Genomic DNA, 72089 nt, shown 5'->3' with positions numbered 1-72089 from the left:
GGTGGACGCTCTGGGTTCTGCCAGAGAGGAAGGATGTGGTCCAGTCAAGGGCCCTCTCCTGGATTCCGGCTTCTAGGAGGCGTGTCTGTAGAGTGCCATGGCAGACCGTGTCGAAGGCGGCTGACAGGTCCAGGAGGATGAGGGCTGATGTTTCGCCGTTGTCTAGTTGGCGCCTGATGTCGTCTGAGGCGGCGATGAGGGCTGTCTCGGTGCTGTGGTTTCGTCTGAACCCGAACTGGGATGGGTCCAAGATGTTGTTGTCTTCCAGGTGGCGAGCCAGTTGCATGTTGACGATTTTCTCGATGACCTTCGCCGGGAACGGGAGCAGGGAGATGGGCCAGAAGTTCTTGAGGTCCTTGGGGTCTGCCTTGGGCTTCTTGAGGAGGGCGTTGATTTCGGCGTGTTTCCAGCTTTCCGGGAATGTCGCTGTTTCGAAGGAGATGTTGATGACTTTCCATAGTTGGGGTGCGATGGCAGCGTCTGCTTTGTTGAATACGTGGTGTGGGCACGGGTCTGACGGAGATCCTGAGTGGATAGAGAGGTCAGGCGGTTGGCGCTGGTGGTGTTCACAGGGGAGGTGGGGTCTGGCGTAGTGGGGCGGTCATGGTGTTGAAGCTGTCCTGGATGTCAGCGATCTTGCGGTGGAAGAAGATGGCCAGTGAGTTGCACAGTTCTTGTGAGGGCGGTATGTCGTTAGCATTGGCGAGTTCCTTAACAATGCTGAAAAGCTCTTTTCTGTCGTGTGCATTGTTATCCAGGCGGTCTTTGAAGGAGGATCTCTTGGCTAATCTGATGCATAGGGTCAGGGGCGATGGGGGTGGGCGCGACTTCTAGATCCAATTCACCAAATGGGACCAACATGGGAAAAACAGATACAATGCAACCCAAGCTCTATTTCGACAGTAGAAAACCACAAGAGGTATGCCAGACATAACAAAAGATACTACAGGGGAAACTTGAAATGCAGGCACATCCACACTGGAAAGTACCCTATTGGTGACACAACAAAGTCTGCATTCCATAGACAGGAAGATAGACCACATTAATCTACGCTTGGCCCACCTCACCACTAAACTAGATAACCATGTGGTGCGTCTGACGGAAGCGGAGCAAAGGATCTCAAGCTCAGAGAATACCTTGAACTCTGTAAAAGCAAAATGCCTAAACATGGAAAAAGTGCTGGTGCTAATCCAAGCCAAAAATTAATATTTAGAAGCGCATTCTATAAAAAGCAATTTACGCGTCACAGGAATTCCGGAAACAACGAACATGGGAAAACCAGAAGAATACATAGAACACATGCTTAAAGAAGTCTTTGGCACAGACAATCTATCACACCTACTAGTGGTGGAGCGGGCCCACCGGTCGCTGGGGCCGAATCCGATCCAGGGGGCCCCAACCCCGAGACCGATAATTGCTAAACTGTTAAATTACATTACCTGTTGTGTCTTACAAGGATTCCTACATTTGTGCACGTACCAGGTTATGCAGGATATTATATTCAGCCTCTCAGGCTCCGCCCCAGCATCCCTGTGTGCAGTTTCGGGTTCTATGAGTCTGTGGTGCGGTTTTACATTTGCCAGGCAACATGCGATGTGGACAGGGAAGGCAACAACATTCAATAACATTTCTCCATCCCCCTCCCACTTCAGCAGCCCAATCATGCTAAAGAATAAACCATGCATAGTAAACAATACAAACAATAACCTCAGCCTATGCCAGCTACCTAGTGCTGCCAGCATCATGTTGGCTATGAAATGAAATACAGAGTCCCGGTTACCCTTCCTTCTCTGGAGGGCGGCCGTACAGTTTGTGAAATCTGGTGTGCTGCAACAGACTCCAGCAAAATCTGGAGGCAGCGGTGCACCAATTTGACAGATATATGATTAAGGGTGTTTATGATGACGGAGCAGCGGGGAGGCATTGACCAGGAGAGGCAGTGATCTTGATGTATGTATGACTACAGACACTCCTTCCCAACCCGTTCAGAGGCTCATGGGCAATTTCATTTAAAACAAAAATCAATCCAATAACATACCTATTGAGGTATTGTATACAGTTCATGCATAACTAGGGACTTGCACTACATATAGTATCATCTCTTGCATATACTTTTTTTTCTCATTTCATATTATTTTTGAGTGTGGAAGGGATCTCTTTGGTCCTGACGAAGAAGCCTGAGGAGGGCTTCAAAACATGTTGATGAGATAGGAGACACTGCTCATTAAGGCACTTAGGGCTAGATGTAGGTAAATAGGTTTTACCGATTCTAAAATACCGAATTTTACCGATTCAGTATTTCAGAATCGGTAAATCCTATGTAGGTAATTAATCGGTAAAAAATACCGAATCGTTAAGATTCGGTATTTACCGAATCGGTAATTACCAATTCGGTATTTGCCATTCATTCCTATGGGCCTGGAGGCCCATAGGAATGAATGTCAATTACCGAATCGGTTTCAATTACCAAATCGGTAATTACCAATTCGGTAAATACCGAAAAATTCAAGGGTGGCAGGGTGTCACTTTGACACCCTGTTGCACCCCTGATTAGTGCTGGTGTGCACATGTGGCATACATACATGCCCTAAGGGCATGTATGTCTGTCACATGGCACAGGTGTAAATGCACATTTATACATTTACATAGGAATTCCTTATTTACCACCAACTAATAGTTAGTGGTAAATAACGAATTCTTAAAGCTCAGAAGCACTGTTTACAGTGCTTCCTACATCTCATTTACCGATTCGGTAAATACCGAATCGGTAAATGATGATTCGATAAATACCGAATCGGTAAATACCGATTCGTCATTTACCGAATCGATAAAATAGCCTCCTACATAGGAAAAGACTTTTACCTGTCGGTAACGCCCGATTTCGACCGTTACCGACCGGTAAAAGCCTACCTACATCCGGCCCCTATTCTCCATCACATTCCCCACTTTTAATAACACCAGCCCAACGGAATATTAAAGTTTTTCTCTTCCACGACCGCCAGGTGTTTTTTAACTTGCTATCACTCCTTCACTGACTCTTTCACTCACTTTTCTACACTACACATAGTTATGTTTTAACACAATCAGTGCTCCCACGTAGCTGTAGGTTATAGCACGCCCCGTCCCGCAGCGGGGCGGGAAGACCCCTATGATGAAGTATGACACCAAGGGCCCTTTTAGTGTGTGAAGGGTATTTTAACAAAGCTCTGTGCTTCCCTTCAATGTAGGAAAACACACTAGATCTGGTTAAATCACAGTTACATATTCATTCTAGGGTGGAACCCTTTTGTTTTCTATATACTGACACGAGGAGGGTGCATCCACCTCTTAGTGCTCTTGGAGCTCTACCTCTTCACTCCCTATATTGATTGTTCAGCTGCCTAGTGCTGCCAGCATCATGTTGGCTATGAAGTGAAATACAGAGTCCCAGTTACCATTCCTTCTCTGCTAATTACATGCGGGGTGACGGCTTCATTGTGAGGGCTGTTTATGTTATTGAAATGTGCCTCCTTTTCACGCATGCTGTCACCCGCATGCAATTACAACATGCTGTAATTGCATGCAGGGTGATGGCTTTGTTGTGAGGGCTGTTTACCTCATTGACATACTCCAGTCATTACGAAGATCTTTCTATTGCCCTGATGTTCTACATGCAGCCTGGCTGGATGGAGCATCGCATCAGGGACGCCGGCGGTTTGCAGTTTTTTCTTGACTGGTGCGTATTCTTTCCTAGCTGCTTGGATGCTGGCTGTCAGGTCTGAGTAGAAGGAGACCGCTCTCCTTTGATACGTAATGTGCACAAGCCAACTGAAGCACCGTGTCCCTGGTCATGTGCTGGCAGCAAACATACGTCCTTCTGGTGCACATAAACCCATTTAAAAAATAACAGATGATGGGGTAATCGAGAAATACGACACACCCAGGATCCTTGGGGCATTTTCGGCATACTATGAAGAAGCAAACATTACCACTTACTTGGAGGACATAGCCCTAGCGTGGCTGTCTAACAACCAACGCGAATACCTGATGCAACCAGTGGACATGGAGGAGGTGACAGAAGCCATTCGCTCCTTACCAAATGGGGAGGTGCCGGGCCCTGATGGTTTAAGTGGCGAATTCTCTAAAGAGTTTGTAGACATGTTGGTGCAACATCTATTGGGTCTATATAAGGAAGCATATGCGAAACAGATTATGCCTCCCACATTGAGAGAGGCCCTCCTGATAGTTTTACTGAAAGCAGATAAACAGCCTGACACATGCGAATCATTGTGCGTGTCCCTCATTAACACGCACAATTAAATACTGGGACACATACTAGCCACCAGACTAAGGCTGCTGATGCTGAACATGGTTTTACTGGGCCAGTCCAGGTTCATACCAGAAAGATCCAAGGTGCAACATTTAAGGACCATATTTGCATTGCCACACACATTGAACCCTGAGCTTGAGGCAGTGGTGGAACTCCTTGATGCCACCTAAGCCTTTGACTCTATTGAATGGCCCTATATGTTCATGGTCTTGAAACACATGGGTTTTCAGGAGATTTTTCTCAGATGGGTACACTGCTTATATAGCGCTCCGGTTACACGAGTGAGAATAAATGGGCACACCTCTAAACAAATAGGCACAGGGTGAGGTGCGCAACAGGGCTGTCCGCTGTCACCAAACCTGTTCACTGAAACCCCTGGCTTGCAAAATCCATCAATGTCAGACACAAGTGGCATTGAGATTCCAGCAGAGGCCTTTAGGTATCTCTCTATATGTGGACAACATGGTCCTATATGTCGGAAATCCCACACAACACCTAGCAGCGCTACTCAGAGAATATATTAAGTTTGAGGGATTTTCCGGCCTGGGTATTAACTGGGCCAAATTGATAATAATACCACTAACCCAGATTACGGTGCCATGTGCGCTGGACTATCCACTAAAATGGAGTACGAACCAGTGAAATATCTGGGGTTGTGGATCCACAAGGACCCCGTAATGGTAATACGTGAATATTATGGGAATGCGCTGGACAAACTGAGCAGTCGAGTGGCAAGATGGATAAAAATGCTGCTCTCCTTAGCTGATAGAGTGGCGGTTAAGAAAATGATTGCAGTCCCTCACTTCTTATATTCATTCAATAACATTCCCACAGGCCTGCCCTAACCCTTCTTTAACATGCTACGTACGCAGCTAATTACATTGACCTGGGCAGGCAAACAACTGCGTAATAAATGAACCAACATGACACTTCCATGTGAGCAAAGTGGGTTCGAAGCACCAGACCTACACTTATATTACCTATGTGCTCAAGTGCAGTACGCATACTATTGGTATTACCCACAACCGTATATACCACACCTGGCAGTGGAGGAGAAGGCGGCTCACCGGATACCACTTCGATATACTCTAGCATATAACCGCACTACGGCAAGTCAGACAGAAATCCACACACTGCACTGCACTAGCGGCAAGAGCACACAAACTGCCACTATATGCTCCTGCATTGCCGCTTGGGCCACACCCTAAACTCATGGTTACACAGGAGACGAGGTTGTTGGCTCTTCTTTGCCAGGTGGGGCTGGAAACAATCGCAGATATGTATCCAGAGGGATCAATCAATCAACCAATCAATCAGAGAATATGTAAAGCATGCTACATACCCGAGAGGGTCTCAAGGCGCTGAGGGGGTGTAGAAGTTGAGTCTGCCGGTCAGGTAGGCTGGTCCAATGTTGTGGAGTGCTTTGTGTGCGTGGGTGAGGAGTTTGAAGGTGATCCTCTTGTTGACGGGGAGCCAGTGCAGGTCTCTTAGGTGGGGGGAGATGTGGCTGCGGCGGGGGACATTGAGGATCAGTCGGGCAGAGGTGTTCTGGATGCGTTGTAGTCGTCGAAGGTGTCTGGCCGGGATTCCTGCAGAGAGTGCGTTGCCGTAGTCTAGCCTGCTGCTGACGAGGGCTTGGGTCACTGTTCTTCTTGTTTCGGTAGGGATCCATTTGTAGATCCTGCGAAGCATGCGGAGGGTGTTGTTGTAGCAGGAGGAGGAGATGGCGTTGACCTGCTTCAACATGGAGAGGGAGGAGTCGAGGATGAATCCCAGGTTGCGTGCGTGGTCCGTGGGTGTTCGGGGTGCTCCCAGTGCGGTCGGCCACCAGGAGTCGTCCCAAGCAGGGGGGCTGGGACCTAGGATGAGTACCTCCATCTTGTCCGAGTTCAGTTTCAGACGGCTGCTCCTCATCCACTCGGCGACGGCCTTCATTCCCTCATGGAGGTTGGTTTTGGCAGTGTGTGGGTCCTTGGTGAGGGAGAGGATGAGCTGGGTGTCGTCGGCATAGGAGATGATGTTCAGGTTGTGCTGGCGGGCCACTTGTGCGAGGGGGGCCATGTAGACATTCAACACGGTCGGGCTGAGGGATGAGCCCTGGGGTAAGACGCAGATGATGTCGGTGGCTTCGGATCGGAAGGGCGGGTGGCGGACTCTCTGGGTTCTGCCGAAGAGGAAGGACGTGGTCCATTCCAGGGCCTTCTTCTGGATTCCGGCTTCTTGGAGGCGTGTTCTTAGTGTGCGGTGGCAGACCGTGTCGAATGCGGCTGACAGGTCCAGGAGGATGAGGGCTGAGGTTTCACCGTTGTCTAGCTGGTGCCTGATGTCGTCCGTGGCGGCGATAAGGGCTGTTTCGGTGCTGTTGTTGCGTCTGAATCGGATTGGGATGGGTCCAGGATGATGTTGTCCTCGAGGTGGTGGGTCAGCTGTAAGTTGGCGATTTTCTCGATGACCTTCACCGGTAAGGGAAGCAAGGACATGGGCCGGAAGTTCTTGAGGTCTTTGGGGTCCGCCTTGGGCTTGATTTCGGCGTGCTTCCATCTTTCCGTGAATGTTACTGTGTCGAAGGAGATGTTGATGATCCTTCGTAGTTGGGGTGCAATGGTTGCGTCAGCTTTGTTGAAAACGTGGTGTGGGCAGGGGTCTGGACGGAGATCCTGAGTGGATGGAGTTCATGACCTTGCGTGTCTCATCATCGTTGATGTGGGACCAGGAGGTCAGCTGGTTGGTGTAGGCGGCGTTCGGGGTGTGGTCTGTTGCAGTCGGGGTGGATGAGGAGTTGAAGCTGTCGTGGATGTCGGCGATCTTGCGATGGAAGAAGGTGGCCAGTGAGTTGCACAGGTCCTGCGAGGGCGGGATGTCGTTGGTGTTGGCGCTGGGGTTGGAGAGTTCCTTCACTATGTTAAAAAGTTCTTTGCTGTTGTGTGTCTTGTTATCCAGCCGGGCTTTGAAGGATGATTTTCAGGCTGTTCTGATGAGGTGGTGATGTCTGTGGATAGCGTCCTTGTGGGCTGCGTGACTGTCTGGTGTGCAGTCGTGGAGCCGTTTCTTCTCCAGTTTCCAGCATGTTCGTTTGGAGATCTAGGCCCAGATGTAGGTAAAAAATATTTACCGATTCTTAATTACCGAATTTTACCGATTCGGTAATTAAGAATCGGTAAATATGAAGGGTGGACATGTAGGTCCATCCAGATGTGTATTTTACCGATTCGGTAAATATCTGTATTTACCGAATCGGTAAATACCGACCGGTAATGCTCCATTCATTCCTATGGGCTTTGAAGCCCATAGGAATGAATGGGGCATTACCGGTCGGTATTTACCGAATCGGTAAATACCGATTTTGACAAGGGTGCAGGGGGTGTCACTTTGACACCCTCTAGCACCCCCAAAAAAGGTTCGGGGGCCATATGGCAGGCATACCTGCCCTAAGGGCAGGTCTGCCTGTCATATGGCACAGGTGTGCATGCACACATGTGCATGCACACCTGAATCGGTATTTTAACATCAAATACAATTTGATGGTAAAATACCGATTTTGTAGGCCTTGTGGGACTCAGAAGAGTCCCACCTACATATCAATTTTGCCGATTCGGTAAATATACCGGTCGGTAAATTTACCGACTGGTATATTTACCGAATCGGTAAAATTACCGATTTGCCCCGTTTCAGCCCCCCTACATCTCGGTAGCCAAATACCGGTCGGTAACGGCCGAATTTGGCCGTTACCGGCCGGTATTTGGCTACCTACATCTGGCCCCTAGAGTTCTTCTGTGAACCAGGCTGCTTTTTTGCTGGGGTGGTTGGTGGAGGGGTTCTTGATCGTGGCGAGGGTGTTGGTGCAGTCATCGATCCACTGTCTGAGTTTCGGGCGGCGGCGTCTGTGTCAGTGGGGTCGGTGGGTGGGTTCTCGGTGAGGGTGGAGGTCAGTTTGTCTTCGGTGACTATGCTCCAGCAGCGGCGGGGAAGCTGTTGGGTGCAGTGGTGCGTGGTAGGTTTCTTGAAGGTGAAGTGAATGCATCGGTGGTCAGTCCAGTGGAGTTCGGTAGTGTGGTTGAAGGCGACGTGGTTGCTTGTGGAGAAGATGGGGTCGAGCGTGTGGCCGGCGGCGAGGGTGGGTTCGGTGACGAGTTGTCGGAGGCCGAGGTTGGCGAGGTTGCCAATCAGGGCAGTGGAGTTGGCGTCGTTGTTGTTCTCGAGGTGTAAGTTCAGGTCCCCGAGGAGGATGTAGTCCATGGAGATGAGTGCGTGAGTGCTGGCGAGGTTGGCGACGGAGTCGCTGAAGAGGGCCCGGGGTCCAGGGGGTCTGTAGATGAGCGTTCCTCTGAGGGTGGTGTTGGGGTCGGTGTGGATCTGGAAGTGAAGGTGTTCGGCAGAGTTGAGGGAGTCGTCTGCGAGGGTGTGGACCTGTAGGGTGGATTTGTGGATGATGGCTATTACTCCTCCTAGCCCGTTGGTGTGGTCTTTGCGGGAGATCTTGTAGCCCTGCGGGATGGCTATGGCGATGTCGGGTGCCGAGGAGTCATTCCCCAGGTCTCGGTCAGGAAGGCAACGTCTGGGGCGGTGGTGTCGAGCAGGTCCCAGAGCTCGAGGGTGTGTCTTCGTGCGGAGCGGGTGTTGAGGAGTATGCAGCGGAGGTGGTTGGGTCCATTCCTTGGGGTTTTGGTGGGACGATTCTTAAACCAGGCGGATCTTGCATACATTAGCAATCAAACACTGACATTTAGGTTTACATATCACTGCCTTAAGGCCGCAATGAAAGAGTTATAGCCCACCTTCCCAACCGAGCCCCCTGTATTAAATACCCTACAGACATTACTTACCTTCACTTCTTGCAAGCATTTGGTCCCAATACTCTATAACACGACACAAAGGGACAGACCAATGTCAACATCAGTGGAGATGGGCCAGCGGAATACGTAGGGACGTCGAAGGGCATTACTCCAGTATCGCTAGAAGAGTGGAGCTCTTGCTGCACAATAACGGTAATGCTGACCTTGAACTGCAACCTACGCATTATACATTTCAAGTTCTTACAACAAACTCATTACACCCGCTTAAGCTCTTCTTATACACAACGATTCATGCTGTGTTCGCTGTGGGACGTCAGAGGCAGGTTTCTTACAGTTAGCTTGGGACTGCAGGAAGTTACTTGATTACTGGGAGATAGTGGTGCATACTCTTAGTGATATGACATCTGACCAGCTTCAGTGCACGCCCCAGATGTGCTTACTTGGATTAGTCACACACATACCACCAACACAAAGTACATTTTTAGCAGCTTCTCCTAGCTAAAAGGCGGGTGGCAATGAACTGGGGTAAACATACAGTGCCAAATGTGCATGACTGGATAAAAGATATGGACTACTACAAGCCGTCACTGGAGCTGTATGCAGAGGAGTTGCCTATATCCTCGCGGCCTTGTGACATTTGGAGTCCGCTCATGTCATTTCTGAGGAACAACGTGGACATGGAATAAAGCGCTATGCAGATGACCTATGGGTGCTGGACAATGGGGAAGAATTTGCTAGCCAATTAGATGATCTTTGAGAATATAAGTGTTGGAATAGTGAAGATTTGTTGTTTTTTATGCTGTACAAAACAGAATTAGAAAAAAAAAGTTAATGCAGATTGCATCCTTTCCCTCTTCTTATCCTTTCCAACAGCGATATCTTTATCTGCCCCTTCCACATTATGATGGCAGCTCCAGTAGGGTGCAGTGCTACATGTAGTTATTAGGTGCCATCTGGAGTGAGGAGAAAGGGTTATTATTAGAGGTTCAAGTATAATCATTTAAATTGAAATAGTTGATACACTGTCACCTTACTGGATTACATCAAGACATTTAAAATCTCTTTAAAATAAATATACAAGGCTAATCAATGTCAACGTTTGACAGGAATCCTTCTTTTACTTTGATCAAGTCATTCTAGATGTTACTTAATAAGCGAATCACAACAGGTTGGTGGTGTAAAGGTTGATGTTTGAATGCTCTGCAATAGTTCAGTGCAGTCATCTTCATGGCCAGACTGAGTATGCAAACCAGTCCTGGTAATTAAGTCAGACTGGCCCGTAGAGGGGGGGTGCTGGTTGGAAACACTGCTGCAAAACCGGCCCCCAGTAACAAAAAAATGGCCCACCACTCCAAAGCCCCCACACTACCAGCCCACATGGAAATCGCTCGGAGCCCGCTACGGCGAGTCCGGCTCTGGTCATTTTAAATGAGAATGAGTTAAAAACAAGACTCCTTTTTGAACCATTGCTAATGAAAAGAAATTGCTACTGCAAAATGTATAACTGCAGAAAATGCCTGTCGGCAGGTATCCAATGTGATAGACGTCAGACGAGCAATGGCTGACTGGGGTTGACTAAGCAACCAACAACTGAAGGGATATGATCCAAACCCATTCTTAGTGTATTTGGGGGACATGAGCTCAAACACAGCTAAAGTTGCCTGTAGCCAGACCTAGAAAGGACATAGAATTAATTGGCTAGGAGGTCATAGTGTTACTGTGTGTCTATCCCATTGTGTACCTATGCAATACCACAGACTCCTTATTTCAGAATCAGTGAATTTATGACCTAGTTGGAGTGGATCCCTATCTGACTCTTTTTTTCTCCCAGTTTTCCCATCTCCCTGTTTTAGTGTTAGTGTGTTTCCACCCTTGTGTCATTGTTAACTACTAGATGCAGTGTATTAATAAATCACTTTCTCTGTCTTTACGTCCGAATGTCAGTGTCAGATTCTTAATGTCATTAATTTCCTGTTTCAGTGTAAGTGCTTCCCTATGAAGATGACAATTTGATAACTGTTGGTACCACATGTCCCATTCGATATTTTTTTCCAATATTTTCTATAGGGTTCTGTCTGTTTGTTTTTTCCCATGTAACCATGTGAATTCTGGTGTCTAGCTCACCTGGGCTAGAGGAGAACTAAAGTGCCCTATACTCTTAGGCCCAGGGGTGTAACTTCCACGGCTTGTCAACGAGGAGACTTTGTGGTTGGTGGCAGAGAGGCCAGATGCATGTAATAATATGATTAATCAGAGCAGAGTATCCCGGCATACCTCATCCTCGTCCACGCTAGAGGCATTGCCTGCATCCTGTTAACCCAGTAACTTGTTTTTATGATACCTGGCTTTTGTTAAATTACACATTTATCAACATATGCCTGAAAAAGGGCCTATGCCAGAGTAGGTGGCAGCCTAAAATTGTGAACAAGACTTATTTATGATTGGGAGCGTGCTGATATAAGTTCTCTGGAACTGAGTCACTGCAGGGCCCATGAGTTTGGTACTTTGAAGAGTGAGATCCTGCAGGCCAGGATAGTGTTTTCTGGATTTTGGAATTGCCTGCTGAGTGTTTCCCTCTTACAGACACCAAGATGAACAGAGATCTTGCCAGTTTCCTCGTCTGAAATGCCTTCCTCACCATCTATAGGGCTTTTCTGTGTGTTAAAAGTATCACCAGAAAAAGAATGATGTCAGCATCATCCACAGAGTCAGCTTGCCAGCCTTGCAAGATCGTGTATCCACCCCACTGTTCTGGGATGGACTGTATCTATAGTGAAAAACTCATCACCAGACTAACCAACATTCAATGCCGAGTGCCAGTAAGCAGTGTGAAGTATTGTACCTGCCTGGCAAGTATACTATCCTCTACCAAAGCTATGCAACCTTCCCAGCCAAGTACTCCTGCTTACCATAATAGAGAATGTCAGTCATGTGAAGTGTGTAGCCAGAGGCTTTTCCCCCCAGCAGTGTGCTTTAATATGTCAAAAACACGATCTCTCCAACCTCTGATCACCACTTAGATGCAGCAACTGGGAGACAACGTTTGGAGAACTGAGCGAGCGAGCAAAGCAACCTAGTAGAATCAAAGTCCCTATCCATGAAATATTCTAATCCTTCCCTTAGTGTCCTCAAGGACAGAAGGGTTTCTTTGGCAAAGGAAAAATGTTAATGTGAGTTGAAGAGCTTTATAGACAAGGCCTTAAAGATTTCCAGGTGCCCTAGCCTTAACCACATGGTGCCTGAGGCTCTAGGTACTCAAGCCATCCAAAGATCCTGATTGCAACAGATGAGTTTAGAAATATGGACCGATAATATTTCTAAACGCGTCAAAAACCTTAAACTTTAACAACATGCCAAGAGAGATTCCAAAGCACCACTGGGCATTGCAAATATCAAAGTGTGAACTAACAAAATCAGAGGACATTTGGAGACTGTTTCTATTTTGGGATTATTGTTGTCTTTACCAATAGTGCACCTATGGCAACCAGAACCCCTCGTCCACTTTCCCAGACATCAAGAAATTGTGGTCCATCCAATGTTACTCTTGCCTCCTTGTGTGAGTCACTATCTACCCATTGTGATGCTTGCTCCGTGTCGAACAAGCAGCATTTATCCAAAGACCCAAAGCCAGAGGGCATGGTACAGGCTTGATCAATACGTGAAGACTGAACCCCTATGGTGAAATAGTCCCATTTGTTTGATAGGTAGGTGTGTGTCCCAGCTTTAAATAAACAAGAATTTACAATGCAATGGTCTCGGCATTATTAAAGGTAGAGCTATTGGCATTGCTCATGACATTTTGTTTTTTAAATCATAAATAAATGGCATTGTCATTTACAATGCCAATAGCTTAATCGCTCGCAAATGCATGACCTATTGCATTTACACCCACACAGAGCCACACACACAAAGCCACCCACACACACATACAGAGCCACCCACACAGAGACACCCACACAGTCATTCACATAGCCACCTACACAGAGCCACCCTCACACAGACAGAGCCACCCACACATAGAGCCACCTACAAAAAAAGCTATCCACACAGAGTCACACACACACACACACACACACACAGACACACACAGAGCCACACACACAGAGCCACACACACGGATGCACACTGAGCCCACTACCAACTATTTGCGCTCAAGGCCTCTAAACCTGTGAGAAGAATGAATAAGATATGATGGGAAAAATAGACTTCGTAACCCAGGAGCACTGCTAAAAAGAGCAAGCACCTACAAGCTATTTAGTGAAATATAAGCAAAATGAACATATCAAGCAGTAAAAACAGTACAATTAAGTGGCAGCTAAATAGAGAATTTGGGAGAGGCCCAACTCGACCTGCGCAACAGCAAAGAATGAGGTCATGATGGCTAGGCCAATGATGGATATGAACTTTTGTTGTTGCTGAATGGCTTTTTAAGTCACACAACTGAGGATCTCTCATGTGTTTTGGATACTGTAGTTTAAATTTGATACAGTGAGCCGCTGTTTATTAATGTGACAAAAGAGAAAGATAAAGCCTCACTTCCGGTCCTATTGTAGAATTATGGATAATATGGGGACACCCATACATAAAAACAAAAAGACAGACAAAGTCTCTAACGTCAAATGATTAAAGGCAACCAGTACATTGTATAATATGGAGATGAAGAAAACTGTCTTCCCGACTACTACACTCACTAAAGTTGAATAGGAACTCCAGAACAATGCTACATAGAAAACCACCACCTATGGAATCACCAGACTCGCTTTAGAACTAGACACAGTACAGAAACTATGACAAAAGATTGCTGACTATGCACTATATCTATTCATTAAAGGAAATTAGTTGCTGACACAGTAGCCCAGGATATTGTCCATGACACTCTGCACACTACAATGGTGAGAATGGTACTGTCCAGAACAAGTTCAGATTCTGCCAAATACAGCGCTGAAGGGAAAAAATGATGTCACACACTTCCTGCAACTCAACTGCTTTTTCTAAAATTACTAAAAGATATAGCTATCTCGTTACAGATGACATATTTTACATTGTTCTAATCCCGACAACTAACTTGCATTTTTACTTCAGTGCACTGAAGATAAGTCCTAAAAAGGTAGCCAATTTCCTCAAGACTGATGTACTGCCGTTAACAACCGGTTTCAATAGAAGATGTTTAAGACAGTATTTAAGGCGGCCACTGAGTGACATTTGCGTCAAAATACACCACATCAAGCTATGATCCAAATTAAATAAACAATCACTAAATCAAAGGGAAAATACTCTGTTTTTCGTGTCCAGATGAAGTAGCATTTTTTGTATTATTTCTTTTAAGATGAATAACACCACTAATAACAGAGTAAATATGGATTATGCTGCTCATGCTTTGTGCAATTAAATTAAAAGCTAACGAAAAAAAGGTTTACACTTGCATGGAAACAGAAAATGCTTGCAGATGTAACTACAGTGAATCAGAGCTAATATTTAGCTGCAATACATAGTACAAATAAGACTGGTAGTGAGCTTATCAGTTTAATAAGTATCTACTTCATCACAGGCACACAGTTCAAAAAATATATACAAATCACCCAAGCATAGGAAGTGTTAAAAACAAAACTGCACATCGCAACTGCAAAATTCGGTAGAGCTTCTGTTTTGACGGTACTCATGGAACGGTCACCCATCATTACCCTGGAAGTTACGTAGCAGACTGCATCCATCTTTCAGATTCTAGGCAACATGGTCCGCTGCTGAAGGCAGTCGAAAACAAGTGTTCATAACCTAAGACTGAAACTAGACAAGGTCACGAAAATCTGTGACACACAAGTGCTACATGTCCATAAATCCCAGGCGTTACTCCAAGCCGAGTAGCGCACTAGAGCTTCCGCTGCAGTTCTAGGCACTACCTTGAGAACATCAAATGAAATCCCAATCACAACGTTCGGTCTTACGTAGATGGATTCCAGCCTTGCGCAAACACAGCAGCGCCGCCCACTTCTGCTCGGTGACGGCGGCTAAGGGAGGCCATTATTTCCCAAGTTACTTCAAAGGAGACGTGTGTGGAGTACTTTATTCTGCAGAGAGTTGCCGCGCAGCCTGGACTTTCGTGGTTTAATTATCCTTCTCAGACTGCACATTATGTCATGTTGACAATAGGGAGAAGTATGCAAATGACGCTCTGCTGACATGAGGATTGCAAGTAGCCTCACTGCTAAGGGACCTTGCGCTCACAGCTATTGGAGTGCTTGCTGCGGAGCAAAGACTGCTGGATCGCGCGGCTCTTGCTCGAGGTCTAACGTGGCACCCTCTCGAAGCTGTGTGAAAAGAGCGCGTAGTGTCAAAACAGATTTGCGGGCCTTTGGTGGAGATTATAGGAAGGGGCATACCTCAGGCAGCGTTTTAAAGAGGATACGAACATTAATGGCACGTACCGTATTCACGGAGGTCCGGCTGAGGGTGCAGCCTGGCTCCGGTCCATGCAAAAAAAAAAAAAATGGCGGCCGCAAGCTTCCGAAATTTTTCGGATTCGGGGGCGTGTTTTGCTGTCCTGAGTGACGGACGACGTCACGAGCTAAAGAACAGCAAAACTTACGCCCCCGAATCCGAAAGAGACGGGGCTTGTTTGGAGTGACTCCCTTCTCTTCCAATGGCTGGCCTCGGTTTAGGAAGCCAGCCAATGGAAGCGAACGGAGCAGAGAGGCGGGTTTAAACTGCCCTACTCCAAAACATAAGATCTCCGGACCGGAAGCTGCGCTTTGCGCAGCTTATAGGTCCCTCGACCTAAAAAGACACAGTCCATTCCTATGTATGTAGATGGTATTTCTGTAGCGCGAACCTCGCCAAAAGGAAGTGAAGCACTGTACATGGTCAAGGACAAACAACAAGTAAGGGAGAGGAAGCGGGGTTGTGGTCCATAAATGCATTGTGATATAGTACTGTTGAGTATTCAACATGTTTCTATGATGAAGCAGCATTGAGACTGTCCAGTTGAATACGAGGATGTTGTGCCAGATCCAGGGTACAAAGATGGAAAAGGCCTGCCCCCTTTTTTTTACCCGTTTTTTTCCAATTCTTATTCTGCAGTCTGATGGTGAACCGGCTGGGGGTGTACAGAGAACCACCAGTGATGGTGAGCTTGTATGCAAGAGAAGCAGGTTTGCTGGTCACTGTGCCTTTGCAAATGATCCCTGATAATGACTTGAGTTTGTGTTGCTTTTGATTTTTTGTTTTTGTTACCTTAATGATTGATTCAGTCATGCCCTGACTTTTTGGAATCAATTTCCCCCTGTCACATGTGGATTTCGACATTATGAATTATACAAAGGCATGCTCAATGCAGCCTTGAATTTTATGGATATGAAAAGGGAAATCGTTTAGCTGAATCCTTGAGATCGACAACTCATAAGAAGGTAGGCTTCCTCATAAGCTTTTTTGAACAAACATGCTTTGTAGATGGTATTTTTACTTATTATAATTATTTAACAACCACAAATTGAATTGGTGAGGGTTGTGGACACTCATTCAAGAGAGATGGGTGTATCAAGATTGAACACCTCCCCCCGCCTAGGGTGCGGCTGCACCGTTTTAGGTCAGTGGTTAAACTAATATTATTGACGATGTGCGTGTTTTTAATGGGACCCACTCTTTATTTATTTAGTGTGTCTTTTTTAGGTTGCCCTATACATATCACTCCCTATCACCGTCCTGATGAAGACCCGCATGCATGGGCTTAATCTATCTCATCCAACAGTTGGGTCAATACGTCAACAACAATAAAAGCCTGCATTGAGTATATCTATCCCTATGAGTGGTGGGCTTTGATTCAGTCACCACCCCTCCAAACAAGGACGATTACATTTAGAGTTGGTTAAGAAACTCTCAGACAGACCATCTTGAGTTTGGCTAATGTGAATGTCTCTCTCATAGCCATAGAATTTTACCCAGGCATCACACTGGATCCTGAAACTTTTTGTGTGCAGTACTCCTGAGCACCATTTAGCTCAACGTGGCGTTGTCCTCTGCGCCGGCAGTGATGTGCGCTGTACCTATATAGGCACCACCCCAGCCTTTTTTTCCATGCCAGTCAGCGCAGATCCAGAGAAGCACTTCCCCAAGTCACTTTTTGACTGACCTTTTTCGACCCTTTTGTCAAAAGATGTTTGAAGCATTGTCTACTGGTGTGGCAGGGATATCCACATGGAAGGCTGGTTTCAAGCCCTGTGGTGCAAATGTCAGAGACAGATTCACACCTCATCTGCCTTTGGTGTCTTGAGCGCTCCCACGATGCCAAGACCTGCATCAAATGTCATGCCAAGCAGCCCAAAGGCCTTGTGGGAGCGGTCCCTCCAGCTTCTTGGTGCTCAACAAGTGAAGCAGCAATGGTCTTGATCTCGGTCGAGAGAAGATCCCGAGATTGGTCACGGTGCAATTCCAAGTGCTTGTTGTTGAGGTCGTCGGAGCGTTCAGGTACGCAGCATAAGAAGAACAAGAGGTGAAAGTCATCTGACAAGATGAGTGAACTTCGGAATTTGAGGCCTGGTTCCATGGTTGAGCCTGTGCCAGGGTCGTCTCTGCACCTCCCGAGTTTCCTGAAGTAGGTGCAAACCCAGTCCAACACCATGAGTTTTATGAGGCCATGCAGCTCATATTTGGACAGCCTTTCCCTACTGGCATGCCCTGGAGCACAATGGGTTTGGGAGGTCCCTGTTGCCAGTGGGCCCCTTGGATCCATGGAGTGATCCAAATTGATGCTGGCCAAACTACCTAGTCCTTGGCAGGCTCCATTGCTGATGTCCCAAGGCGCCGCCGGCTCCCACTGCTGCTGCCATCCCATACTCATCCCCGACTCTGACACAGAGCCAGATGGGCATCACCCAACACCGACTGGAGGCATTCCCTGTGCTCTATTCCTATGCGTTAGGACTTGGGAATAATTGGGAGGGGCCACTAGACTCTCATGAATACCAGCCTCTGGATGTAACTGAGGACGCCTGGTGTGAGGATCTGGCAGATGCCAGTGGTCTCGACACCTTCGCAGATACTAGCTTGGTCTCTCCTTCTAGCATGGCTATGTAGGAGGGAGCCTCATTTGCTGTGGTGGTGAGGAGGGCAGCCAAAGTCCTGGACCTTTAGCTGCCCTCTGCGGCGATCAAGACGAATGTCTTGATGCAGGTACTTAAGGCGGGAGTGACCCCATCTGAAACACTTCTCCCATTTATTGAAGCACTCAGGGACATCCTATTTGGGTCCTGGTCCAAGGGCTCCTGTGAATAGGACAATTGCCTGCCAGCATTGCCCCACCCCAGGAGACCCCAACTTGCTCACCCAGCACCCTATCCCAGAAATCTTGGTGGTCCAGAGTAAACCCTAGTGCATTCCCTACCACTCCACCAGACAGGGAATCCAAGAAGTTGCATACCTTGAGAAAGAAGAAGTTGTCTGAGAACACCACATGCCTTGTGGGCTGATACTCCTTTCACTACAAGAATCAATTACCCACATGCTGTCTATGGTCTCAGAGGGGCCAGAGTCATACTCTCCCAAGCTATTACTCATGGGAGAGATGCAGCTAAAGTTCACCATACGCTGAATATGACTGACTCACTAGAAAGAGCAGTTTTATCTTTGGTGGCCTTAGGTGCCCAGCCTGGTTGAAAACCTTTGGCTTTTTAGGGGATGTCCAGGCTTCACTCATGGACAACCATCATGGGCATCCAGTAGGATGCAGGCTACACGATCCCTGCACTATTGGAGGTTGATAACATCCGACTGCAGGGTGCTCCAGATTGCCCGAAGAGGCTAATCCCTCAACTTTCCCTTTGTGATTACCCTTTCAACCATGTCACCCTCTTACAAAAAGTTGATGAAGGACCACATCTCTTTACTCCACCAGGAAGCAGCAGCTCTCTTGGGAAGGGAGCCAAAGCGAGGGTGCCGTCATCAGAAGTAGGTTGTGGTTGTTATTGCTATTTTCGGTTGCCTAAAAGGGACAGAGGCCTTTGTCCTATACTAGACCTTTGCCCTCTCAATTTCTTCCTGAAAAAAGGAGTAATTCAAAAGTCTCATGCTTGCTCAAGTCCTGTCTACCTTGGTCCCTAGAGACAGGATGGCAGCGTTGGACTTGCTGAAAGCATGCTTCCACGTTCCCATCCATCCTGCCCACAGATGTTACCTGCGTTTCATGGTAGGCCACGCCGCAAGGACTTTCAGTTTGACGTGCTCCCCTTTGGCCTTAGAAGCTCCTCTCAGGTGTTCACCAAGGTGATTGTTGATGTTGCAGCTCATCTGTTTATATCAGTGGTACCAATCTTCTGCTATCTCATGGCTGGCCGTTGAAGACAAATTCGCCCTAGTTGGTCTTCTCCCACCTCCAGACAACAGTGAACCTCCTGCACTCGCTGAGGTTCACTATAAACCTGCTAAAGTCACACTGGTCCCTTCTCAGACACTCCCTCTCATTGGACCTGTTCTGGACACACTGCAGTTTCAGGCTTATCCTCCTGAACAGAAAGTCTACGATATTCAGGCTCTGACACCGATATTTCAGTCTCTATCCTGGGTTTCAGTGAGACTGACTCTGACTCTGAGTTTGCTGGACCTCATGACCTCCTGCATACTGCTAGTAAACCCTGCCCGTTGGCATATGCAAGCCCTGCAGTGGCACCTAAAGTTCCTGAAGTGCAGCATCAGGGGAATCTCTCCGACATAGTCCTGGCTCAGAAGGTCCTGCAAAAGCTCTGCATTGGTGGCCGACAGACTGTGAATGGGTCAGCGGCAGACTCCTCATCCTTCTCCAGCCACGTCTGACGGTAGTGATGGATCCGTCACTCCTGTGATGGTGTGGCCATCTGGGTGAGTTGCCGATCAGAGGCTTCTGATCTCCGGCAGAATCCGGACTACACATCAACCTGTTGGAGCTCCATGCGATCTAATTTGCACTGAATGTCTTTCTACCCTCTATCAAGGGAAAGTTAGTGCAGGTTTTCACAGACAACACCACCACCATGTGGTATTGCAACAAACAGGGCAGGATACTGTCGTGAACCCTTTGTCAAGAGGCCATGTGCCTCTGGACATGGCTGGAATGTAAGGGCATTTCCCTTGTGGTTCAACACCTGGAAGGCTCTCTGAACACCAGAACAGACAAATTCAGCCAAAGATGCCAAGCGGATTGCGAATGGCATCTCCAACCGCAAAGACTCTTTGAGGAATGGGGAGAGCCATGGTTAGATCTATTCACCACCTCAGAGAATGTGCGATGTCAGCAGTTGTACGAGCTGGAGTTTCCAAGGGGGCTCTTGCTCAGAGATGCTTTTTGTCTCAAGTGGAGCTTCAGCCCCCTGTACGCCTTTCTGCCCATACCACTTCTGTACAGAGTTCTCAAGAAGATCAGGAACGACGGGGCCCAAGTCATTCTTGTAATGCCAGACTGGGCTCGGAGAGTCTGAGTTCCTGAGCTGTTGAGCATGTCCATTGGTCCTCCGATCAGGCTGCCCCTTCAGGAGAACATTCTGCTGCAGCAGCAGGGGAGATTCCTCCACCTAAACCTGTCAATGCTCCGCCTTCATGCGTGGAGATTGTGTGATGAAAGTTGGCAGCTTTCAACATTCTGCCCGAATCTGTAATGCTATTTGAGCAGTTCATCGTCCCTCCATAAAGATGGTATGGACATACTCTGCACTAATATCTGATAAGCATTGGCTAAGAAGCAACGCCCTGAGGGTTTGCGTGCTCATTCCACCAGAGCAATGGCTGCGACCACTGCGTTAGCACGCACAGTTCCAGTCCTGGACATCTGCCAGACAGCTACATGGTACTTGCTGCCCTCACTCACAAAGCACTGCTGCCTGGACAGTCAGGTCCGTCCGGACAGGCACTTTGCCTGTTCAGTCCTGCAGGATTTTCTAGTCTGAATCAGGTTCACTGACCCTCCTCCGGAATTAAATTGCTTGGATAGCTATTCTAAGGTAATTATTCAGCAGCTAGAAGTCTCTATCAGATGAACAAATTGCTTATCTTCAGTGCTGCCTTATCTGGTAGAGACTCTATCTTGGTGCAGATTCCTTACCGACGTACCCTTCTATCCCTCTCTGCAAATGGATCCTATAGGTACAGGGATGTTCCCTTTTCAGGCCCTAGTTCCATACACCAGTGGTTAGTGTTCTTTGTGACTCTGCACTCCTGGAGTGGAAAGTTACAAAAAGAAACTGACATCAGTGTGCTGGGATGGCACCTATGTAAGCACCTCACATTTCACTTGCAGTGTGGATGTCACTGCAGATGCCACACAGAGCCGAAAGACGCCACCTGCCGGTGCACAGGGGTACTGCTTATGAAAGGTTTCTGGATCTAGGGCCAGATGTAGGTAGCCCTTTACCGATCGGAATCGGCCGAAAATACCGATTTTCGGCCGTTTCCAATCGGTAAAGGGCTATGGAGATGTAGGGGCACATTTTCGGTAATTTTACCGATTCGTTATCATTACCGAATCGGTAAATTTACCGAGTCGGTAATATTTACCGATTCGGTAATGATAACGATTCTGTAAAATTACCGAAAATGCTATGTAGGTAGCCTATGTTCCATCAGCACATGGCTTACAGAATCGGTATTTTACCATGGAATACAAATCTATGGTAAAAAACCGATTCCTGTGTACATGCACATCTGTGCATGTACACATGTGCCATGTGACAGACAGACGTGCCCTTAGGGCATGTCTGTGTGCCACATTGCACACATGGCCGTTTTGGGGGTGCTAGAGGGTGTCAAAGTGACACCCCCTGCACCCTTGTGAATTCTATAATTACCGATTCGGTAAATACCGAATCGGTAATGCCTAATCATTCCTATGGGCTTCAAAGCCCATAGGAAAGAATGGGCATTATCGATTCGGTATTTACCGAATCGGTAATTATAGAATTGTTAAGGATTCGGTAACGAATCCAGATGTTGGGACCTACATCCCATTTACCGATTTTAAAATACCGAATCGTTAAGATTCGGTATTTAAAAATCGGTAAATGGGATTTACCTACATCGGGCCCCTAGTCTGATGCCTGGGGATAATTCTAAGAATCTGTGACTAGAAAGAGTCTCTACCTGATAAGCGTTACCAAAGGTAAGGAACTTGTTTGCTTAGTACAAACTGCCTTAACAACTCCTGTGTGAGCAGGTCTAGATTCCTTAAGAAAAGTTACTAAGGGAAAGTCACTGAATCTAAAAAGAAATCTAATTATTGCAGTAAAAGACTTCAGAATATATGACCAGTAGAGGCTGCATTATGTTTCAGCATTGACACAGCTACTTGCCCCTTACATCTATCAGAATCTGGAGAACAATCCTGAAAACTCCTGCCACACTGTCAAAATCTTCCTGTCCAATAGCATTGCTGTCTTAATGTCAGCCCCTGATATTGGCGAGTCACCTGATGTTTGGCCTCTCTTTAAAGATATGCTGTGCCCTGAGTTGGCCTCTGCTCTTTGACAACATGGAATTGAACCCAGAGGTTTCATGGACAGCCTCTTTTGGTCAATTGCTGTAAAGAGCCCTTCTCTTTGAAGGTTTCTGATGAATGCCATGAGTGATTTTGGGCTCCATGGAATGAGTTGTGACTCCTGTCTAGGTGACAAGGGAATTACTTTATTTCTGACTGATAGTGAGTAAGGTATAGTAGAGGGTGATCAGAGCATTAGTTTGAGTTGACAAACCTGCCAGGGCTACTGCTGCCATTTGATGGTGAAAACAAATTGAATTAATAGTGAGGAGCTCACACAGGCTATACGTTTTATAAATGATTCAAATCATAAGTCTCACATTCCATTTAAGTCCTTTATTCCTCATTCCAAAAGCATAAAACACAATGGGAATCACATTTTGGTTTACACACTGTAATGGGCAAGCAACATTGAATTACATTTAAAATAATGTATAGCGTGACAGCTTACCAGCAAGGGCATCCTGACATTAATCAAATAAGACACAGTCCATTCCTATTAAGCAGATTCAAATACGCACATTTTCAGTTGTTTTTTAAAGCTTATTTCAGACTTATTTGGAAGCATGAAAAGAAAAGGAATGTCCTCCTTTCCTGGACCAGTGAATCTTCAGGATTGTTAGCAGGACCAAGCTCGAAGACCTGCCTGAACTCTCATAACCTCCCACTTGACCTATATTTCTTTCTCTTAGGGCTCAATCAGCTCCAATCGGTTATTAACATTCAATCTGAGACATGATGTATGCAACAATTGCTACATTATGAAAACATTATTATTTATTTTTTAACAAGATGTATTTAATTGTTTGTATAAAAAAAATTAAAAGCCATACATTATATTAATAATTTCTTAAATTTTTCAATTGTTTATATTTATGTTATTCATTTCATAGTTAGGCAAATTTTATTAACATTTTTACACACAGAATAAGATTATCTCTGTCGAACCCCTGTAAATCCACCACACACTCGTACTAACCTCTTGCATCGACACTCATACTCGCTTGTACCATCCACACTATCAAACCCACCTAGGAACACATACACATAATGGTGATATAAGGGACAAAGATGGTTAAGTCTCTGTGACCATGTTGTGGGCTGGGTGGAGTAAGGCCTCTGACCTCTGGTCTAGGTCAACTCTCTCCCCAGCAGCTCCGCTGTGCCGTCGCCGCTCCTCAGTCCTCCTGACCTCCTCCTGGTGATGTTCATGCTTGCTGCCTGCACCGCTGCCCGATGCTGCCTGCCCGCTCCACGTCCTGCCCTCGCCTGCAGCCCTCAACCATCGCCTCTTCTCCCGCCACCATTATTTAAATTTCAACTTTTCTTTTTGCAGCCCTTAGCCGTTGCACGTTATTTAACTTTCTTTTTTCTGTCTTTCCCATTGTTTCCGCTGCTGCTGCCCCTGCTGCACTTTCCCCCGGACAGCCCCCGCTCCCGCCTCCCAGCCTCTCATTCCACCTCCCTCCCGTACCTAATGCGGCCGCTGCAGGGGAGCGCGAGTAAGACCTCTGACCTCTGGTGTAGGTCGACTCTCTACCCAGCAGCTCCACTGTGCTGTCGCCGGTCCTCAGTCCTCCTGACCTCCTCCTGGTGAGGTTCGTGCCTGCTGCCCGCTGCCCAATCCTGCCTTCCCGCTCCACATCCTGCCCTCACCTGCAGCCCTTAGCCATCGCCTGTTCTTCCGTCACCTTTATTTAAATTTCAACTTTTCTTTTTGCAGCCCTTAGCCGTCTGCCGTTATTTAATTTTCTTTTTTCTAACTTTCCCATTGTTCCTAACGCTGCTGCACCTTTTGCCCCTCCCCCCGGATAGCCCCCGCTCCCGCCTCGCATCCCTCCTCCCTCCCATACTTAATGGCGGCCACTACGGGGGAGCGCAAGTAAGACCTCTGACCTCTGGTGTAGGTCAACTCTCTACCTAGCAGCTCCGCTGTGCTGTCGCCGCTCCTCAGTCCTCCTGACCTCCTCCTGGTGAGGTTCGTGCCTGCTGCCCACTGCCCGCTGCCTGATCCTGCCTGCCATCTAGACGTCCTGCCCTTGCCTGCAGCCCGTAGCCGTCACCTGTTCTTCTGCCACTGTTATTTAAATTTCAACGTTTCTTTTTGCAGCCGTTAGTCGCCCCCCGTTATTTAATTAGATTTTTTTCTGTCTTTCCCATTGTTCCCACGGCTGCTGCCCCTGTGGCCCCTACCCCCTAGACAGCCCCATCTCCCGTCTCCCAGCCTCTCGTCCCTCCCCTACCTAATGGTGGCCGCTACTGGGGAGCGCAAGTAAGACCTCTGACCTCTGGTCTAGGTCGACTCTCTCCCCAGCAGCTCTGCTGTGCAGTCGCAGCTCCTCAGTCCTCCTGACCTCCTCCTGGTGAGGTTTCTGCCTGCTGCCTGCTGCCTGCTCCGCTGTCCGATTCTGCCTTCCCGCTCCATGTCCAGCCCTCACCTGCAGCCCTTAGCCATTGCCTGTTCTCCCGCCACCGTTATTTAAATTTTAACTTTTCTTTTTGCAGTCCTTAGCCGTCGCCCGTTATTTAAAATTTTCTTTTGTCTGTCTTTCCCATTGTTCCCAACGCTGCTGCCCCTGTGGCCCCTCCCCCAAGACAGCCCCCGCTCCTCCCTCCCAGCCTCTCGTCCCTCCCCCTCCCCTACTCAACGGCAGCCACTGCCAAAGGAGCTCCAAAGGCACGCCGGTATGCCCCCGTCCGTTACCCCACCACCCTCCTCGCACTCAACCCCGGAAGAAACAACAACTGCCAGCAGGCCACACCTAACACGACCCACGACCAGTTCTCACTGCTGTCAGGCCTTCACCACTGCTCCGGATGCCAACACCGCCGATGCCCTAAGATGCATCGTCCTAAACGTACGCTCCATGCACAGGCACGCCATGAAAATCTGGAACCTCCTGGATTCGCTCTCACCCGACGTTGCCTTCTTCACGGAAACCTGGACCAACGCCTCCTAGGCCCCGGACATTACCATCGCCATTCCGGATGGGTACAAAATCCAGAGGAAGGACTGCCTCAACCACCCAGGAGGAGGCTTTGCCATTGCAAACAAAAGCACTCTCCGCCTCACCACCTCCAGCGAAAACGTCCCCGCTGCCGAACACCTGCACTTCTAGGTCCTCCAGACCAGCCCTAACTCCACACTCCGTGAGACCCTCTCCTACAGAGCCCTGGTGTCAAGCACCCTTCGCCGACACCATCACCAACCTCATTACACCCCACACCATTGCCGCCACGGACTACATACTCATCAAAGACCTGAACTTCCACCTCAACAACCTCAGCGACCCAAAGTCCGCTGCCCTCTGTGACAACTTCACCAACATCGGACTGAAACATCTTGTCACCACACTGACCCACAAGGAAGGATACACTCTCGACCCCATCTTTGCTGGAGGTATCAGCGTGCTATTCAGCCACTCCATGCAGCCCCCATTGACCGACCACGATTGTGTACACTTCGGCGTCAACAAACCCAAGCCACCCGAACCTGCTCTACGCCTCCCGTGTAGGAACTGGAGCAGAGTCACCGAAGAACAACTCAGCTCCACCCTCAACGGCAACACCTCCTCCGCTGCAACTGACGCTAACCTCGGGGCCATGGAATTCCACACTTTGATCGCCATCTGCGCAGACAAGCCCGCTCCGCTACGCAAACCCGACAAGCAACACCCCAGAAGAGCTGCCTGGTTCACCATCAATCTCCAGGAAGCCAGGTGCACCTGCAGACGTCTTGAGAAGAACTGGAGAAACAGTAAGACACAGGAAGACTACACCACCTACAAGGATGCTATGACGGAATACCATCAACGCATTAGAACCACCAAAAGGACCTTCATCCACAACAGAATCCTCGCAAACTCCTGCAACTCCAAGGAACTTTTCAGCGTCATCCAGGAAATTACCAAGCCCAGCGAAGCCACAGAAATCACCCCCTCCCAGGACCTCTCTGACAAACTCGGCACATACTTCCACCTAAATCTAAAGAACCTCTATGACAACTTCAACGGCCACACGCCTACACCCTGCAGCCAGCCAGCCGACCCGGCAGCAACGCCAGCCAGCCCACTATCTCCGCCTGGACACCGATCACGATGAGAAGACCGCCGCAACCATGAAAGGCATCTACTCCGGGGCCCTCACGGACCTCTGCCCACCCCACATATACCACAGAGCCCGCACCACCATTGCACCCGTATTACAATGCGATATCAACACCACCTTTAATACCGGCTTCTTGCCCGATGACTTGAAACGCACAGAAGTCAGGCCCCCGCTCAAGAAGCACTCAGCAGATCTGAAGGACCTCAAGAACTACCGGGCCACCTCGCTCCTCCCTTTTGCAGCTAAGGTCGCCGAGAAGACCGTCAACGCAGAACTGTCAAGGTTCATGAAGACTACCCCATCCTTGACCCTTCCCAATCCAGATTCTAAAGCAACCACAGCACCGAGACTGGCCTACTCGCCGCTACTGATGACATCCACGCCCTCCTTGACCAAGGTTACACCGCAGCACTGATTCTACGCGACCTGTCAGTAGCCTTTGACACTGTCCCCCACCGCACACTCACAACCAGACTACACAACGCCGGCATACAAGGCACCACCCTTGACTGGATCCGATCGTTCTTCACCGGCAGGAGGCAAAGAATCAGACTGCCACATATTTCCTCTCCGAACCTACGGAAATCAACTGTGGAGTCCAACAGGGATCATCACTCAGCCCAACCCTTTTCAATGTTTACATGGCTCCCCTCGCCGCCATCGACCAACGGCACGGCCTCACCATAGTCTCCTATGCCAATGACACCCAGCTCATGCTCTCCCTCACCAAGGACCCCACCACCACCAGACTCAAATTCCAGGAAGGAATGCAGGACGTCGCAGCCTGGATGAATAACAGCTGCTTAAAACTCAACTCAGAGAAGACAGAAGTCCTTGTCCTCGGAATCACCCCCTCGGGGTGGAACAACACCTGGTGGCCCACCGCCCTAGGCAGCCCCCGACCCCCACAGAACACGCAAAGAACCTCTGTATCGTACTTGAATCCTCCCTCACCATGAATCGACAGGCCAACGCCATCACCTCCAGCTGCTTCAACACCCTCCGCATCCTCCGTAAGACCTTCAAATGGATCCCCCGAGGCAAGGAAGACAGTCACCCACACACTCATCACCAGCAGACTGGACTACGGTAGGGCCCTCTACGCCGGCATCAACAAATCCCTACTCCACAAGCTCCAGACAATACAGAACACCGCCACCAGACTCATCCTCGGGTTCCCTCAACACAAACACATCAGCCAACACCTACGCAAGCTCCACTGGCTCCCCGTCGAGAAAAGAGTCACCGTCAAGATACTCACCTACGCCTACAAATGCCTACACAACACCGGACCTCAATGACAGAATCACCCTCCATGTGCCCAAACGCAACCTTGCTCCACCAACCTCCTCCTCGCCGAAACCCCATGCATCCGCAGAGCCAGAGCAGGGGGAAGATCCTTCTCCTACATCACGGCCAAGAGCTTGAACAAGCTCCCCACTGACATCAGTCGTGCCCCCTCCCTGAACACCTTCAGGAAGGCTCTGAAGACCTGGCTCTTCGACTGATGGGGAACTGCTGATCCCCCCCCCACCATCCCCCCCCAGTACCTTGAGACCTTCACAGGTGAGTAGTGCACTTATAATTACCCTGATTGATTGATTGATTGGTGCATACAAAGACATGTCAACGCACGTTCGGTGGAATTAGCCATGTTATGACCACCTTCTTCAGGACCATCAAGGTTTACAAATTTTAGGCCAGTGGTTGGGGTATATAATCTACATCAGAGAGAATATCATTATGGAATCACTGCTCGATGGATCACTAGAGCTGAGGTAACGTCAGTATTGTATAGGCCTCTCTTCTAGGTGAAATACATAAGTCTCTATTTTGCACTGATGTCAGTGAAATACCACTGCACCGTGTCGATCCAAATGAGTATTGTTCACAGGGTTGTTCTATATGTCACTCCCCACTTAATGTAGGGTATCATCAAAACCTGTTTATATATTTCCTACTGTGACATTAGATGTTAGGTCATATTGACTTTGATATGTTCTAGATATGAGTTGATGCGATCAGAGGGTTTATCTGAGTCTCCAGTCCTCACTTATTGTATTGTCACTACAATGCAGTGTACGAGTGCTCAAGGTACGGTCATTTCATCGTGCAAATAAACAATAGATGACCATCTCTATCAATATTTAGGGATGTTTTGTAAAAAGGTCTGTGGGTCAACATCAGGCATTCCAAATGGATTCGCTTTTGTGTCAGAAGCCAATACAACCTCTTCTAATTATTGATTGAGGACAAGGAATTTGGAAGTAGAAAGCAGTAGCATTTTGTTTCATCTAATTAGCTAAGGATGCTGAACTAAATATAAATTGACAGAAACAAATGTATTGTTTGTTTCATCATAAAGCGTATTCACCATGTAAATCTGATTTTACAATTCCTATATACTAGGGATGGCATCAGGGTGCCAGTGTATATCACAATAGCGACATGTCTATGTTTTATGTTAAGCAATTTATCAAAATTACTAGACAACGGGTTACAAAGCCATTTCACATAATTAATCTCATATCACAAGAGCTAATTGCTCCACTAGGGTGGTTTGTAGTCCAACAGCATGCACTGACTAATATGAAAGAGCAACTGAAATAAATAGGATGAATAAAGCATGTATAAACAACACAAAGTAATGAGAGCAGAAGTCAATGTTACTCATGGGGAAGAATTTCATTGTGTGTTATTTGTCACATCAGTTGTACAGTAACTGGTTGAAGGTACCCATATAGTAGTATGAATACGGTAGTTTGATACATTGTTTGTTGAAATTACCCAATTGATAATACCCGTATTGTGAAGTGCACATTGTAATTACGCTGTTAATAATATCGTCATATGTACACACTGACATAAATAATCAATAAGTGGTTGCATCGTTTAGCACATATTGGTCAACATACTCCAGGACAAATACACTGATTGGTACCAAACACAAACAAGATACAAAAATATCTAGATTTGTTTTTCTTTAAATGACATCTGCATTTATACTCCCCGTTAAAGAGCATACTACCCACTATTTCTAATTTGCCGTAATAAAGTGACTGTCAGTATCATGAACCGTTTAATCCACAAGGGAATATATCAAGCCATATAATAATGTCACATTCATATGTCTACACTGACCTACTTTAAGGAGAATGTGCCATGGTAAGCATTCAATGTATTGCATAGTACATATCCACAGCGAGTCAATTGCATGAACCTAATTCAAGTCATCCTATCGAAGTGGTATATATCCTATGTAAAACATAGTCTGTCTACTTTATATTAACTATATGAGAGAAGCTAGGAACTTTCAAGTTAAAAGAAAATAATGTAAAGTTAGGAAAACCAACAAATGCACAAAGAATTCACTTTGACTTGAAATCTTCCCATTATATGCTGTACGGTTTATGATAAATGTGAAATTTTGTGACTCATTATAAACTATGGGCCAGTTTTATGAAAACTGTCGATTCGCTGTTACAAAACAGAAATGCAGCAGTTTTTACAGTGTCCTCCTTGCGACACGATGGATGTGCTGCATTTAATGTACGGCGCTCCATGTCGCAAGGAAAGACAGATACGTCAGGAATCCTGATGTATCAGTCGGCTCAAAAGTCATGCATTGCTGGAGTTGGGTTGCAAGTATGACGCAACTCCAGCAATGCATGGGGTAGGCCTTTGCCAATGGCACTGCATCACCCTTAACACCACTGGAGTCAAGCTATCCAGGCTGATGAAGGCTGATAGCCAGAAACCGGTCCTTGGATGCTTGATTCCGGTCCAGGAAAGACATGACTTGGCAGTTCGGGCTGGACTGTTCCCATGAGGCACAGGGTCAAGGCTGATTTGCATATGGCCATGTCTGACCTGGGGTGGTGTGGAGTGCAAAAAAACGATGGATGTAGGCCCAGATCTCTCTACTGGGGTGAATGTATGACATTGTTCTGCATTCTGTCCATCAATTGTTGTTTTTGCATTTGTCACCCCGAGTGGGATGGGTATGCTCAGACGTGAGTCCCATTCTCTCCAGACCACTGGAGTCAAGCTATCCAGGCTGATGGAGGCTGATAGCCAGAAACCGGTCCTTGGATGCTTGATTCCGGTCCAGGAAAGACATGACTTGGCAGTTTGGGCTGGACTGTTCCCATGAGGCACTGGGGCAAGGCTGATTTGCATATGGCCATGTCTGACCTGGGGTGGTGTGGAGTGCTAAAAAAAAGTGTATTTAGGCCCAGATCTTTGTACTGGGGTGAATGTATGACATTGTTCTGCATTCTGTCCATCAATTGTTGTTTTTGCATTTGTCACCCCGAGTGGGATGGGTATGCTAAGACATGAGTCCCATGCTCTCCACACCACTGGAGTAAAGCTATCCAGGCTGATGAAGGCTGATAGCCAGAAACCGGTCCTTGGATGCTTGATTCCGGTCCAGGAAAGACATGACTTGGCAGTTCGGGCTGGACTGTTCCCATGAGGCACAGGGTCAAGGCTGATTTGCATATGGCCATGTCTGACCTGGGGTGGTGTGGAGTGCACAAAAACGATGGATTTAGACCCAGACCTCTGTACTGGGGTGAATGTATGACATTGTTCTGCATTCTGTCCATCAATTGTTGTTTTTGCAACTGCATCACCCTTACACCTGCCATGAGGCAGGTGTAAGTTTTCGACACATTGGCATCCTAGAAGTGTCGCAGTAAAATCTCATAGATTTCACTGCAACATTTCTACGACCTTTTCTTGCGTGGGAACGGCCAGCCTGCATAGATTATACATGATCCAGGTATAATGTGTCATAGAGCTTTACAAGGTGACGTGTCTGCCTAGATGCCTCACTTTGTAAATTTGCAAAGTGGTGCATTTTTTTGGCTGCCGCTGCATCATTAAAGTGACGCAGCGGCGGCGCAAAAGTGTCGCAAGTTCTTCATAAATAATGCCCTTTGTATCAAAGATATAAGCTTTCATTACATTATTTCAGTATCAGATGCCTTCTTGGAAAATTGCATAGTGTAATATAGACAAGGTACAACATTATTGCACATAAATGTACACAAAAAGCAGGTACCTCTCACTATATTGACATTACAATGATAATAAGCTGCATGAATTTTTCTAAACTTTTGGATGGTTATGTTGGTTTATATAATTATTCTGCTAATATGGACAGGACTTTGCTATACTTTTTTTGCACATCAGTTTGTTTTGGCAACAGGGACGATGGCCACAAGAGTTCTTGAATATAGACTTTTTGTGCTCAAGGTTACATCTCAATTATAATTTTGATCAAAATGTTAATCCATACAGTTTGAGATAGTCATTGTATGTATTCATTGTTTGTTACTGGAACCTGAAGATAGCTGTACAATGTTTTCCACCACACATTGTATAATGGAACACTTTTGAATATAATAGAGGGCCACACAAAACATTACAAAATGTTGACCTTTAATGTACTTCTCTCCATATATAATTTCATCATTTAATAGAGACTTGGTGTTTCACATGCAAAATTTACCATTCTAAGATGGTGGTTTACACTTGTCTTTCATAATCCAACCAATTGAAACTGTATACCATGTGCTTTACTGTGCTTGTAACTATGGTATGGTCTTGAATATTTCACTGTGTGTATATCTAATGATCCAAACACAAGGACATGATGGACGGAGCGCTGAAACTTTTCAGACACTAACCCCTAGTGACAGATGTGGGTCAAATTCATCATCGTTCTTTAGCTCACTTCGATTCACCAGTTCAGACCCAGCCATAAGCAAATCAGTCTTGACCATGTTCTTCATGGTAACAGTCCAGCCCGAACTGCCAAGCCAGAAACAAGCATCCTGGGACCGGTCCTGGGTAACACCCCTCATCAGCCAGGCTAGCTTGAATCCAGCTGCAAAGTGAGCAATGGACCCACGTCTGGGCATACTCTGCCAACTTAGGGTTAACAAAGCACACACAAGGAGATGATGGAATGAGCGCTGACACTTTTCAGACACTCGCCCCCAGTCACAGATCTGGGTTGAATCCATCATCATTCTGTGAGTGGGTAAACATATCCTACATTTTACATGATATATTAGATGAATGCCTATTTTTAAACAACAAGGGGACCCCAATTAGTAGCAGCGAGGGACCTCGGGGAGCTTAGTTATATGGAAACAACAATGGTCCCTGGCAACGAGACAATTAAGTGAAAATAAATATAGACTCAATCAGTTCTATATTATAGAAGACATGCCCAGCCGGGCAGAGGTCCTCAAAATTTATATTTAAATCAAGGTTTTACAAAACAGAATAACACCTTCAACAGTTCACGTGCGTGGGGCACAAGCCTGTACCCAGCCACAACAACACACGAACAAAACATACATAAAGGGCTTGAAAGGCAAAATCAACATACTCTGAGAATTTCAAGTTTAGACAGAGAATTTCATATAGGTACCATTACGCAATTTTTTAAAACAAGGTATTTTACAAGTATATGGTACACAGTGGGTCGACGACGTTTCGGACCCCTTGCTAAATGATGGGGTCCATCATCAGGACAAAACAATGGTTGCCTTTTTAGTTAAAAAGCCTCTTTTGCCAGTGAGGTAAGAGAGCTGGAGCTCAATTGGACGTGAGATTACTTCAGGAATAATTAGCAATCCGCTATACCCGGATTATCAATGATACAGTGTAAATATTGGATTATTCGAGGGTCCAGGAAATCCAGTTGCCGACTAACCCGGCCCCCCCTGGTTCCAGGATTCCAGCGCGACGCGGCGCTTCCGGCATCGCCCGGTGTACACGGTATATATGGACGGACGATATCAGTCTTCGCCTGCCTCTGGACCCCCGATCTAGCGTCCTTGACCCACTGATGAACCCACCAAGCTATTAATGTCTCCTAATTGATACCGCGCATAAACTTCCTGTCTTCCGTGAATTCGATTGGTCTGGACCCTCGAATAATCCAATATATACACTGTATCATTGATAATCCGGGTATAGCGGATTGCTAATTATTCCTGAAGTAATCTCACGTCCAATTGAGCTCCAGCTCTCTTACCTCACTGGCAAAAGAGGCTTTTTAACTAAAAAGGCAACCATTGTTTTGTCCTGATGATGGACCCCATCATTTAGCAAGGGGTCCGAAACGTCGTCGACCCACTGTGTACCATATACTTGTAAAATACCTTGTTTTAAAAAATTGCGTAATGGTACCTATATGAAATTCTCTGTCTAAACTTGAAATTCTCAGAGTATGTTGATTTTGCCTTTCAAGCCCTTTATGTATGTTTTGTTCGTGTGTTGTTGTGGCTGGGTACAGGCTTGTGCCCCACGCACGTGAACTGTTGAAGGTGTTATTCTGTTTTGTAAAACCTTGATTTAAATATAAATTTTGAGGACCTCTGCCCGGCTGGGCATGTCTTCTATAATATAGAACTGATTGAGTCTATATTTATTTTCACTTAATTGTCTCGTTGCCAGGGACCATTGTTGTTTCCATATATTAGATGAATGCAACATGCAAGCGAAGGATCACTTTTTAAAATTAATAACTTGTGTTGTGATTACGCAATTCTAGCTCACTATTTTATATCATTCTTAAAACTGAAAATTGTGTGCAAAATTCTGTTAAAAAGTTGATTATCTCCCTAAGAGCAGTCTAGCATACATCTGAATAGAAAATAGTTGCGATAAAAACCGGCTTGCAGTCTTCTCAAAATTGCCTCACTGCCAGTGCTATTCAGGCAATAACAAAACAACTAATCAAATTTTTTAGTAATAACTAAAGTATGAACACACAATGAAAATGACTATAAATGTCCTCAAACTATAAAGAGCCTCCGAGAGCCATGTATTAATATGTCACTGCTTAAAACCACATTAGACTTTTGAGAGTATGTTGAAGAATATGTTTATTGCATGTCGTGTCCAATTCACAGGTGGTGACCCTTGGAGGGAGGGTTCATCCATAGTACAGCCTCATTCTACCTCGTGCTGTACTACTGACCTTGCGACTGTGTGTGTGGGTCCGGATTGTCGGCTGTGACTCGTATCATCGCGCATTAGATGTTGTACCTTATTACAGGGAGGTATGGTGAAACAGACTGTGGGTTGTTTGTAACCAGATTGTCTGGTGCGCCTCATATCATCGTGCACCCGACTTTGTGCCTCATTTCCAGAGAGGTACAGTGAACCCAACTTTTGGTTCATTGTGACTGGATTGTCTGGTGCAACTTGTATCATCACACACCAGACATTGTACCTAATTTCCAGAGAGGTACAGAGATCCGGACTCGTGGTTCATTGTAACTGGAATGTAGTTGTGTATCACTTCCCTTGGGGTGCGGGACAGCTGCACCCCCATTCACCGAGTGTTCCGTCTTGCCCTCAGTGCCGAAAATCAACTGCCCCCTCCTCACCTGGTCCGACAACTTCATGTTGCCAGGTAGTATTGCCCGGGTCTGGCCTGGGTGCTCAGAGTAAGTGACTGGGCTGAGGAAGACTTCAGAGAGCGATTGGAAGCTGGTCGAGAGACTGCTTGAACCCCCTGTGCTTCGCAGAACCGGGCTGGTGCTAGAAGGTGAATTGAGGGACCTCTTGATTGAATTGGGACAGCCTCTTGCCTGTTTCTGCTCTGCATTAAGTGCGTGAACTTCCAGAGTGGTTGCCAATCCCCCCATTTGTCGACTGTTGTCTGGTTACCCTGGTGAATACTCCAGTCTTCTCCTATGGGCCCCTGACTAAGTGTGACTCTGACCTCAAACCTCTATAGTAAGGGTTGGGGGATTTTGACTCTAACCTGCGGGCAGTGTAGTGGGGGGGGGTATCTAAGATGTGCAGGAGGGATTGTGCCATAAGGTCCGTATTCATATTATCAACTGACCTGCCAGATATCATTTGTACCGCGTTACATGCCGAGTGCTTGTCTGTGGGAGTGTGCTTAATGCAGACTTGCCGATATACTTTGCACCACATTACGGTGCTGTGTCAGTGTGGGAAATTGTGCTGCATGAGAACGACCTGCTAATAGTTGCACCACGCAGCAGTGTTGTTTTACCTGTTTATTTTATTATCTAATGAATACTCCATTTTGACATTGGATTTACCTGTGTGTCCTTGACCAACGGTGCTGCTGGAAAAAAAGTGCTATAAATTCCTGTGTGTATACATTCCTAATATCTTTGTGATCTGGGTGCCACTCTTGAAATGTGTTGATTATAATTGTGTTATTTGCCAAGGTGGGCCCAGTTCTGATGACGTATCACACTGAATAATGGTGCTGGGGTAAAATAGTGTTTTTTCCGAAATGTGCATATTACTGATGTCATTTTAAAACAGTTGGGCCTAGTACTTCTTACAATATTTCCAAGTGTGAGTTAAGCCCAGAAATACACGATGTTCATGTAGTGTTAATCAATGTATGTGTTGAATACAATATTTATTTACATACACCACATGTGAAGTCTCTTTTGCGACACTCAGTGTATTTATTGTGTGAGAGTGCTATGCCAATGCTTTACACATTGCCTCTGTGATAAGCTTGATTACTCAGTGCCAAGCTACCCAAGGGTGGGCGTCGGATATACAGTTAGTGTAATCGCCTAACCATGACAGGACTGGTAGGTTCTGCCTAGCTGGGGCACCACCTCAGCCAACCAGTTCCAACAAACATCTCTAGTGGACAATTGCACAGGGCATCCCATATGTCATACCCTCATAAGCATCTCATCATATATGTCGTCACCCCATAGTCATCTCAAAATATATGTATAGGAAGCTGGCTCTGTGTATACTATACCAAAGTAAGGTATAGTATGCACAGTCCAGTGGATCCCCTGAGGCTTTACAAAGTCTAAAGTAGATAATACTTTACTCTCTTTTGTGTTTATGTGGTTAAACATTTAAGCTTATCAGAGGGCTGAGTTAAGCATGTGTTGTACACACTCAGACAAGAAATGATTCCACACACTCAAAGACTGAATCCAAGACCAATTGTTATGTTTAAAAACATTACTTTGTTACTTTTATTTTAAAACCAAGAGAAACTCAGTTGCAGGTAAGTACCAGTTTAAAATTGTCATACTTTTCAGGAACAGTTTGAATGTTTTTCAAAAGCAATAAGAATACAGTTTTTGCTGCACTAAAACACAATCTGCAATGGCAGTGGGTATGTGTTCGGTGAGGAGTCTCTGAGGGTGGCACAATACATTCTGCAGCCCTTAGAATCTTTCTCTGGTCACAATGCCCTTGATACCAGGAGTTGCTTTTACAAGGTACTTATATATGTGCCAGAGGTGTGCCAATTGTGAAAACAAAGGTTCAGTTTTGGAAAAGAACACATGCACTGGGAACCTGATTAGCAGGGACCCATTGCTCATTCAGTGGAAGTGCATCAAATATCAGGCAAAAAGTGTGGGGTAACTATGCAAAAAGGGGCACTGTCCTACAATATGTCATCATCTCATAAACATCTTATAAGCAACATATAAACATATTTTTAAAATCTCATATACTTCACCTGTATTTGAGGAATTATTAACTTTGTGACAGTAGAGGTGTATGCAGTATGTGGTCCTAATAGTATTAGGTGATAATATTACTGGTGTTAGTCAGATTGTGTATGGTCAATCATGAAAAAGCAATCTTAGCAGTATCCTTAAGAGTGGCGTGCCATGTTATATGGTTACATTTGGATACATGGAGAGAGTTCATGTTATTAGTAAAGCATGTTAGTTAATAGATGTTGTTAGTGGTTAGATGGTGGTTACCTGGGTGTATTAACAGGTGTATCATCAGAGAGTAGGCTCTAAAATAATAAAGGTGACGATGTTTAGTATATTAGCTGAAAACGCTAAACTAGTACCGATCAGGATTTGACAGTAAGGAAGAACATGCTCAGGGTACATTACGGGATATGGCCATGTCCGTTTGGGTTATAGTGTCCCAATTGGTTTCCAAATCTGTTGGTTCATCGAAGTACAATGTTTCCCCATCATTTGTAATTTTCAGTTTGCTGGACCTATGAAGGAGAGTGAGATATTCATTGATTTCATCTTGTGTCTTTGAGCAAGGAATCTCTTCCTGCGATTCCCTGTTTCTTTCATGTAGTCATGGGATATATCAATTATGTAGCCTTTATATAAGACATATTTCATGGCTCTTATTTGGGTTAGGATGTTTTCTGTGTGATCATATCGGAGTGGTCTGAAGATCACTGGTTGGGTTTTTTTTAACCGCTTAATCGCAGTGGCAATTCCACCGCGGTGCAGAGGTTTAGCGGAGTGGGCGGGCTGCGTCGCCCAATGGACGTGCGCAGCACTACGAAGGTAGTGCGCGCGACGGCCGTTGGCCGACAGAAGCACGCAAGGGGTTAAGTGGTATTGGGCTCTGATTGGGACTCCATGTGCCCTCTTGATCTCAAAGTCCCTTTTACCACCTTGAATGCCAGTGAACTAGGAGTATTCCCTTGAGGGAGAATAATTGGGAGAAGCCCAAACAGGGTCAGGGGAAAACAATACCACAATACAAATATATATAAAGAATTCTTACAATTTATTGAAGTATACAAATGTTAAAAGGAGAGTGAACCAAAAATGGAACTCACTCAGCATTAATAAAACAATAAAAACAATTAATAAAAAGGTTTCAATTTTGGCCAGCAAGATTGAATCACAAAAGACAGAAAAAACAGTAAGACATGAAATTAGTGCAATACTTCTTTATTAAAATCCAGAGGCGCCTAAGTCTTGAGGTTCCCGGCAGAACCAGAGAAGCAGGCAGTCCGTCGTGAAACAACAGAACCACACAACTCGAGGACATGATAGTAATGCCCCTGGTTCTATATTTTTAAGACTATCTATAACCAGAGAAGTGAGCAGTCCTTTGCGGAGCACTGGAGAAACAGAACCAAATCCTGCAAGGACAAGACTTAGGCGCCTCTGGATTTTAACCAAGTAAAGAAGACCAGCAATATATATATTTTAGGCACAACAACTCTGAATTGATTATACGCCTAGGTACCTATATCTACAGGAGTACCATACTGGATACACAACCCAGAGACACAGCCCTATACATTCGGCATTCAAAAATGGAACAATATAGAAATTCAATTTAAACATACGGACTTCAAGGGCAATTATATAGACCCCAACACCACGACAGAAACCAAAAGGTGTCTTGATAAAGGTGGACAATAATTTGGAAAACCACCGAAACGCGTTGACGCTTCATACCAGTATAATTCAGGATCTCGACATCTTTGCTGAAATATTGTATTAGAGTACATATAGCTTAGGTGTTCACAATAGAGTCCGAATATACAAGAAGTATTGCACTAATTTCACGTCTTACTGTTTTTTCTGTCTTTTGTGATTCAATCTTGCTGGCCAAAATTGAAACCTTTTTATTAATTGTTTTTATTGTTTTATTAATGCTGAGTGAGTTCCATTTTTGGTTCACTCTTCTTTTAACATTTGTATACTTCAATAAATTGTAAGAATTCTTTATATATATTTGTATTGTGGTATTGTTTTCCCCTGACCCTGTTTGGGCTTCTCCCAATTATTCTCACTCAAGGGAATACTCCTAGTTCACTGGTCTAATAACCCCACTTCCCTTGACCTTTGTTAAGGGGTACCTCTCACATTTACCCTCAACACCTTGAATGCTACAGCAATTTTCGCTGGGTGCTGGTCTCTCTTAAATCCCATTGTTCATGACGAGCTCAGCTCGTCATAAGCACACGAGCAGTGTACTGCATGACGAGCTGAGCTCGTCATGAGCATGGAAGGGGTTAAAGTCTATTTTTAGTGCTTGAGGTACTCGAGATTCTAAGAATGCCACTCATGAATCATACTTATTCTCAGAGTTTTTGAGCTGGCAAAAAACTCTGAGGTATCCTCTACAGTTCCTGTCCTCCAAGTTTGTGATTCTTTATCGAGGAGTATGATCGTTTTTCTTTGATGTTGGCTTTCTTCAGGAGAGCTGAGGTCTGACCTTCAACTTTTCTGACTCTGGATTCAGCCTCCTGTAGTTCCAGTAGTTCTCAGTGAGATGTCAGTGAGTAGTGTTGGTAGTAAAAGTGACTACTAAAGTATCTAGAGCAGCTCATGTGTGGGACCTATGTAAGTCTGTTGACAGTGCTAATATGTTGGTGTAATCTGCAGGATCCACTGCACCTTCAATGAGGGCCCAGTGTCGCGGCGGGCTAGATATATAGACTAAATGCACAGTCTAGATACACAACCAGATATATATCAAACAGAGACAGCAAGGTTGTCATAAACAGTCATTTGGTTTTATTAGAGGGTTTCATTTGGTTCCATTGGAGGGTTATAGGGTTATGCAGCTACGCAGTAACATTGATAAAGAGGTTGCCACACTCCTTGGATGGCTCTCCTGCTGTATAGTACAGTTGACCAAAGTTTTAGATATCTGCTGGTGGCAGGGTTGTGATTTGGTCAGAGGAATGCTAGCAGGAAACAACAGCACACCCCCTCCCAGACGAGCAACTGGCTTTATAGCTCCTAATTGCCCTTGCACGGCATGCAGAACACGAGAGAGGCCTGCAGGGTGAAGCGGAATTCCTGACGTTTAACAATGCATTGCAAGCCTCGCTATACAAGCATTTATCATGAAGCCCCCATTCTGACTTCGGTCATGTGTCCCACGCATTTTGCACTGCTCAGGGGGGTTTAGGACTGTCTTGGCTTCGGATAGAGTCTAAATTACACCTTCACGTCTGTATACCTCAACACTGCAAGGGTCACCTGCTTACTGCAATTTATTTGTTCCCCGATATCAGAGTGGTGGGTATGATATCAGTGTGCTTCCAACGACAATGTCTGCTCCTGCAGTAACAGGTGGTTGTGGAGGGGTGCCATCTTTTCGCATTGGAGTCTTGTTTGGGCCCACATTTTGTGCAGGTGTGGCCCAGTAGGAGGGGAGCTATGTTTTACCCGCTCCTCACCTCAATAGGAGCAGGCAGCAACTAGCAGTGCGGATGGAGCAATTGTGACAGCCTTGGTGTCTGCTGCGTGCCTTCTCCTATCCCACTGCAATGGGGACACAGAGTTGGGGTTTAGTGCTTTTGCAATCTCAGGTGATGCCTCAAAATACCCCTGTACTCTGCAGGTAGCTTAATCCTTGTATAGTGTGATGGCGGTGGCCATGATATCAGAGTGCCTCCAAACTTAGCGGTGTGCTTCAGCCCTTGCTGACCGATCGCTTATCACAGGGTCACCATCTTGACTTCACGTGTGGCTCACTGAACACTGTTGCACATTTGGGTGGTGTCTCGAATCACCCCTGTACACTGCGAATGTCACGTGCTTACAGTTATTTGACCAATGTTTGGTGTCAGAGTAGTGGGGATGGACTTGGAGTGCCTTAGTAGACAGTGTTGGTTCCTGTAATTACAGGTGGTTACGGAGGGGCACCATCTTGTCTCCAAGCCGCAGGAGTCTTGGTGGGCCTGTGTTTGGACTGATAAAGTTGAGCAGAGGGGTATTTTATAGTTCCATTTGCTCCTCACCTCATGAGGAACAGTTAGCAATGTGTAGGGAACAGTGGTGCCCAGATCAGGGTTTGCTGAGTGCCTGCCTGGTTTTCCTAACTTTAACATATTTTCTTTTAACTTGAAGTTTGATAATTTCTCCCATATCATTACTATTATGCAGAGAGCCTGCATTGTATTAGGAATGTATACCACATAGGAGAGTGGGTAGTATGTTCTTTACCTTAAATCATAAATACAGATGTAATTTAAGGAAACACAAATAAGGACCTTTTTGTATCTTGCTTGGTACCAGTCAGTCTATTTGTATTAGATAATGGTCCCTGTTATGCGTCCACTGATACAACCACACATTAAATATGTTTTATGTCAGTGTGTAAAGGTGACAATATCAGTAACACCTTAAAAGAATGTGTACACCACAATATGAGTATTATTAGTTGGGCACATTCAACAAACAATGTGACAAACTATGGTATTGATACTATTTGTGGGGACCGCTAAAAAGTTGTCTACAAAACTGAAGTGAAAAATAACATACAATAATGCCCTCTGCAATGAGTTTAACAACTGTTTTCACTTTGTGTTGGTTATAAGTCCTTTATCTCTTTTATTTATTTCAGTTGCTCTATCATATCACTAATTGTATACTAAAACATCTGGACTACAGACCATCCTTGTGGAGATATTGGGGCCAGGGGTCATTGTCTGGTCTCTAACCCTGCTATTCAGTAAATTGCAGGGTTTATGACAAGAAAATGTGCTTTTCGAATATACTAAGCCTATTTAGTGATTAGATAGCAGGCTACCAAATCACTCAAGGGATTTCGGAAATCATAAGGAAATGCGATTTGAAGGGGCGTGTTTTGGGCATTTCTTCCAACAGTGATTCCTTGTGGAATATATGAATGTCTTGCAACCAAAATGGGCCTCAAAATATTAATATTTTACTGACACCTTAAAGGAGGTGGTAACCCATTTTTAAATGGTAAAAGTTCCCAAGGATACCCCTTCCCCTTTTTGAATGGCCAGACAAATATTTTTTAGAAGCAGAACAATGGGATTTCTTCTCGCTCTTAAAAATTGGTTCTTTAAGCTTTTCTCTTTTTTTTGTTAACCCATCTTATTTTCCTCCATAAAAAAAGATTGCTTTATTTAAAATCAATCACAGACATGGCGATCTGCTGACCCTACCAGGTCATCATCTCTTTGATGGCAGCAGATCGTAGTTGTTTGCAATGTGCAAACTATCTCATTATTATTCATGAGGTAGGTTGAATTGCCACCCATTGTGATACAGTATTTTGCAATCCAGATTGATTCAACTGGGTATGAGAGGCACTATATATACAAAGTGAAACATAAAGTATGTACAGAAAGCAAAATGAGGAATTCCACATTGTTGTTTTTGATCATAAGGTGTCACGGTTTGCAGCGAGGACGTTACGTTGCTGACTCAGCTCCAACACAGAGCACCTCTTTCCAAATTCTTTTGGCCTCTACTATGGAGCAGCTCAACTGAGGCAGTTATTGGTGTACTCTCCATCTTTGGACCACCTCTACTGCAATTCTCAGAGGTCTATCCCTCCAACTTCAAGTGTCCTGTCCTGTCCTTGCTTTGAATTCGGACGAGAGCTTTACCCCCAGGTAAACATACTTCTTATATCTATCACCCTGAAGAAGTCCATGTCTGGGTGAAACGCGTTGGCTGTCTATGTATGAAAACTAAGTTTATCTTGAATAAAGACACCTTATGATCAAAAACAACAACGTGGAATTCCTCATTTTGCTTTCTGTACATACTTTATGTTTCACTTTGTATATATACTGCCTCTCATACCCGTTTGAATTAATGTTGAAATTTGTGGTCATATGGCAGCTGACCATCTGAGGTGGGCAATATTCCATTACCGCTGTGACTAGTCCTGGCAGTGCAATCCTCTCCAAACCCGGCTGCCTGTTTAGAATAATAGTTATATTTTGCAATCCAACCTGTTAGTACATAGGTAGGTTTTTATAAATGCCCTTGGATTCTCTAAATGTCAGTGCACAAATTGCGACCACTTTTAGCAAATCCAATTGACTTACACCTAGCCCATTGTCTTTTGTGATACAAGATTAGGTAAGTGAAATGACTTGGTAACCAGATGTATAGTAACTGTTTAAGTTGCTTAACATACAACGTAGGAATGTCACTTTTATGATATACACTGCTATTTTGATGCCATCCCTGGTATAGTACCTTATGATGAAAGATTGTGAAATCAGACTTATAGGATGTACAAGCTTTATGAGAAGACAAGCAACACAGTTATTAGTTTCAACTTGTTTTTAGTTCAACATCCTATGCTAATTAGATAAGTATCTCTTGTTTAATACGAGGTGTAAACCAAAGACTGTTCGCCACTCTATATATGTTCTCATACTATTAGTATTTATTTGCTTTTACTGTATTTGTGTATATCGAAACTATGATTGATACTTGTAAGATCTACTGAAGTGAATTTTGTATGTTTATGTTGTTCATAGTCTTGAAGAAGTTCCAGTATAGTGAGCAAAGCAAACAGATTGGCTGTTTTTATCTTTATGGAAAGAAGAACAAAAGCTTGTTCTATTTTTAAGGAATGAAAAATAAATTAAGATTCTTAAATGGTCTATGGGACTTATGATATGAACTATTTATAAATCTCTTAGGTTGTGTGTGCTCCTACTAATTCAATTTGTTTTCTGCGTCAAATGGCAGCAGGCCTGCCAACTCACACTAATGCTCTGATCCCCCTTACATATCCCTTGATTATCCCTGAGTCAGCAATATAGTTTTTGCCTTGCCACCCTTCAGGCAGGTGACAGAACACATAACATAGACTCCAAAAGCGTACAAGGCTTGCAATACAAACCTCAACGTGAAGAGCTCTTGGTGGCAGTTGGCCAAGAGAGGCAATCCATCAAACCATTGGTTCTGATACCATGGTATCAAAGAGCAATTTTTATCTGTAAAAGCGCATTGTTGGGTCGCGCTTACCTTTGGCTGGACACCCTGTGGACCGCTTGACCGCTGACCAACCTCGCCGCACCCGCTTCGCGGCCCACAGAGACGAGGAGCTGATTGAGAGACCCCTCAGGGACCAGGCACTAACTTCGGCGGTGGGCTGCAGGGCTGCGAGCGTCCAGGGACTCCAAATCCCAGGAGTCCCTGATAGACCGGTGACAACTTCCGGTCCGCTCTCCTTGCCGGCCCGCCCACCGCCCACTGCCCGGCTTCTTAAACCCTTTGCAGCACAGCGTTCCTTGGGAGAGCAATTTTTATCTGTAAAAGCGCATTGTTGGGTCGCGCTTACCTTTGGCTGGACACCCTGTGGACCGCTTGACCGCTGACCAACCTCGCCGCACCCGCTTCGCGGGTGCCGCTTCGCGGCCCACAGAGAGGAGGAGCTGATTGAGAGACCCCTCAGGGACCAGGCACTAACTTCGGCGGAGGGCTGCAGGGCTGCGAGCGTCCAGGGACTCCAAATCCCAGGAGTCCCTGATAGACCGGTGACAACTTCCGGTCCGCTCTCCCTGCCGGCCCGCCCACCGCCCACTGCCCGGCTTCTTAAACCCTTTGCAGCACAGCGTTCCTTGGGAGAGCAATTTTTATCTGTAAAAGCGCATTGTTGGGTCGCGCTTACCTTTGGCTGGACACCCTGTGGACCGCTTGACCGCTGACCAACCTCGCCGCACCCGCTTCGCGGGTGCCGCTTCGCGGCCCACAGAGAGGAGGAGCTGATTGAGAGACCCCTCAGGGACCAGGCACTAACTTCGGCGGAGGGCTGCAGGGCTGCGAGCGTCCAGGGACTCCAAATCCCAGGAGTCCCTGATAGACCGGTGACAACTTCCGGTCCGCTCTCCCTGCCGGCCCGCCCACCGCCCACTGCCCGGCTTCTTAAACCCTTTGCAGCACAGCGTTCCTTGGGAGAGCAATTTTTATCTGTAAAAGCGCATTGTTGGGTCGCGCTTACCTTTGGCTGGACACCCTGTGGACCGCTTGACCGCTGACCAACCTCGCCGCACCCGCTTCGCGGGTGCCGCTTCGCGGCCCACAGAGAGGAGGAGCTGATTGAGAGACCCCTCAGGGACCAGGCACTAACTTCGGCGGAGGGCTGCAGGGCTGCGAGCGTCCAGGGACTCCAAATCCCAGGAGTCCCTGATAGACCGGTGACAACTTCCGGTCCGCTCTCCCTGCCGGCCCGCCCACTGCTCTCAGACTTCGCTTTATCTGGGGTTACTTCTCCCGCAGCGCGGGACGCAGCCCGGAGCAAAGACCGGGCTAAGAGCGGGCCGTTTGAGGCCGTTCGAGGACGGCAGAGGACGGCCCTGGCCCATAACCCCTATATTGGTTTTGTGATACACCCAAGGTAGGCGGAACAGTGAACCTCTATTTACCCTTTTTGAACACTCCAAGCATTTGGACTGAAGAAACATTTTATTGTTTGTGAGCACTGTTAATGTTAACTTAATCATCTTGTGTAAATAGCGTGTCTAGTTGTCATTTCCCTTACTGGTGCCACTTAGCAAATATGTCATTACGTTCAGGCAAAACACGCATAGTCCAAGTCCAAACTCCCAAAGGTGTGGTTTTGGGGCCATTGGATGCTTTTATCACTCGTGCCACAGGAATACTTGAAAAAGAAATCGCTATGGTAGAAAAACGTCTTTCACTTGACTTACTCAGTGGAAAGCGCTCTTCATTGGGTAGGCTGGCCACGATCCCTAGCCCCGTGGCACAAACTCATGCAGCCTTTAACTGTATCCACTCAGTTACCACCGAGGCCTTAGTCCATATGGATAGTGAGGGGGTTGACTCTCCCGTACATACACCAGTCCATGTTGAACACCATCTGGATGACCTTGAGGCAAGTAGAGAAACCGCATCCCAGGTTAGCTTTGAGTCAGATTACACCTCAGAAACCCCCCACTCACCTCCCGACTCTCCAAAGACTGTTCCCACTACACTGACCCACATGGATTCGGTAAACACTGATATGGTAACAAGGAAGAGAAAGCACGATACGAGCCATATGGGGGGGAGAGAACGCAAAATGCCTAAACTAAAAGTAAAAGACATCACCGGTAATCCCTTCACCAATTCCACATCACCAGCTATGGGTAATCTTAGCGATAAACAACGTCCCAGTATATTTCCTAATGTCCTCTGCCCCTCCCTCACCTCTTTAGGATCTTCTGACCCATGTCCTACCTGTCAAAACAGTGATGAATCACTGTTGGTTAAAATTGAGGCCCTGATGAAAAATCTCTTACTACCTGTTCTAGAGCGGACCAGGTTAATGACTTTAAAAATAGACACCTTGGAGGCAGTAGTAAATACGAACTCAGCCTTACTACTATCTCTAACTGGCCCGAGCCATGGGGGGACTAAACCAATACATCCAGCCCCTAAGCTAACAAATACTTCCTCCTCTTTTAATAATCAACTCCCTGGGGCAGCAACCAACAGACCAACGAAGGGTGGGGATCCTAAGATCACATCAAACAACGCATGTGTGGTCTCATCTCAACCTATGCAAAAGACGAAGCCCACGGATAAATCGGATAGCTTAAACCCTGCTAGACCCCGCTCAACTAAACCACCCTCCCTGGCTCAACCTAGTTCAAACACCCCCCGGCACCCCCCCAAGTGCCTTTAGCTAATCATCACCGTAAATCCACAAAACCTCTGGTAGAAAAACAAGGCAGGCATACCAACCCGCGGGCCGACCTCCCTATTGAGGCTGCACTATATACAATAGTTTTGACTGGTGTAGCCCCCCTTCCATCTGGCAAGAGGGAGACTTTCGGCGACCTGCGCAATAAGGTGACCTATTGGTTAAACAAAAATCGACCCCTACCCCCCTCTTTGTCAACTGAAATCCTGTATGTAAGAAGGGTTGACTGGGTGGGCCATGGCACAAAAGATCTGGAGGGTGACTGTGTCTTAATCTCGTTTAAGGACCCCTGGGTAGTGGAAATGATCAGCAGGAAAGCTAGGTTTGCCAGACAGGGGGATGTTCAGACACTAGGCCTATCATACTTTTATCCATATAGGCAGAGTAGTGTCTTAACGGGATCTAGACACAGCCAACCTACCATCAGGAGCTACCCCACGACGAGGACTCCACAACCTTCGCATTTCCCATTTCTTTTCAATAAATTTGGCCCATTATCCAATCTTGAGGCCAACGATTGACTCCAATCTCGGTCCTGCAAAACCAAACCCACAGTAAATTCTGGGTCTCTGGCAGTTAGGCCGAGCGATAAGCCCCGGCAGCTTGGAATTATAGAGGAAGAGCGAATGGGGGCCCCAATAATAGCAGGAATTCCCATATCACCCTTAAGGGAAGTGGAAGTCTCCTTGAAGATAGGGGAAATTCAGAGCACCAATGGGTGCACCAAGAATGGGTGGGACGTTGAGATCAGTCAGGGCACTTTAGTAGCCCTGGACTCGGTGGTACCCTCTGTGGTCCACGCCCCAGAAATACTTACCCTTGTGTCCTGGAATGTTGCGGGGGTTAAACGTCGTATCCACTCTGACGACTGGCTGGAGTTCATGGATAAATATGATATTATCCTACTCCAGGAAACCTGGGCAACCGAACCAACATTTAGGCAGGGATACATAAACTTCTTTAAACCTGCAATTAGAGGTGCCAAAGGGAGAGCCTCAGGGGGCTTACTGATTTGGGTGAAACAATCCCTGGGATTTTATTCCACAGAAATCACAGTACAAGACCCCGACCTCCTCATCATTAAGCTGAGTAAGACTGGTTGTCGGGATATGATCCTGATTAATATATACGCCCGAGGATTGCCAGGAGGCCGCCCCCCTCCCCTGATGGAAACATTGGATACCATTCTAGCTGACCTAGATAGTGATCATGCCACCCTCCTAGCTGGAGACCTAAACTGTACCTTCGAGCCATTACCTGACTCAGGGGACAGTTGGGGCTCCGCGGAAGATGCAGTATGGGGTATTCCTGATCTGATGCCCATCAAACCAGTAATAACAACGGAGGCAGCGGTGAATTGAACGGCTCTTTGTCTCAATAGGGGTCTTCGGGCTGTTAATGGCCGTGCAAAATCAGACCAGGAAGCGAATTTTACATTCGATAACGGGTTTAGAAAAAGCCGTATCGATTATATCCTGTTAAAACTAGGAGACTGGCCCTTGCTGGTGGACATGGCAGTAATTCCCCGCCCAGAAAGTGACCACAATCCCCTGTCCTTAAAATTAAAGATACCAGGTTTAGTGAGATCCGAGAACCCCGGCACCTCACAGACTGGGGATGCCTTCCTAACCAATGATAGGAAGAGATTAAAATGGTCCAAAATTGTGGAGGATGTCACATTAAGGGATAAGGTTAACGCAAAGGTTCGCAACACATATAGTGAGATGTTGGCATATGATCAGTTGGGGGACAATTCTGAAACGGCAAACAACATTATAAATCTCCATGACCGTTGCTTTGCCGACCTCAAATCCCTGCTCTCTCAACCACGGCCTCAGGCAAATTGTAAAATAACGATCTGTCCCAAGAAATGGTATAACAACAAATGTAGAGAAGCCCATACCCAACTCATTAGAGCAGTCAAGTCTCGGATTATGGGTTCAGTGAAGGAGGCTAGAGCAAGCTATAGGAAAACGCAGTGGGAAGCTAAACGGGAGTGGGAGGACAAGCATTGGTCGGATTTATTGGAGGCTTCTACATCAAATAACCCCATCAAGTTCTGGGAAATAGTCAAGTGGGGGAAGGACCCGGATGCACGTATCCCTGTAAACCATGTGTCCCCTGCGGAATGGGTAACATTTTATTCGACCCAGTTCTGCGCAGAGAATTCCGACCTCCCCAGCTTCCTGGTGATGGTACCGCAGCCGCCCATGCAAACCGAGATCATTACTTTCTCGGAAAAGGAGGTCGAGCTGGCCATAAGCCTTACTATGCGAGGGAAAGCACCAGGCATGGATCTTATACCAGCCGACCTGTTCAAAACCAACCCCGCCTTGTGGACGCCCTACCTCACTAAGGTGGCCAATTCCATAGCTGCTGGTGCAAGCATACCCAAATCCTGGAAGGGGGCTGAGATATTACCTATCTACAAAAAGGGCAGTAGGTCCATTCCTGGTAACTATCGCCCGATTAGCCTCATTGATACAACACAAAAACTCATTGCACGTATGATTTTGGGTAGGGTCCAAGGATGGATCGAACTAGAGGACATACTATCTCCAATGCAGGCGGGCTTCAGATCAGGAACGAGCACCATCGGCCAGGTGTTTAGATTCTGTCTGATCTACTGGAAGGTGGTTCAGCTTGGCGGTGGCACCATCTACGCAGCGTTCATTGATCTGAAGTCCGCGTTCGATCTAGTCCCGAGGGACAAGCTGTGGGGAGTTTTGAGGAGCTTGGGAATGCCCGAGGAGTTACTTGTCCTAATAATTAAATTGCATGAGGACAATTTTGAGAGGGTGAGATGGGGAGGCCAGGGTCAAGTGACGGAACACTTTCCAGTAACCCGAGGTGTCCGTCAGGGGTGTGTTCTTGCACCAACCCTTTTTTTATTGTTTATCGACCAAGTGGTCAAATTTTTTAAGGATACCTCGACGGATGCCCCGATGCTAGCAGGACAGCGATTCCCGATGCTCATCTTCGCTGATGACACCCTTCTCCTCTCCCGAACACGCTGCAGTCTACAGCGGGCGTTGGACCTCTTTGAGGAGTTCTGTGTCACCAGCAACCTTAAGGTGAACGTCGGGAAAACAAAGCTTATGGTATTAACGAAGAATCGCCCTGTCCGGTGCACAGTTAGTATGGGTGGTGTTAAACTGGATCAAGTGGAGAACATGATATATCTGGGGGTCTCTCTAGACAGCCGTCTGAGATGGAAAGCTCAAGTCGGTGCACAACATCTAAAGCTTGCCCGCCTCACCGGCTGTCTACTAAGCGAACAAAAAAGATCCATTACCAAGCGGGTTTCTCCGGCGCTTAAGATCTATGACGCCAAAATCAATCCAGCAATTTTATATGGTGCAGATCTGTGGGGCTACATGGACCTTACGGGTTTGTTTAAAATACAATGCAAATTCTTGCGTAACCTTGTGGGCCTGCCACCGTCGTCCCCTTCTATTCCTCTCTGCTTGGACATGGGTTGTCCCCCGATCAATGAGATGGCCAGATTCAGACTGGTTGCTTTCTGGAGGCATTTATGGACAACCCCTGAACTTACCTTATTTGCTAATGAGGTAGCTGAAGTTAGGTCACTTGGGGGCTCAGGAAAAATCCAATGGTTCAAAATGGTAAAATCTATTCTGATGGATATGGGGCTGGAGCAGCTTTGGACATCTCCCACTACTAGTACTTTTCCATCCAAACCAGCTTTTAAAGAACTGTACTGGGCCACGATTCGTCAGACTAGAGTCAATGCATCAAGCTCCACCAATCTCACGGGTAGGTTCCTGTCCTTTAAGCTGGACTCATCCCGTGAACATTACTGGGATCTAATCTCCAAAACATTGGACAGGAAACTCTACCATCAGTTTCGGGTGGGTGCTTTGCCATTGAATACATTTACGAAAAGTTGGACATCGAGTACTACGGATCATTGTAGATGGTGCCCCGGCCACAAGGAAACCGTAGGACATTTTCTGTTTGCCTGCCTTAGATATTTCGCACCAAGAGCCAAATGGTTAAAGCCACTGTTCCAGCGCCTGCCCATAAGAAAATCTGATGAGGCCATCCGTGTATTAATAACTAACACCTCTGAGGTCATTTCAGTCTGCCTGGCTAAATACCTGGGGTGGGCCTGGATAATAAGGTTGAAACCCTAGTATAACCATTGTGATTGCTGTGATATTTTTTTTTTTCTCTGATAAGATTTTTGTACAGCCTACTGATCTTGCAAATGCTTCCCTATGACCTACTTAGCACCACAAAATCGGACTGTCCATCTCTGTTTATGCTACTAATCACTGTTTGGAATTTATTTGTAAGCTCTCCTGTTTTTGCTTTTGTGTTTTAATTCTAGTAATTTCCCCTCAGGTTTGCCTTCTATGTTATTTAATACTAGTTTTATGAATGTAAAGATTATGTTTTTTTAATTAAGCAACATCTGTTATTTCTTGTCTTTTATGATTTTTTCCTTGAATCGAAATAAAGACTTTAAACCTGAACCTGATCAAAGATCAGTGGCCATCCCATGCCATGATGTATCCTTAAAGAGAGGGCAGGCAACAGATGATGCAGCACTTCTTAACCACATGAGCTGACATTAAGACAGGAACACTATTGGATTGGAAGATTTTCAGCTTCAAATTGCAGCTGTACCTGTTGCAGCTGGGTATTGGAGACACACTTCTGGACAAAAAAAGGATTGGCCACTGAACAATTTTTTGTGTTGCCTACAGCTGCTATTGAGACCTGCGGGGAAAATAAGTGGGCACACATCATTATAAGAGGTTAGTGGTGGAGTAGATGCAGTGATAAATTGAAGAAGTTCTTGTTATTGTTGTGGTGTGTTTAAGGGAAAAGGTGAGGTTTGTCATAGTGAGTAGAAGTAAAGTGTATGGTTGACTGAGATGGGTTTTTATTTTGCCTTGTCTGTGGGTGTTAAGGATAAGTGTCTGCAATTAGGCATATGTTGTCTTACCTGGTGGAGTGGTCAGACATGGACAGGTACCCTTTTCTGATTTGGCCATTGACTTGGATGCCAAAGATGTCATGAGGTTGTTATGTAAAAGAAGGGGCTGTGCCACATAACTAAATGTTGTGTGACTGTAACGGGCCATAGATCTGTGCACATGAATGTTCAAGATGAGAGCAAAATGACAAGTGCAGAGAGCAAGCAGTCCAACCCAAACGGCAGAGGGAGACCAAGCTCCAGGTGGCATGGAGGGCCTTGTCTTAGATCTTTTCGGCCTTGCAACCATAGATGGTCTCTGGAAGTCTTGTGACCTTCTGCCAGCCGATCTGGTAGCCAATGAGGATATAGAGCAATGATCAGCCTTATTCCCAAAGCACCTCATTCTCACAAATCATATATATATGTATATATGTATAGTCTCGGACTGTCTCAGATTGTATATATGCACACATATTACATCCCTCATTACATGGTATATGACATCTTTAAATAACATGACTCCGAGGAGCCAAGATGGCGACCTGAGCGGACGTGCAGCCTCTCGGCACCGCCGGCCCCGGAATCCCGCACCTCAATCCTGCATGTCATCCTGGTGTCTCTTGAACCGAAATGTGCGGGAAGCGGAGCTGGTTCTGATGGTGTTCCTCCGACCTTTCCACCCGCCCGGAAACAGACGTTATCGGACGGACCGCCCTGGCCCGGGACCTTGCCTCTTCTGCAGGGCATTGCTGGACCTCGCGTGCTTGGACACGGCCGCTCTGCCGCGGGGGCTGGGCGACAGCGAAACATCATCTTCCTCCGCAGACTGCCCGGCCACCGCCTGCTGCCAAGAATTGCCTTGTACGCGCTGAGTTGCACGGAGCAGGGTGGAAGACGTGCTTTGTCTACGAGTCCTTTGTCCGTGGCCGCCATGATTCTGGTCGGCTCCTATTGTCCCTCTGCCCGACATCGGTGAGCCCCGCTCGGTCTGCCTGACTCGCCGCACTCCCGGCGAATTCCCGATTACGCTGCGGACCGCAGGGGATATAGTGTACCCGGGGAACGACAGCTGTTGATCGGTCGTGCCCTGCGACCCCCTTCCCCCCCCCAGCGCTCCGGTGGATTGAGGGCAAGATGGCGATGCCTGCCTCTCGCCATTGTGCGGACGACTACGCACCCTCATCGTGGAACAGCGAGCCCACTTGCGTGCAGGGGGTCGGGGTGCATACTTCCCCCGGGAATGCAGAACTATGTGAACCACAGCCTGAATGGACATATCAAGACGTGTTGACGACTTTGGGTGAGCTGCGATCGGCGGTGAGGCACAACTACAGTGTACTGGGTGTTAAACTTGATGCGTGTGCCCGTGCTTTATGTCGAGAGCAGGGGGTCCATCCTCGACAAAGTTTTGACTTGGAATTGCTACAATCTATCGGCACACCGCCGCCTCAGAGTGCTGCTGTGGAGGTTACAGTAGCTATTGCTGCGGCTTGTAACGACTGTTTGCCACCCACCAGGTCTGTCGCTGCTGCATTGTCTCCCCTTTGTTCCGTGCCTGACTGTATGTGTTGTTTCATGGCTTCACAGCCCTGGATGGCAGTTGCCTGTCCTCATGCCTCTTCATCTGCTCCTTTATCACGGACTTTGACCTCCCTGCTCTGTGACTTTTGTCGCTTGGATACATCGGAGAAGCTAGTGACCAGGGGAGGTTCATTATCTGGGGACAGGCGACGCTCTTTCCAAGTACATGCACCTCCCCCCTCCTCTAGGCGGCCATTTTCTCTCGTCAACCTGGACTGCACTGGACTATCACGGAGAGTGGGTGAGAGGGCGAGCCCCAGATCGGGCCAGGGCTAGGCGGTCCCCTTTGTTGAATTGCTGGGCTGGTGGGTGGAGATTGTGTGGGATCCGACCTCGGCCTGTTTCATTACGAAATGTGAATTGCTCTCCCTAATTGTTAACCTTCTGCTGACTATATTTGTTGCCAATATTGGGGTGGGAAATGTCTATTGGGCCGGCGGTGTTCGCGCATATGTATGACTAGCCCTCTTCTCGGCCTTTCTTGATTCTGCCTGGGGAGTACTCGCAGTGGTGGCCGTGCCTCGCGAAATTTGGACGTTCAGGACAGGGCTGACGGTTCTTTTACTCATTGGTTTTGGTTGCTCGGCTAGCGGAGATCCGGACTGAACTGCAAATTTTTGTTTTATTTTTGTGTTGCTTGCGTTTCAGGTGCTGTCTTTCCCTGCCTACGATTTATTTGATATGTCCGGTTCTTTATTCTTCCTGATGTACTGGCGGGGGGTTGTGTGCTGGCCCGGGGTACTGGGTGTAACAGATTTTGACCCTCTTTTTGTTTCATGTCTTCCAAATTTATTGCTGCATGTGGCGTAGATGGTTTATATGACTGGGATGTCCGGGAGATCCTGATATTGGGTTGGCTCCTCCTCCTCTTTTCTTTTTCTGGGAGTTGTGGATTGGTTTATTCTTTCCTCGCTCCCTTCTCTCTGCTGTTAGGGCTTTTTCTTCCTTTTTCTTTATTTTTCCCTTTTTCTTTCTTCCTTTCTTGTCTATATTTCGGGTTCCTTAGTGGGCGACAGACACTCTGCCGGGGGGGGGGGTAGGCCGTAGCCTCCGCATTGCTGTAGGGTGGGGGGAGGGTTTTAGTTTTTGTCATTTAGTTTCTATGGGCCTTATTTACTATTTTTCTGCGCTTTCTTTACCTGTTTCTTTTCTGGGTCCGCGATAGGGGTTAGTGGGGGGGGTGGCACAGTTGGGGGTACGTGAATCCTGGTTGCTGCTTTTGTAGTTTTCTTTGTACCGCCATTTTGTCAGTTGTATTCACCTCCATTGTTGGTTTTTTGTATTGATGCCGCCTGCTCATGTAATGTGGCGAGTGTACGGGCTCAGTATTCCTTTGTTCTTATTCTTTCTTGAATTATTTCGACCAGAAAACTTTAAAATGTAACCTTCATTGTTCCTTCTCCCCGGCGCCATGCGTCTCTTCACTGTAATGTCCATTGATTTTTGCTAATTTACCTGATTCCGCTGGGGGACTGTTTTGCTTGCATTTGTGCGTTAAAGTATCGTGTCCGACCTGACGGTTGTGGGCCCGTATTTGTTCTTTTCATGCACAATAAAGGTTTTAAAAAATAAATAAATAAATAAATAAATAAATAACATGACTGCAACATCTTACATGTCATCATTGTTGACAAGACTGTGCATGGCGGGGTATCACCGTTTCCATACTCCCACCATGACCTCCCAACACAGGGCGGGTGTTTTAGTCTATAGCTGGCAAGGATAGGAACTCACTTGCTCAACAGCAACTTGAACAAAGAAATCTGGAGCACTCACAGGGTTTCTTAAAATATTTATTGCCAGCAATTTCCTCTGCTGAGGCATTTCGGCGCTCAGGCCTTCTTCCATGCCGGAAATGCTGATATCATGGTACACAGTGTTTGGTTGGATATAAATGTTTTATCCATCTTTGCCATTGGTGTATTCATGGGCAATAGTAAGGCTGTGAATGTTCTAATTTTTCGCATTATGGCCGCCAAGCCATTCCAATATGGGTACCTCCACCACAGTCTTGGGAATCTTATTATGGGCCCAAGTGCCCCACATGACATTATAAATAAATCTCTATCTCTCTGTCTCTCTCTCTCTCTCTCTGTCACTCTCTCTCTCTCTCTCTCTCTCCCTCTCTCTCTCTATATATAGAAATAAATATATATGTATATATACATATATATATATATATATATTTCTATCTATCTTAATCTCTCTATCTTAATCTATCTCTCTATCTCTCTATCTATCTATCTATCTATCTATCTATCTATCTATCTATCTATCTATCTATCTATCTATCTATCTATCAATCTATCTATATGGCATTTATTGGCCCTGGATGTATCTGCCCTGTACACGTGCATAAGAAACCAAGATGGGCTCAAAGCTGTTGAATACTTTTTAGCAAATAGGCCACTTAAATATGCACAACACAACACAATGTTGATTGACATGTTGATATTTTGTTTAGAGAACAATATGTTTATGTTCAAGAACCAAATGTTCCAAAAAGTACTGGGAGTTGCCATGGGGGCCAGCTTCTTCCCCAGCTATGCCTGTTTATTTATGGACTGGGCGGAGGAGCTGGTCCTCAGAAGGCAATCTGAACAGACATATAGGAACAATGTTGTATGTTGGCTAAGATTTATTGATGATTTGTTCATTGTTAACGCTGTCATGTGATCAAGGCAGAGGAGCTGTCGAAAAGCATCATGGCGAAGTGTTTTTACTTGCAATAAACGAAAAATAAGCACTCACTTGGGTCCACTCTCGTTTTGTCCTCAGCAAAGGGGAGCCCAGAAGAGCGAGGATTCTTCATATATATATATATATATATATATATATATCTATATATCTATATATATATATATATATATATATATATATATAGATATATATATATATATATATATATATATATATATATATATATATATATATATATATATCTATATATATACGTTCAGCAGCGACGCGTTTCGAGCTTAGAAAGCCCTTGTTCACATATATATATCTATGGGCGGACTGACGGAGAACCTCTCCAAATTCCTAGACCACCATCTGTTTAGTTCTGTGTTGTCTCTGAAATCATATATCAGGGACACTACAGACTTCATAGAAAAGGTGGAACTTTTGAACTGGCAACCATCCTATACATTGATTACCCTGGACATAACAAGTTTGTATACTTGTATAGAACACAACCAGGGTCTCCATGCTATAGAGTACTTTCTCAATAAGAGAGAACTAAAGTTTGCAATGCACAATAAGATGCTATTAGAACTAACCACATTCTGTCTATGCAATAACATCTTTCTTTTTCAGAATACCATTTATCGCCAACTGACTGGTACAGCGATGGGTTCCTGCTTCGCCCCCAGCTACGCGAATTTATTCGTGGGCTGGTGGGAGGAGCAGGTAGCCTGGACCCCCAGATTGTCCTCCTGGAATTCTAAGGTGGTACTATGGAGCAGGTATATCGATGACCTGTTCCTAGTATGGGATGGTACCATTGAGGAAGCTAAACAGTATATTGATATGCTGAATGACAATGAATTCAATTTGAAATTCACTGGTGACATTAATAAGGAAAGGGTAAACTATCTGGACCTGGAGGTGAGCATTAGGGATGGGCATCTCTGCACTAATTTATACCGCAAACCGACAGCAGGAAACAGCGTTTTACACGCGTCCAGCAGTCATCCTGGTAAACTAATTAACAGCATCCCGTATGGGGAACTCCTACGGTTGAAACGTAATTGTAGCCAGGATGATTCATTTGAGGAAGCTGCCAAAGAGTGTATGGAGAGATTTGTGGTAAGAGGGTACAGCCCCCATGTTCTAAAAGAGACCCTGAAGAAAGTGAGGAGCATTTCTCGGTCTAGTCTTTTCACTAAAAAACCTGTCTCCAGCACGGAAGGTAAATTCCGCATGATCACCTCTTACTCCGCAGACTCCCACAAACTGCGTGAGGTATTGGCAAAACATTGGCATATTCTGCAATCGGATCCAATTATTGGCTCGGATATGCCAAATGTGCCATTACTCACATACAGAAAGGCGAGATCACTACGTGATCAAGTGGTCCACAGCTATCTACGACCTATCGAGAAGCGACAGGGCACATTGAAGGAAGCCCATGGCTTCTTTCCATGTGGGAAGTGCAAGGCCTGCTCTGCAAGTAAAAGAACTTTGAATTATGAAGTCCCAGGACATAATAAAGGGAAAAAGATCAACAAATTTATGTCTTGCCATTCTGACCATGCGGTTTATTGCTTAGTATGTCCATGCATGTTGAGGTATGTGGGAAGCATGATTAATCCTGTCAAATTAAGGATATTGGAGCACATGCGTGCAATAGCTAATAAGGATTTTACCTATCCTGTAGCACGCCACTTCTCTATCAAACATAATAGCGACAGGAATCTTTTGAGATATTTCTGCTTGGACAGAGTATAAGTAAATCCTAGAGGGGGCAATAGATTGCTTGCCTTGAGGAGACTCGAGTCACGCTATATCATAGACTTAGAAACAAAAGCACCTAAAGGGTTGAACATGGGAGAAGAACTGGCCTCACACTTGGGTTGATAATGATGTGAAATATGTAATGATGTGATATATGAAATGAACCATTATTAATATTGACCTGATTAGGATTTTTCTATTATCTATTGTCTGATGACCTTTTGAGAATTTTTGAGAACTTTTGAGATTTTTTGAAGGTTTTAAATTGTGTTGAGATTAGGGGTGTATGATTCCACTTGTATTAACTTTTAGTTAATATCCATTGCTTGATACTGAGTTCCACCTTGAGTGGGCAGTCCATTGGGCTGCCAATGCCGATCCACGGCGAGATTTCTCTGAGGCTTCTATCAATGATCAATAATATGACAGACAGATTGAAGCCTGTCATCATCTTAGCCGCGCAGCGCAGATATTAATGGTTGTCTGTCGCAAATCTATGCGGGTAATGAATGGGATGATGAATTTGCCGATACACGGCGCAAATTGTGGTGTGACATGTTTACAAGCAATGTTTGAATTTTGAATGTATTTGTACATTATAAGATGGCGCCTATGAAGCGCTTTTGCTTAGTCCCTCTTCTATGCCCATAACCTGTGGGAAACATAGATAACGACCTTGTTTTGGTCGCGCTGATGTAAAATACTGACGAAGGGAGCGTTGCCTCCAGAAACGCGTCTAGCGGAATAAACTTACCCCTGCTGCAAGCAACTGTCGTGCTGTGAGTGCTTTTATATCCTAAACTGACCCGGCTGGGTATTTTTCTGGGATATTCTGAGCTTGTATATATATATACATATATATATATGGATATATATATATATATATATATTCGTGCTCTGTGGGTTGTCCACAACAATGAGCGGTGCTCGAGCCACAGACTGCTTTTTTCCCCACTTAAAAGCTTTATTGGTGAGAGTTGTACAAACCGGCATTTACACATGCAGGGGACCGCCGCCTGACGCGTTTTGAGGTTCACTCTTTCTCAAAGGCATATCTATATACATATATATATATATATGAGAAAAACAAAAAGCTTCTTCTGGAGCACTTGGAACCCGTGGAAGGTGGCGCAAATACCGGCGAAGCAGTCCGGTCAAATTAATGTAACTGGAGTCTTTCACGAAGTGAATTACATGCGCTCTCGGACTTCTTGTCCGAGAGCGCATGTAATTCACTTCGTGAAAGACTCCAGTTACATATATATATATATACATATGTGAACAAGGGCTTTCTAAGCTCGAAACGCGTCGCTGCTGAACGTTTGGGTAAAATAAAAACATGATACCTGATCTCCGTGGTCCGTCTCCTTCCTCGCCAGCGCTACTGCACCGGTTTGCTGGAGGTTGTTTGGAGTATTTTGTTTATATATGTATATATATATATATATATATATATATATATATCATGCCCTGCCATGCACAATCTTTTCATCAATAATTTCATTTCAAGTGTTGCAGTAATGCTATCAATGATGTTATAGAAGATGTTATGAGTGATGCAATATGTGGGGAAATTAGCTATCCATGGCAAGGGCATGAGTTAGAATTACTTTTAAGGCATAAGGTATATTTACTTGAGATAACTATAACTGGTGAATTTCAGTGTTTACAAAGAGGTCAAATGATTACAAAGGGGTGTCTACTTCCTATTTACTGTAATTGACACTGCATTAAGCCAATCAAATGTTGTATTATAATTGCAAAGTACCGTGTTACTACTGCAATAGTATCCAGGAGGTATTGCAGTACTGGCGAACTACAACAAAAAAAATAATGGTCATAAAATTAGCATACACATAAAATAGACAGGCTGTCACAATGGAATTTTTGATTTTAACAAACGATATACATAAAACAAACAAATTATAAAAATGAAACCGTTCCTTTCATTGGGTTACAAACATAGCTCGAATGTAGCCCACAAACTACCTAATGTCGCCACCAACCTTAAAGACTGTAGATATGCATAGATAGTTTAATTCTAATAAACATGATTTGTATATCCATTATACATAAATGATGCACAATGTTATGTTATTTAAACTTGTATTCGCACACAACTCACTCCCAAGGGGAGCATCTCAGTGCTGGGCACAGCAGGTTGGCATGAGTATCCACCAGACATTTAGGGAGAAATATGAAAAATACATGTTTTTAACAGTATTTTGAATTTAGCATGGTCATCACATAACCGAATAGACAAGGGAAGTTTATTCCAGAAAAATGGCTCCAGTTAAGAAAATGATCTACTGCCAAATCTCACCGCTAGGATGCAAGGTTATTTTTAAAAGGGCCTTTTTAGAAGATCTTAATCCCCGAAAGGGCTGATACAGGCAAAGCTTTAATTAAGACTTTCTGTGTTAGGCAACATATCTTGAAGAATACAGGTTTTCTTTATGGGCAGTCAATGCAGGTCCCTTAGGACGGGTTCAATGGAAGCATGACGAGGCAAGCTACAAATTAGCTAGGCAGCAGTATTTTACACCACCTGGAGTTTTGATACCAAGGTGTCATTAGCTGCTTTAAGAAGTGCATTGTCATAGTTCAAGTGACTGGAAATAAGAGCATGGACTAACGAATTTTTGTGTTTGGGGGAGACCATCAAAACTTGTCCTTAAAAGCTGCGTGGTGGCATAGCAGGTGGCACAGGTAGAATTCAACTGGGATTTCATCGATAAAGATTGAGCGATTTTGACCCCCAGAGGTTTTTACTACCTGCTTTGGGGCAGGAGCTGTGTCAAGCTCAGATGGCAACCAACCAAAAAGTAGACACTCTGGGGCATATTATCAAGAAACAGCTTTAAAATTATCGCTGCGATAATGAGGCGATAATGGGCTTGATAATATGCCCTTGTGAATTCCCATAGAAGCCCATGTTCTGGTGTGAACATGGGCTTCTATGGGAAGTCTCAAGGGCATATTATCAAGCCCATTATCGCCGCTTTAGCGGCAGGTTCCTACCGCTAAAGCGGGGATAATTTTAACACCCTTCTTGATAATATGCCCCTCTGTTTTATCTCAGTTCAGCTGAAGACAATTGTTGGTCATCCATGTCGCAGTATCACGCCTACAGTGAGGAAACTGCGACTGAACTTATCTGGCATCAGGTCCAAAGGAGATAAGCAATTGTGTATCATCTGCGTAGGGTATGACCTCAAATACAAACGTTCTCACTTTCTGTGCTAGAGGCACCATATAAATGTTAAGTAAAGCTGGGCTCAGACAGGAACCCTATGGAACTCCTTTGCTGATTCTTAAGGTTTTGGTCCTAAAGGAGCTAAGACAGTTGTTTTGGGTTTGGGGCCTGACATCGATTAGGGGCATTTCCAGACTCACCTTTAAGCCCGCTTGGACTCCACGCACCTTCGCCTTTCGCCTTGCTCTCCCCCGCCGCTGCCTCTGCCATCGCAGCCGCCGAGTGGGGGGAGCATTCTGCGAAATAAAGCCTGCCTGACTACATCTCCCAGGGTCCTTTGCTGGGACTCGGGGACGCCGCCTGCAGCGTCACTGAACCGCGCCCGGAGGAGCATAAAGACGCGACGCTCCTGCTGGGGAGCGAGGCCTGACATCGATTGGGGGCATTTCCAGACTCACCTTTAAGCCCGCCTGGACTCCACGCACCTTCGCCTTTCGCCTTGCTCTCCCCCGCCGCCGCCTCTGCCATCGCGGCCGCTGAGTGGGGGGAGCATTTTGTGAAATAAAACCTGCCTGACTACATCTCACAGGGTCCTTTGCTGGGACTCGGGGACGCCGCCTGCAGCGTCACTTAACCGCGCCCAGAGGCGCATTAAGACGCGACGCTCCTCCCGCGTCGCGGGACGCGCGCGGGCGACGCCGGGCGGAGCCCGGGCAGAGGGTGGGCCGTCTGTGGCCGTCCGGGGACGACCAGGGACGGACGGGCCACCCCCCTGACTTTGCTTTTGTGACAGGTACTGTAAAATTGGAACGGTTGTCTGCTCGACGGGGAAACAGAACACACTGACATTTTTTTGCTCAAAAACGGTGAAGGGGGTGAGGGGCAAATATAGCACTCTATAGGTCAGCGGAGTTACGCACAAAAAGGAAGCTAGGACTGCACACGGGGGGGGGTGAAGAGCTAGCCAAAAATACACTCACTATGTCAAATCCCCCCAAAACACGCTCGGTTACGAGCAGAGCACATCTAGCTCAAACCCCAACACAAACCATTGCACCTACTAATAAAATAAAAGAACCCACCGCAATTGATTTGATGCTAAGGAAGGTATCGGGGGAGATAGATCGAATGGAAAGGAGTCTATCTGCCTCACCCATTCTTATAGTAGCTACGCCAACACAATCTAGGGATCAAATAGTAGCTGTTAGTCGCAATATGACTGAAAACATACTCTCAACTAGTAACCCATTAGAGGGTGTTCCCTGTGCCCAACACATACCACTTGCTGGGGCAGAAAATTCAGAGCACAGTGGCCATATCACCCACAGTAAACCCAAACAACTGAGAAAGAGTAAGGGACAACAAAGGAAAAATAAATCACCTAGAGGAGTTGGTCGTCCTGAAAAGAGACAAGAGGTTACCTTGACAGATAATAGAGTGCATACAAGCATAAATCCACCAGGCTGGATTGAGGAGGTTCTAGGAGAATTTAAGAAACATATGAATGAAATGAAATTAAGGTAAATTTATATAGCGCTACTAAGCCCAAAGGGCATCAAGGCGCCTAACCAAAAACTCGCTGGAACAAATATGATCTATTACTGGTAGGCCTTGATGAAAAACCAAGTTTTTAGCGCTTTTTTAAAAAGGGACAGGGATGGTTGGGCTTTGATCTCCAATGGCAGTGAGTTCCACAACCTGGGGGCAACAATAGAGAATGCTCTGCTGCCCCAGCGGACCTTCCTAACCCGAGGGACCGTCAACAGATTCATCTCCGATGATCTGAGGGTTCTGCTGGGCACATGTCGGGTTAGCAGAGGGCCCAGGGGGCATGAGGAATCAGCCGCGAGAGCTCTAAAGGCCAGGCACAAGATCTTAAAAGAAATCCTCTGTTGAATAGCCAATGCAGGCTCTTTCTGGCCAATGTAGCAGAGGATGCATTGGGTAGGGCTAGAACAAAACGCGTGGCTGCGTTCTGAATAACCTGAAGGCGCTGAATGAGTCCCTTTTTGGAGTCTACATAAAGAGCATTGCAGTAATCCAGCCTGGAACCCACTAATGCAACCACTGTCTGCTTACGTGCTTGGGGAGAGAGATAGTGCACTATTCTTTTAAGAATCTTAATAACTCCCCAGCAGGTGGCCACTGTTCGATTGACCTGTAGAGTCATGGACAGAGATGTGTCAAATATGACGCCAAGGTTTCTGGCCGATTGGGAGGGAGATGGACACGTTCCCAAAGATGAAGTCCACCACTCACTAGACCATATATCCTGGTCCTTGCCAAAGACCAGGATCTCAGTTTTATTGCCGTTCAACTTTAGGGAGTTTTGTATCATCCAGTCCGAGACTGTCTGCATACAAGTCCTAAAGTTGACGGCAGAAGTGGTAGCAGAATGAGCCAGGGACACCATGATTTGAGTGTCATCGGCGTATGACACAACCTCCATCCCCTGCGATTTTACTAGCCTGGCCAGGGGAGCCACATAGATGTTGAATAGGGTCGGACTCAAGGCCGACCCCTGTGGCACCCCGTACTGAGGATTTGGCAGGGGAGAGGAACTCTCCGAGCATGACTCTCTGCTCTCTCAGATGTAAAAAAGAGTGCACAAGGCTCAAGGCCTGGCCCGCAATCCCTGCCTCCCTCAAACGCGATGTTAGCGTAGAGGGAGACAGGGTATCAAACGCTGCTGTGAGGTCAAGTAATACCAACACAGTGGTTTGGCCCGCATCCACCTTCATACGAATGTTGTTAACAACCATAGTCAGTGCAGATTCTGTACTATGGGCCTTTCTGAATCCATGCTGGGAGCTATCTAAGAACCCAGAGGAATCCAGAAAGGTAGATAGATGTACGTTCAGGTGAGATTCGAGCATTTTTGCGGGGGCGGGTAACAAGGAGATGGGCCTGAAATTCTTAAGCTGTTCTGGGTCCAAGGTAGGTTTCTTCAGGAGGGGCTTCACTATTGCCCTTTTCCACACTGAAGGGAAGGTACCTTGGGCCAAGGCCCCATTCATAACTTCCTCATATGGAAACATTCATTATCGGCCAGCTGAAACCAATTGTAAGCAGGGTGGATAAAATAGCCAACGGGAGGAGACTGGCAATGCCCTAAAAACCTGTAAAATAGGTGAACGTAGATCAAACAACCACAGCGCAGAGGGCAGGAAAGCAAATAGGGCAGGGCTAGCACTTTTGTCTTGGAATATAGCAGGTCTGGGGGGCAAACTTGAAAATAAGGAGTGGAGGGACTATATAAGGGGCTTCCACATTATAGCCTTACAGGAGACATGGGCACGAGACGCCGACTCATTCCAACTTGAGGGCTATAAATGTTTCTTTAGGCCAGCCCAGGAAGTAAGATCGGGGAGGGCGAAGGGAGGGCTAGTTATATATGTGGACTTAGATTTAAAAGGTATTTGGTCACAACCTACATGGGTATCAGATACCACACAAGCAGTGGCATTCCAGGGGCAAGGACAGAGATTTCTAATCCTAAACTTTTATAATTCAGGCCAAATCGAGGGAAATTTCCCTGTACTACAAGAGTTAGAATGTAGATTAAACGGTGAAATAGACCAAAGGCAGAGGGGCACTGAACCAGTTGTATTGCTGATGGGTGACTTTAATTGTCACTTGTGCCCTAAACTACTCCCGATGTCACCTGATTGGTCATCCTGCCCTGAAGAAAGTGGACCACACTTTGAACATAACAGAGAAGGCACACTGCTTATGAAGTTTTTTTTTTTTTTTGTGTAAGAAGGTTATTGCACGTTGCAGATAAATAATACATGTTTCCACGCCTACAACCTCAACAGGCCGGCTGCACAATCGTATATTCCACAAATTACGTTCTTGGTGTACACGGCCCATCAGCCGACATCCATAGGTCCGGCGGCGTTGTGGAAAGAAGCCCTTGAAACATAAAGCAGTGCTTTAACGCTTACAGTCATGCCAATGATCTTACTTTTTATACAGTTTTTCTGAAATAACAACAAAACAAGTAGAAACTAAAAGGAATCCCCATAATCAAGATATCTGTGTCACAGCATCCTCCCCCCTCAACATCAATTGACAGTCTAGTACTCCATTCCATGCATGTGGTCGAAGACCTTGCCATTAATTATCATCTGTCTCTGTCGCGCCATGTACCAGTAGATAGGTACGCAGGTACATCCAATAGTCTCTGGGACGCGACCTGATCGGCAACTCTTCCTCATATGTGGTCAGTGTGTCTCGGCAATATGTTAAATCTTCCAACCAGTTTTGGACCCCTGGTCCCCGTCTACTGTTCCAATGTAGAGACACCCTTCGTTTGGCCAGCAACAGAGCAACCACACAGAATTTGCGCCTTTGCGCTCTTAGTTGCGGGACAATACCCAGCAGACAAACCTTTGCTCTACATTCAAGCGAAGCCCCAAGCATTTCGTTTAGCACTTGTATCACCTGTTCCCAGTACCCTGCCACCTTGCGACAGTGCCACGCTAGATGCATGAAGTCCGCATTCTCCTGCCTACATCTAATGCATTTGGAGTCGTCCCTGAGTCCGTATTTGAGCAGCCTCTGGGGCGTATAGTACATCTGGTGCAGATATTTATAGTGGATGATCCTTAAGTTCCCGTTTGGCGTCAGTATGCCAGTGAGCAGGCAAGTGGTTGCCCACTCATCGTCGGAAAGTGGATCCTCCATTACTGCACTCCATTTTTCCCTCACCCCGTCAGTGTTCCCTCCTATGTCATGTTGTATGCTTGCGTATAATTTCGATACCAGGTGTGAAGCTGTGGGCGTGGTGAGAATCAATTGCAAAGGTGCCAGCGCCTTGGGCTCTTCTGGGTAAGTAGGAAAGTGTTCTTTTATTGCCCTTTGCAGCCTGTAGTAATTAAAACTAAATAGTAGTGTTGGGTTACTGATATATTCCAATTTGTCTAGCGTCTGAAAGACTCCATTGACGTATAGGTCGCCTAGACTGTCTATCCCTGCCCACCGTAACAAATCCATTCCAACCTGTTCCTGCGTGACCGAAAGTGCCGGGTGATGAGCCAGCGGAATGGCAGGCGAGTAAAGTGGTATGCTGTTTGCTGCTTTCCCCATCAGACTCCACGCTTCCGTGGTAGTGTTAACAGGATTAATATCATGGTTGTGTAGTCTAGGTCTTTTGTGCGGTAGAATGCTAGCTAGTGGGATCGGGTCTGCATCTCCTGCCTCCACAGCCACATGGGTCAAGAAAGGTATTTCGTGGTACCAGTAATGTGCAAATTGCGCTTGAGCGCACAGATAATAAAGATAGAAATCTGGGACCTTGAAACCTCCCTTAGCATACGGCAGTGTCATAGTGTGTAGGTCCTGCCTGGCCTGCTTTCCCGCCCAGAGTAAATTAAGTACCAGTGTTTTAATGTTTCGGAATACCTCCGCCGGGGGCTTTATTGGGATATTATTGAACAGATAAAGGAACTTTGGCAGAAGTACCATTTTAATTATCGCCGCTCTGTCCGCCAGGGATAATGGCAGTTTAATCCATCGCTTAATTTTATCTTCTAGGGACGCTATTGCCCTGCCATGGTTAGTACGGATGACCAATTCGGTATCCCTATGAAACCATACTCCCAAATATTTCGTCGGCTCATCTTGCCATTCCAGTGGATAGTCCAAGGGTGTTGGGTGTGTGCTGTCCGTCAGTGCCAAAATAAGGGATTTAGCCCAATTGATCTGTAACCCTGAATGTTGTCCAAATTTTATGTATTCCATTAATAGCGGATTGAGGTGTTGTTCCGGATTTTTTACATATAATACCATGTCATCTGCATAGAGCGAGATGTGTATGGGACGTGATGGTAGTTGTATGGCCGAATAATGATGGTGTTGTCGGATTTTGCAAGCGAGGGGTTCTAATATTAGGGCAAGCAGCATCGGCGAGAGCGGGCACCCTTGTCTAGTGCCTCTGCAGATTTGGATGGGCTCTGAAACATATTTGTTTATTCTAATGCCTGCCGTTAAGTTTGTGTATATTTACAACAAGGGGTGGTGAGGGACAGAGTCTCTGAATTAAGCAGAATACTCTCACCCAGTCAAGAGATCAGGGCTAGATCCAACACTGTTTTTTAGCTCCACCCTAAGCGTGGAAGGGTATACTCAGATGTGAGTCCCTTGCTCATTGCACCATCAGGATTCAGGCAAGCCGGGCCGAAGACGGCTGGAATGCCAGAAACCGGTCCCCGGAAGCTTGTTTCCTTCCCAGTGTAAGAATTGGCTTTTGTAGTCTGGTCTGCCCTGTTCCCATGATGCACTGGGCCAGGGACAGACTAATTTGCATACAGCCAGGTTCTGAAACTGGGATGGTGCAATGAGCTAAAAAACGGTGTTGGATCTAGCCCTGATCTCTTGACTGGGTGAGAGTACTCTGCTTATTTCAGAGACTCTGTCCATCACCACCCCTTGTTGTAAATAGTTAAGTTTGTGTATAACATGGAGATCCAACCCATGAATATAGGGGGAAATCCCATACGTATCAGAACTGCTTGTAGAAAGGACCAGTCGATTGTGTCGAACGCTTTAGCAGCATCCAATAATACTGCCACAGCTTTTATCTCCGGTGCCAGGTAGTGAGCTAATGCAAATAATGTACGCGTGTTGTGTGTAGTGGACCTATCCGGGATGAAGCCAGATTGGTCAGGCCGTATCAACAGGGGCATAAGCGGTTTAAGCCTATCTGCCAGTAGGCTTGCTATTATTTTCGTATCCACGTTTAGCAGTGAGAGGGCGCGATATGAGTCGCACTTATCCCTTTCTTTACCCGGCTTTAAGAGCGCAATAAGCATGGCCTCCCTCATAGACAGTGGTAGAGTCTGGGCCTCGTGCGCTGCCCCATAGAGTCTCACTAAATGTGGGGCTAGCAAGTCCGCAAACATCTTATAGAATTCTGTCACGAAGCCATCAGGCCCCGGCGCCTTCCCGTTCGGCAGTCTTTTAATAGTATCTGTGACTTCTTCCACAGTGATAGGACGAGCTAGGTATTCCCTGTGACCATCAGCTAGCCATGCAATTTCCACGTCTGCCATGTAAGACAGTAAGTCCTCCTGCGGGAGTGACGGCCGTGCCTCATAAAGTGTACCATAAGACGTCATAAATTCTTTTGTTATCCCCTTGATGTCCCTGACTACCTCACCTGCATGGGTTCGTATGGACGTTATGTGTTGGGGCGCACGTCCGGAGCAAATTTTTTCGGCAAGTGCTCTGCCTGGTCTGCCTCCCTCACCATATAGTCTGGCGGTTCTACGCTTGGACACATATTTCAGTTCGTCAGTGGCAAATTGTCTATGTTCCACCAGCAGGGCCTGTATTTCTCCCAATATCTTGGTGTCTCCCGTCTGCGTGTATTTCTGTTCCAAAGTGTGTATGGCACTCTCCCGTGTATGTAGCTGTTGCCTTATGTCCTTTAGGATACCTGTGGACGTACTGATGCACACCCCCCGCATCGTGGCTTTAAAGGCCTCCCACAGCAGGCATGGGTCCTCAGTTGTGGGGCAGTTTAATTCAAAGTAATCTACCATTGCCTTATGTATGGTGTCTACATACAATGGGTCACGTAACGCTGCCGCATTGAAACGCCAAGTGAAGGGTGGTGGCTCATAGTGTGGGATATTGACCTCTAGGAGCACAGGATTGTGATCTGAGAGCGTTTGTGGTAGGTGTTTGATATGAGTAACCCATGCTAGTATGTCCTGCGTGCCCAGCCAGTAGTCCAGTCTAGACCAGCTGCTGTGTGCTGCATTAATGTGTGTCGCTACCGTCTCCCCTGGGTGACGAACTCTCCACATATCCGCTAACCGTAAGTCGTCCATGACATCTCGGATCGTTTCTCTCGCCATAACAATGTATGTATCTTCCTGTCAAGCCCGTCCTGCAACGCTACATTGAAATCCCCACCCCAGACTATATGGTCAGCTTGGATGTCAGCCATGCCTTGCCACACGCCACTAAAAAACCCAGGATCGTCAATGTTAGGGCCATAAGTGTTTACTAATACTATCCGCCGCTGTCTCACCGTACCCACTACAGTGACGCTTCTACCCTCGGTGTCCCTGTGTATGTGCGAGATCATAAAGTGTACCCCCTTCCGTACTAAAATGCTAACCCGCCTGGAATATGAGGAGTAGTTCGAGCTGGTGACTGATTCCGCCCATTTAGCGCCGAGCGTAGATGTGCTGTTGGTTGCCATGTGCATTTCCTGCGGGAAAGCTATGTCAATGTGTAAACGGTCAAAATATGCAAACATCTGCCGAATTTTTTTCGGGTTGCCTAGGCCTCGGACATTCCACGTGATGAATTTTGGTGTGCTAGGTCGCGTCACGGCTCTTGGTCTTTCGCCCACCGTTTCTTGCTAGGTGTCTTTTTTAAGTATGGTAGTTCTGTGAGTTGCTTCAATATACAGTTAAACATCAATAACTTGAAATGGGGTATTCCATGCGTTGCAATACAATGTATGACTAAGGAGGTCGCCATGCTTCTCAGACACAGTGATTCAAAGTGAACTATTCCCAGTTTCCCTTCCCGCCCACCACCCACTTTAGCGCCCAAACTTTGTTAAAGCCATCCCCCTTCAACATGTAACTTTGTAGTGGAACTTGAATTGGGGCGCACCCATTCGGGGGTGTCGCCAGGTACACACATCTCCATCCACATGGTGGACGTGGACAGACGCATGCACTGTCGTCAAAACTTATCCTTCTCTCCCCCATCCTCCCTCTAACATGTATCAGCAGTACGATGCAACACAATCATAGTCTTGTATGCCCGCCACACCGCTAGCGTGCAATTCAGCAATCCTTTCTAGTGAGAGGTTAGTCGTGGCGTCCAGTGGAATAGTACGGTCGGGCCCAACTACTTGTCTGTGCACCTTGGGCTTAGGTGTCCCCCACCCCCATGACCAACGGGTTCAGAGTATTGTGCACAATGGGGGTTTGCAAATCACGCCCTTGGCCATGAGGCCCGTTCTACACCCCCTGTCCATAATGCACCATCTGTTTACTCACTGTGTAAGAAACCGTCTCGTACCAGATCCGTAGCGAGGTCCATGTGCACAGTTCATTCGTGTTCTCGCTCCCATGTCCCAATCCATTCCGAACGTAGTTTCTTGACCTTTCGTTGACGTATTGATCATCCACACCCTCGCCAATCCGTGTCGGTTGCAGGACGTCTTTAGGTCCAGTTCGCTCTGCAGTGCAGCGTAATTTGTCCTTTTCATGTCGATTCAGTCGATATCACTGGTTGGTTCGTCTCGATCCTGCGCCTTCCGCCGTTTTCCCAATTTTTTTAGATACTCCTGTGCCGCTCGAACTGTTGGGAGAATAACAGGCTTGCCCGCATTTGCAATTTTGAGTTTCGCCGGGTAGAGCATGGCATACTCCAGTCCGAGATCACGTAGGTTCTTTTTCACTGGAGCAAATTCTTTGCGCGCCAACTGCACTGCCATGGTGTGGTCTGGATAGAATTCCAGGGTATTTCCCTGATATGCGATTTTACCCATTTCTCTGGCAAGTCGTAGGATCGTGTCTCTGTCCCTGTAATTGAGCACGCGAGCTATGATCATGCGCGGGGCAGCACCCGGTTTTGGTACGGGCGCCAGGGAGCGGTGTGCACGTTCAACCAGGAATACTGGTGACAACTTTTCAGCGCCAAAGATCTCTTTTAGTAATGTCTCGATGAAAGTCTCCATTCTGCCAGTGTTGGTGGACTCCGGCAGGCCCGATATGCGGATATTGTTACGCCTAGACCTCGCTTCCTGGTCCTCCACCTTGGCACGTAGGCTCTCCACCGTTCTAGGCCACCGCAGACTTTCGATGTAGTTTTGGAGTCGTCTTCCACCTTAGAAATCCGTTGCTCAGCTTCCACGATTCGCTCGTTGTGCTTTTCTATCTTCGCCGCCATATTGTCCACCCGTAACATCACGTTGTCCAGTTTGCTCTTCATCTCCTGCAGACTTTGCTGGATTGCCCGGAGTACCGATTCCATTCCAGACCCCTCAGCCATCTCTTGCTCTCCCTCCACATCTGAGATGGTCGTGTTGTTCTTGGCCTGGTTCCTGGACTCGAATGGGAGTTTGGTTTGTTGTTTATCTGGCTTTCCCATATTACCGGGTTGTGGTGGTGGACTACGCCTAGTCGCTCTCGGGCTTATCGCTGTCGGAGTGCTCGCAGTCGATGGGTTGCGGCGTGCCAGTGTTCTAGCTCCCCACTGCGAGGTGTTCTTATTCATCAGATGTTGTATGGGTGGTCGTGTTCCCTTGTGCCCGCCCAATATTATCAAGGCGCCAGGTAGCCCTTATAGTCGCCCCCTCTTAGGGCTCCACGTGTTGCACATACCAAACATGCTTAACTCCTGCAGTCTTTAGGGTATACCTGACTCCTACAGTGCAGTAAGTCTTATGGTGCGTATTCTGCACACAGTACACTACTGACCTCCAAGTGCAGCAGTGCCACCATACATACTGTTGTCTGCGAGCTTCTCCCGTTGTAGGTACTTGTTACGAGTGCACAGCAGTCCCCGCTGAGATCGCACCTCACCACCCTCCGTCATACCCCTTCGGGGTGGGGGGTGCGCCCCTGCTCGTCAATTCACTCCGGTGCCTTCCGTCCCAACTGGCCGCCACGCAAAGAGTCCCCGCACTTGCGGCTTCTCGCGTCTTCTTCCCGGGTAGCCGCCGTTATATTTCATTTGCGTTCCAGCGTCGCCGCCATCTTGTGGTCGCTGGAACGCATCCCGAGTTGCGGTGTTCTTGTCGTCCGCATTGGACCCCAGCCACCTCTTAGCGATATTCAGCAGACAGTACCTCGGTGCTGTATTCAGTTGGGCAAAAATATGCCGGCTTCGCCCTCACTGCTGCCCAGGTCGCCATCAGCATCGATCGTCGGGCGATGCCATTTTGGAGCTCCGCTCGTCTCAGCGGCAAGTTTCTCCGATATTTCCCTCGGTGGTTTCTATTTCGGCATTTGGGTGCT

The sequence above is a fragment of the Lissotriton helveticus genome, chromosome 9 (genome assembly GCF_964261635.1).
Source record: "Lissotriton helveticus chromosome 9, aLisHel1.1, whole genome shotgun sequence".
In the NCBI taxonomy this organism is placed as follows: Eukaryota; Metazoa; Chordata; class Amphibia; order Caudata; family Salamandridae; genus Lissotriton; species Lissotriton helveticus.
The sequence above is the reverse complement of the archived record's forward strand: the minus strand, read 5'-3'. Positions refer to the sequence as shown.